Source organism: Ornithorhynchus anatinus, chromosome 3 (assembly GCF_004115215.2).
Source record: "Ornithorhynchus anatinus isolate Pmale09 chromosome 3, mOrnAna1.pri.v4, whole genome shotgun sequence".
NCBI classification, from domain to species: domain Eukaryota; kingdom Metazoa; phylum Chordata; class Mammalia; order Monotremata; family Ornithorhynchidae; genus Ornithorhynchus; species Ornithorhynchus anatinus.
The window spans coordinates 112,066,441-112,138,529 of record NC_041730.1 but is presented as its reverse complement, the minus strand read 5'-3'; the positions used below and the strand labels follow the sequence as shown (position 1 = coordinate 112,138,529).

Below are 72,089 nucleotides of genomic sequence, written 5' to 3'. Positions count from 1 at the left end.
GGGGTTAACTGCACTTCCCCCTCCAGTTATCACCCTGTCTCCCTACTACCCTTCCTTTCCAAAATCCTAGAACGAGTCGTCTACAATCGATGCTTAGAATTCCTTAACTCCCATTCTCTCCCGGACCCCCTCCGATCTGGCTTCCGTCCCCTCCGCTCTACCGAGACTGCTCTCTCTAAGGTCACCCGTGACCTCCTTCTTGCCAAATCCAATGGCTCCTACTCCATTCTGATCCTCCTTGACCTCTCTGCTGCCTTTGACACTGTCGACCATCCCCTCCTCCTCCATACCTTATCTCACCTTGGCTTCACGGACTCCGTCCTCTCCCACAGCACTGTACTCGTCCGCTCAACTGTATATATTTTTGTCACCCTATTTATTTTGTTAATGAATTGTACATCTCCTCGATTCTATTTAGTTGCCATTGTTTTTACGAGATGTTCTTCCCCTTGACTCTATTTATCGCCATTGTTCTCGTCTGTCCGTCTCCCCCGATTAGACCGTAAGCCCGTCAAACGGCAGGGACTGTCTCTATCTGTTGCCGACTTGTTCATCCCAAGCGCTTAGTACAGTGCTCTGCACATAGTAAGCGATCAATAAATACTATTGAATGAATGAATGAATGAACTGCACCCTGCTTTAGATGCTGCAATGAAATGCTATCAAAGGGCATGTGACAAATGATGTCACCTGGTCACATGGGAGGTGCCTAGTATTGGGCTTTGGCGAGAGGGGCCGACCACCCTCAGACTGGGCCTGCCTTTATTCACCCCCACCTCCCTCTCCTACAGTGCTTAAGTATATATCTGTCTTTTATTTATTCATATTAACATCGATGTTCCCTCCCCTAGACTGTAAGCTTGTTGTGGGCAGGGAATATGCCTGTATATTGTTATTTTGTATTCTCCCGAGTGCTTAGTAGAGTGCTTTGTACACAGTAAGCACTCAATAAATAGGATTGAATGAATGAATGAATAAATGGCCCTGTGTCCCTCATGGGGTAATTGTAACTATGCTGTTTGAGATGATGATGGGGAAATTTGTGCTCTCAGCCCCCCTTCACTGCAACTAAGCAAAATATCTGATAACTGCGACCTCACCTCCCTCTGCATTTATTTGATGGTATTTGTAAATCCAGGTCCTTCTGACTCCCAAACTGCTCCCCCAGGCTTTTGCTACCTATGTTTCCCAGGGAGGGCCTGCAGACCTGCTGCTCTGACTCTATGACTATCTAAAGAGGGCATCTTTGCTCTCCTGTTAAAGCAGTTCCTCCCTCACCCCCGATGGAGTGCAAGGAGAATGTCCTTCAGCATGTCCTACATCCTGCAGCCTGGGTTCAGACCTGGCCTCGGAGCCACAGGGCAGTCTGCCCTAAAAGGCTTTGACGATTGTACGTGTGGGCCCCGCAGCTGCTGGATTTTCAATCACCGCAGCCTGACATAGATGAGGTGGTTTCATCACCTCGGTCTAATCCCGCTGAGCCCCTCTGCCTCCTGCTGCCTCTTGCTCCAAAAACTGGGCAGTTCCATCGCTTCCCGAGCCTGGTGCATTGAGCTGAACATGCCTCGAGCAGGCGGCCCCGAGCTGGCCCGGCCTGGAGCCGAGCCCAAGCTGGGGATGGGAGGGGAGACGCGGCCCTGACCGGGTCGTCACCCGCAGCGTCCGAGGTGTGTGCCAGCCTGGGCTCCGGCCACCAACCCTTTCAGCCTGTCACCAGGTGGCCAGCTTCCAGGGGACTTCTGGAGAACGAGTGCTGTCCAGCTGCCAGGTTGCAGGCCGATGAAAAAAGATCTGCTGCCTCCCTGGAGTTATCTCTGGAGTTTTGGGTGCGGTTTGGTGCTGAATATCTTGGGGAGCAGCTGCAAGAAGCAGCGTGGCCTAGTGGATGGAGCACGGGCCTGGGAGTCAGAAGGACCTGGGTTCTAATCCCGGCTCTGCCATTTGTCTGCTGTTTGACCTTGGGCAAGTCACTTCACTTCTCTGGGCCTCAGTTCCCTCATCTGTAAAATGGGGAATAAGACTGTGAGCCCTGTGTTGGGCAGGGACTGTGTCCAACTTGATTAGCATGCATCTACCCAGCACTTAGAACGGTGCTCAACATGTAGTAAGCATTTAACAAATACTATTATTATTATGGTCTACTGTCAGCACTCCCTTCCTCCTCCCTCCTACTCCCAGCATACCTCCCTGCCCTCGTCCCATCCCAGGCCCAGCCGGCCGTCCAACAGGGAGAAGAGGTTTATTGGAACAGGGTGGGGCTGGCTCTTAGTCTTTGATCACAGAGAAATCGTTCTTGCCAAACGACAGAACCGGAGTTTGGATCTGAAGAGAATCCAAGAAACTTTGTAATATGAACCTTTCAATCTGGCCAGATTGCGCATTCCCGTATTCCAACTTCAACAATGTACCAGGACAGAACATTAAGTGAGTTGCGGATATAGAATGATGCTATCCTGTATCCTAGCCAATAACCTCAACTTTTTACCGGAAAGAGAGAGTTCCCTGCTTTTGGATAGGTGCCTTCCCAGGTAGCACACCCTGTGCCTTGTCCCTCCCAATCAATCTATCAATCAATGGTATTTACTGAGCCATTCCTGTGTGCAGAGCTCTGTACTAAGTGCTTCGGAGAGTTCAATACAAAGGCATCAGTTGACACGTTCCCTGACCACCGTGAGTCTACAATCTAGAGGGGGAGAAAGATAAAAATGTAATAATAACAGTGGCATTTGTTAAGTGCTTACTATGTGCCAAGCACTGTTCTAAGCTCTGGGGGTGGGGGGGATACAAGGTAATCAGGTTGTCCCACTTGGGGCTGACCGTCTTAATCCCCATTTTACAGATGAGGAAACTGAGGCCCAGAGAAGTTAAGCGACTTACCCAAAGTCACACAGCTGTCAAGTGGCGGAGCCAGGATTAGAACCCATGTCCTCTGACTCCCAAGCCCAGGCTCTTTCCACTGAGCCATGCTGCTTCTTTGCTTAAGGTAAGTTATGGATTTGTACATAAGTGTTGTGGGGTTGAGGGTGGGGTAAACATCAAGTGGTTAAAGTTAACAGATTCAAGTACATTTTTTTGTGTGCTTTTGTTAAGGTCTTACTAAGTGCCAGAGGAAGCACTATACTAAGCACTGAGGAAGATATACTGTTGGACACAGTCCATGTCCCACCTGGCTCCCAGACTTAATGCCCATTTTGCAAATGGGGTAACTGAGGCCCAGAGAACTAAAATGACCTGTCCAAGGTCACATAGCAGTCACCTGGCCGAGCCGGAAATACAACCCAGATCCTTCTGATTCCCAGGTTCATGCTCTATTTACTAGACCACACTATTTGTAAGCACGTTGTGGGCAGGGAATGTGTCTGTTTACTGACTTATTCTATTCCCCTAAGTGCTTAGTACAGTGCTCTGTACACAGTAAGCCTTCAGTAACTAGACTTGACTGAATGACTTGGAATAGGCAACACAAGAGAGAGAGCGAGTAGCGGAAATAAGAGTTTAGTAGGGTAAGGGCTCTTGGAGGGGATGTAATTTTAATAAGACTTGTAAGATGGAGAGAGTGGTGTACTGTTGAATATGAAGAGGGAGGGAATTCCCGGACAGAAGGAAGGCGTGGACAAGGGGTCGACTGCATGTTAGACAAGCTCCAGGAATAATGAGCAGGTGGTTGGAGGTGTGAAGTGTGTGGGCTGGGTTGTAGTAGGAAATCTGCGAGATGATAGGAGTGGGCAAGCTGACTGAAATTTGAAGGTGATAGCTTCAACACCCACACACTCCTCCAAATACCATCACTGTCTTTCCTTTTGAAAAAGCAGCAGAAAGGATCTTGCTGACGTTTCTCCTGGATGAAAAGGAGGGGTGCATTCAGGGAAACTAGGCAGGTCCTTCCTGGGAAAGAGGTCAGGGCTGGAAAGCAGTGTTGCCAAGTGGAAAGAGCCTGGGCTTGGGAGTCAGAAGACCTGGCCAATAATCCTAGCTCTGCCAATTGCTTGCTGTGTGACCTAGAACAAGTCACTTAACTTCTCTGTGCCTCAGTTTTCTCAACTGTAAAATAAGGATTAAATCCTACTCCCTCCTATTTAGACTGTAAACCCCATGTGGGACGGGGACTGTGTCCAACATGACAAAGTCGTATCTAGCCCAGTGCTTAGAACAGTGCTTGACACATAGTAAGTGGTTAATGAATACCATAAAAACAAAGGGGATCAATTGACCCCTCAGGGAGTTTGGAGAGATAGTCTGTATCCTCGAAGACATCACCTGACACCTCAAATAGCTCTGAGGGGCTGTCTGATCTTTCAAAGACCTGTCCCCTCAGAGAGATCACCTGATCCCTCAGATAGCTCCCAGGGCTGTCTGGCCTCTCAAAGAGCTCAGAGAGATCTCCTGTCCCCTCAGAGAGATCACCTGACACAACAGATAGCTTCAAGGGACTCCCTGAATCCTCAAGAACATGAAGAGATCACCTGTCCCCTCAGAAAGATCATCTGACCCTTCCGATATCTCTGAGGGACCATCTGACCCTTCAAAGACCACTAAGAGATCGCCCGTTCCCTCAGAAAGATCATCTGACCTCTCAGATAGCTCTGAGGGGCTGTCTGACCCTTCAAAAAGCATAAAGAGATTGCCTGGCCTGTCAGAGAGCTGAGAGAAATTGGCTGATCCCTTTCTGAGAACTCAGAGAGACAGTGTCTTCCAACCAAAGTCTTGGCAAAGGCTGACTTCTCCGAGTGCAATCACACTGAGGCAAGCTCGTCAAACCACTGACGGGGAATTATCCCTACCCCTCTTGAACATATTAATGCTTTCTGCCTTCAAAATGAATTTCACTTACAAACCACTGTGTACATATCTGTTTCTTTATCTTGACCCGACCACCTTCAAGCAAAAATGGGTGTTTCCTAACCCTGTGGGATTCGTCCATAATTCTACTGTTGTCCTGATCACACCCTATATGATTTTGAACTCCTGTGAGGTTCAGGTTCTTTCAGATCTTTCCCCTGATTGTGTTGGGTGCCTTTTTCTGTCCCTTCTCTAGCTCTGTCCTGTAAGGTCCTTGAGGACAGAGTTCATGTAGACTAATTTTATTATACTCTCCCAAGAGCTTAGTACAGTGTTGTATGCAAAGTAAGTCTAATGATAATAATAATAATAATGATATTTATTAGGTGCTGCACTGAGGTACAGTACAATCAGAGAAGACACAGTCCATGTACCACATGAGGCTCACTGACTAAGGGTGGGAGGGAGAAAAGGTATTTAATCCTCACTTTACAGATGAGGAAACTGAGGCACAACAAAGTTAAGTGACTTACCCAAGGTTATACAGGTGACAAGTGGTAGCAACGGGACTCGAATTCAGATCTCCTAACTCCCAAGCCTGTGTTCTTTGGTGCCCTTCCCCAGGCAACCAAATCCGTGCAGAACAGAGCACAACCAGATGTACCAGAGTTTTCTACCCAGGGAAAACCAAGGTTTTCTTGCTTTTCTTTTTTTTTTTTAATTCGTTTAACTTCTCTCTCCCCTTCTCCATTCTCTCTCTTCCTCTCCCTTCTGCATCCATCTCCATTTGCTTATGCTTCTTCCTCTTCATTCTCTTCTATCTACCTTCTCCTACTCTCCTTTTTTTTCCCTATCCTCCTTCTCTCTCTCCTTTTCCCCACCTCTTTCCTCTACCCCCCATCTCCCTGTCTCTCCTTGTCCCTCCCTGCCTCCTCATCGCTCTCCCTCTTTCTCTCTCTCCCTCTTCCTTTCTCTCCCTCTCTCTCTTCTTCTCTGGCAACTCTCATCTCTCTCTGCCTTACAGATGTTCAACAGGGATGAAATTTGCATGAGGCATTTGGTTGTTTGATGAATTTACCTGGGTGCCCTATCAAGTCTACTAATTCTTAATATACGGGGTTGAACTATGATCCGACGTGGTGCCACCTCCCCCTGCCAACCAAATAGCGCAATCTGACAGCGGCCTGGTGCCTGGTTCCCATCCCCTTCCCTCCCTCACCGCTCCACAACCTGGGCCAGGCAGTGATTGCATTGCTCCCAGGTTCAGGGGTCATCCCTGCCCTGGACCTCTGCCGACCCTGAGGTATCTCTTTTTTATTCATTTTGAAAATAGAAAGAAATAAACAGGAAGCTTCTCATTTCATCTCCTCCACCCACCTCAGGACTAGAGCTGCCGGGTCCAGGGTTTGAGGCCAGACAAGGACCCTCAGGTGTTTTCCTGCTACCCCCCACCCCAGACTGGTGGATAATGAGACGGTTCTCGGGCAGCATGAACCCTCCTGAGGAGCTGGGGCAGAGATGTTTCAGGTCCTCCCTCTGGTCTGGAACGCCTTCCCTCCTCAAATCTGACAGACAAATACTCTCCCTCCACCTCAAAGCCTTAATGAAGGCACATCTCCTCCAAGAAACCTTCCCTGACTAAGCCCTCCCTTTCCTCTTCTCCAACTTCCTTATGTGTTACCCTGATGTGCTCCCTTTATTCATCACCTCCCTTCAACCCAGCCCCACAGTACTTATGTACATATCTGTAATTTATTTACATATCTGTAATTTATTTATTTACATTAATGCCTGCCTCCCCTTCTAGACTGTAAGCTTGTTTTGGGCAGGGAATGTGTCATTTATTGTTATATTGTATTCTCCCAAGCACCTACTACAGTGCTCTGATCACGGTAAGCACTCAATAAATACAAATGAATGATTGAATGAATGCTTCAGTTTGCACCAATTTCCAGCTTTGAGGGTAGGGAAAAGGGCTTTCCTTCTCCAGAGCCCAGGCTGACAGACACTCACACCCTTCCTCCCACAACCCTGGATCCTACCGGGATGGCCTCTCTGTCCCCTGGTCCAGTGGTGGAAACCATGTCTTCCTTCTTCCACCCATCCTAAAGGCGGCAGCTGAGAGAGCCCCAGGTGTGGTGGCCCAGACTAGGGACCCCTTGCCCCTGTCAAAGGAGTCAATTCCAGGTTCAAGCTCCCCTCTAGACTCTAAGATCACCGTGGGCAGAGAATGTGTCTGTTGTTACGTTGTCCTCTCACAAGCACTTAGTACAGAGCTCTGCACACAGTAAATATAATTGACTGACTGACACGGGCTTCGTTTTTGGAGGTAACCACGTGGGCTTCCATCCCCAATTCACTGGCTGTGTGTGATTCCCTTCATCCTACAGAGCTTCAACAAAAATCCCACCACCTTCTTCCCCTACGCTGCCCCTGCTTGGAATTTCAGGTTACCTAGGAATTTAGGCTTTGAACCACTCCATCAGTAACTATTAGAAGTGCCTATTAGTCATAGCATCCTGAAGAATTTTGCCTGAATAACATTTTGTAGAGCAACGTCTGCCAACATGTCATAACCTTCCTTACCTCTAATCCTCCAGGGGAACAGCTGCTTCCAGGCTACTATGGAACTCAGGGGGCCTCTGGAGACCCTCCCTATGACCTCTCCCCCTTTTCCCCTCTTTTTTATTTTTAATGATAATTGTTAAGTGCTTACCATGTGTCATTCACTGTACCAAGCACTGGGGTAGAGACTAGATAATTGGATTGAACACGGTCCTTGTCCCACATAGGGCTCACAGCCTTGATTCCCAATTTACAGATGAGGTGACTGAGGCACAGAGAAATTAAGTGACTTGCCCAACCAAGATCACCCAGCTGTCAAATGGGGGAGCCGGGATGAGAATTCAGGACCTCTGACTCCCAAGCCCAGCGCTCTATCCACTAGGCCACATTGCTTCTACCCATAGACCCGTGTGGTCTTTCCATAAGGAAGGGCCCCTGGATGGGCTGTGCCTAAAGTGACTGGAGCAGCCTTACAGCTCGTTATGGGCATGGAACGTGTCCGCTAATTCCATTGCACTGTACTCTCCCAAGCTTTAAGTACATTACTCTGCACATAGTAAATGCTCAGTAAACATCATTCATTCACTGATTGATTGACCACAGAACTACTCAAGAGCAGCAGAGGCAGTTAACCCAACCCTGGGCTGGGCTGGGCTGGATTTCTGCATTTTATTTCATTTCTCTTTAAAAAAAGGCACCAGGTCTGAGATGTTCTCTGAAAAGGAACGTTCGTTCCTTGTAAATCCACTGCAGGAGATTTAGAGGCATTCTTTCTCTTGCCAAATTTCTTCCCAAGTGGGCTGAGGATTTAATACAACCTCAAAGGGGAATGGAGGCAAGGAATCAGTCAGGCCGGGAATGATTGGAACATTTGGAAAGCTGGGTAGCCTGGAGAAAGAAGTTTCAGTGGGCACTAAGAGCTTCTGATGCAATAAATTGTGGAATTGCAGCTCTTGCACTATTGGTCCATTTGGGTCCCTGTACAGCCTGAAATGATTTGACCTAGAAGGATCTGTGGAATTTAATCCAGTTAGAACAAACTGGAAAATCAGAATAGCAGGGATAACCAGGGTAGTTCTGGGAATGTCTTTTTTTCCCTGAGAGGCAGTGTAACCTAGTGGAAAGAGCACGGGACTGAGGATGAGGAGACCTGAGTTCTAATTCCACTTTCTTATTGTGTGACTTTGGGACTCAGTGTTCTCGCCTGTAAAATAGGAATAAGATAAATGGTCATTTTTTCCTGCTTTCCTTCCGTCTTCGACCAGGAGTCTTATAAGGGCTGGGGACGGTACCCAATCTGATCAGCGTGTATCTACTCCAGCCATTAGCTAAGTGCTTCCCTGACTAAACCCCATTTCCTCTTCTCCCACTTCCTTCTGCGTCAACCTGATTTGCTGTCTTTTTTCACCCTTCCCTCAGCTCACATGCTTCATTCATTCATTCATTCATCCATTCATTCAATCGTACTCATTGAGCACTTACTGTGTCCAGATTGCTATACTAAGTGCTTGGGAAAGTACAACACAACAATAAACAGACCCGTTCCCTGCCCACATAGCTTATAGTCTAGAGGGGGGAGACAGACATCAGTGCAAATAAATAAATTACAGATATGTTCGAAAGTGCTGAGGGGCTTGGGGTGGCGGAGAAAAAAGGGAGCAAGTAAGAGCAATGCAGAAGGGAGTGGAAGAAGAGGAAATGGTGGGGGCCTAATCAAAGAAGTCCTCTTGGAGGAGTTGTGCCTTCAATAATGCTTTGAGGGAGGGGAGAGTAATTGCTGGGTTTTGAGGAGGGAGGGTGTTTCAGGCCAGAGGCAGGACGTGGGCCAGGGGTAGGCGAGACAGGTGAGTGTGAAGCACAGTGAGAAGATTAACACTAGGAGAGGAAAGTAATAAAAATAAAAAAATACGTCTGTTTCCCCCTGTAGACTGTAAGCTTACTGTGGGCAGAGAATGTGTCTACCAATGCTTTTATATTGTTGCATTGTACTCAAGGGCTTAATATAGTGTTCTACACACAGTAAGTGCTCAATAAATACAATTAATTGATTGATTTTACACGTAGTAAATGCCTAATAAGTACCATCATTATTACTGATTAATTATTACTGAGCTGAAGCTTCAGAGGAGAGCGCTTCATATGCACTATTCCATCCTATAGAATATCAATAGACCAGTCAATCAATCAAAACCATTTATTCAACACCTACTGGGTTAGTAGTTAGCTAATAGTGAAACCATTTATTAAATATCCAGTTGGGGCATTGCACGGTACTAGGGGCTTGGGAAGAGCAGAATGATGAAGTGACAATGTTCCTTGCCCACAAGGAGCTTGCATTCTAATGACCGGTCTTGTGGAGTGTCCAGAAAGGGGGCACCTTTCCCATATTTGGAGCTGAACAAAATTTAATCAGCCTGCTCAGTGTCCTACCTCTCTCTATCTGTCTCTCGCCTACCTCCTTTCTTTCCTTCCTCTCTCTCTCTCTCCTTTTTCTCTCCTCTTTCCTCCTCCTTTTCTATCACTTCTCTCTCTCCTCTCTCCCTCCTCTGTCTCTCTCTCCTGTCTCTCTCCTCTCTCCCCCCTCTCTCTCTCTCCTTTCTCCCCCCCGCCCAACCCTTCTCTGTGCTTCTTGGGGAAGCAGCGTGGCTCAGTGGAAAGAGCCTGGGCTTCGGAGTCAGAGGTCATGGGTTCGACTCCCAGCTCTGCCACTTGTCAGCTGTGTGACTGTGGGTAAGTCACTTAACTTCTCTGTGCCTCAGTTACCTCATCTGTAAAATGGGGATGAAGACTGTGAGCCCCACGTGGGACAACCTGATGACCCTGTATCTCCCCCAGCGCTTAGAACAGTGCTCTCCACATAGTAAGCACTTAACAAATACCAACATTATTATTATTATTATTCTATCTCACTGTTTTTACTGAGCTCTCTCTTCTTATCCCTTGCTCCCCCCTCTACTTGTTCTCCTTCTCCCTCTGCACCACAGACCTCTTTCTGGCCATGCCACCTCTTTAAGAAAAGCCATTCACACGAGGATAGTTTGCACGGCCTAAGATGCCTTTGGCCTGAGTTTGAATCAGGAAGGGTCAGGTCAATATCCATGCTTCATGGCTCAAGTGGAGCTACTTGAGTTCAGGCCCATTCATCCTTCCGGGCCTGAATGTCACAGGCTGGTTCAGATTGGCACAAAAGGCAACTTGACTTAGTGGAAAGAGCACAGGCTTGGGACTCAGGGGTCGTGGATTCTATTCCCGACTCTGCCACTCGTCAACTGTGTGACTTTGGGCAAGTCACTTCACTTCTCTGTGCCTCAGTTACCTCATCTGTAAAATGGGGATTAAAACTGTGAGCCCCACATGGGACAACTTGATTACCTTTTATCTACACCAGCAGCAAGTAGAACAGTGCTTGGCATGTAGTAAGAGCTTAACGAATACCATCATTATCATTATTATTATTATTATTATTATTAAGGGGAACTCAGCCAGTATTCAGAGGAACAGTATGGCCTAATGGAAAGAGTGCAGGGCTGGGAATCAAGAGACCTAGGTTCTAATCCCAGCTCTGCCACTTGCCAGCTGTGTGACCTGGGACAAGTCATAAACGAACATATTTGTGCCTCAGTTTATCTATCTGTAAAAAAGAGTATTAAATATTATAATTTTGATATTTCTTAAGTGCCTACTCCATGGCAAGCACTGTACTAAGCACTAGAGTGGATACAAGATAATCAGGTCGCAGTAGGGCTCAGCGTCTAAGTAGTAGAAGCAGCATGGCGTAGATGATAGAATACAGGCCTTGGAGTAAGAAGGTCATGGGTTCTAGGCCCAGTTCTGCCACTAGTCTGCTGTGGAACCTTGGGCAAGTCACTTCACTTCTCTGTGCCTCAGTTACCTCACCTGTTAAATGGAGATTGAGACTGTGAGCCCCACATGGGACAGGGACTGTGTCCAACTCTTCCAATATCCAGTATCCACCCCAGCTTTTAGTACAGTGCCTGGCACATAGTAAGCACTTAACAAATACCATTATTGTTAGTAGTAATTGTACTAATTGTACTCTTAATTGGAGGAGGAGGAGGAAGAGCAGGTTTCTGAATCCCCATTTTGCAACTGAGGGAACTGAGGCACAGAGAAGCTAAGTGATATGCCCAGGTTCCCACAGCAAACAAGTGGCGAAACTGGGATTAGAACCCAGGCTAACCATTGGCTTTAAAATGCTCAATCCCCTTGCCCCCTCCTATCCTCTACTCTACTACAGCCCAGCCCACACACTTTGCTCTTCTAACGCCAAAGTTCTCATTATACCTCGATCTCATCTATCTCACTGCCAACCTCTCGCCCGCATCCCGTCTCTAGCCTGGAATGCCCTCCCTCCTCATATCCAACAGACAATTACTCTCCCATCCTTCAAAGCCTTAATTGAAGGCACATCTTCTCCAAGAGGTCTTTTCCTGACTAAATCTTCTTTTCTTTTCTTCCACTCCCTTCTGTGTCACCCTGACTTGCTCATACCCCTCTCCCAGCCCTGCATCACATGTGCATATCTGTTATTTATTGTTTTATATTAATGGATGTCTCACCCCCTAGAGTGTAAACTCACTGGGGCGAGGGAATGTGTCTGTTATATTGTTGTGTTGTGTTCTCCCAAGCGCTTAATACAGTGCTATGACGTAGTAAGTGCTCAATAAATACGATTGGCTGACTGACAGCAGTGCCAGTCTGACCTTGCCCCTCTGGACGTGAGAGCGAGACTTACTAGAGAAGCAGCATGGCTTAGTGGTTAGAGCATGGGCCTGGGAGTCAGAGGACCAGGGTTCTGGAGGACCAGAGGACCAGTCAGAGGACCAGGGTTGAGAAGCAGCGTGGCTCACTGGAAAGAGCACGGGCTTTGGAGTCAGAGGTCATGGGTTCGAACCCCGGCTCTACCACTTGTCAGCTGTGTGACTTTGGGCAAGTCACTTAACTTCTCGGTGCCTCAGTTACCTCATCTGTAAAATGGGGATTAAGACTGTGAGCCCCACGTGGGACAACCTGATTCCCCTGTGTCTACCCCAGCGCTTAGAACAGTGCTCGGCACATAGTAAGCGCTTAACAAATACCAACATTAAAATACCAACATTAATCCTGGCTCTGCCACATATCTGCTGTGTGATCTCGTGCAACTCACTTCCATTCTCTGGGCCTCAGTTACCTTTACCTCATCTGCAAAATGGGGATTGAGACTGTGAGCCCCACAACCAGATTTGCCCTTATCCACCCCAGCACTTAGTACAGAGCTTGGCACATAGTAAGTGCTTAACAAATGCCATAATTTTATTATTATTATTATTGCCAGAGTGGCTCAGACCAGTTTGGCCTCAGATGAGTTGGTCTGGGGCTCCCCTTGAGCTTGGTTTGTCCCTGCATAACTGTCCTGTGCAAATCCTTGGTCTCCTGGGGTTGAGGCAGGATTTCCATTCATTCATCCAATCGTATTTATTGAGCGCTTACTGTGTGCAGAGGACTGTGCTAAGCACTTGGTAGAGTACTGACACATTCCCTGTCCACAGTGAGCTTCCAGGCTAGAGATCTTGGGGATCTGACTGCAGAACTAAGACATGGGGTTTGGGGTTGAGGACTGCTGGAGCTGGAGGTCAACAACTCTGGCTCTATCCAGTAGTAATTATAATAATAATTGTGGTATTTGTTAAGCATTTGCTATCCCAGGTACTGTACTAAGCACTGGGGTAGATACAAGTAAATCGGGTTGGACACAGTCCCTGTCCCACATTCATTCAATAGTATTTATTGAGCGCTTACTATGTGCAGAGCACTGTACTAAGCGCTTGGAATGAACAAGTGGGCAACAGATAGAGACAGTCCCTGCCGTTTGATGGGCTTACAGTCTAATCGACCCCACATGGGGCTCATAGTCTCAATCCCCATTTTACAGATGAAGTAACTGAGACAGAGAAGTGAAGTGACTTTCCCGAGTCACACAGCAAACAAGTGGCAGAGTATTCATTAGAACCTGTGACCCTCTGACTCCCAGGGCTGTGTTTTATCCACTATGCCATGAGCTTCCAGGATCCGCTGGCCCAAATATTCAGATCATAGGATAATATTGGGGTAGTCAATTGTATTTATTGAGTGCTTACTGTGTGCAGACCACTGTACTAAGCACTTGGGAAGGTATACTGTAACAAAATAGGAGGTGCATTCACTGCTCACTATGAACTTACAGTCTAGAGATGATCTTACACTCTGGAATGTAAACTGTGGGCAGGTAGCGTGTCTACTAACTCTGTTGTATTGTACTCTTCCAAGTGCTCAGTACAGTCGTCTGCCCACACCAAGCACTTACTCAATACCACTGATCGATTGATTGACTGACAGGAAATATGTCTACCAACTGTGTCGTGTTGCACTGTGTTCAGAAGCAGAATGGCATGGTGGATAGAGCATGGGCCTGGGAGCCAGAAGGTCATGGAAGAAGAAGAAGAAGAAGTTGGTATTTGTTAAGTGCTTATTATGTGCAGAGCACTGTTCTAAGCCCTGGGGTAGATACAGGGTAATCAGGTTGTCCCACGTGAGGCTCACAGTCTTAACCCCCATTTTACAGATGAGGTAACTGAGGCACAGAGAAGTGAAGTGACTTGCCCACAGTCCCACAGCTGACAAGTGGCAGAGCCAGGATTCAAACCCATGACCTCTGACTCCCAAGCCTCTTGCAACTGAGCCATGCTGCTTCTCTAATGGGTTCTAATGCTGCTCTGCCACATGTCTGCTGTGTGACCTTGGGCAAGTCACTCTAATTCTCTGTGCTTCAGTTACCTCATCTGTAAAATGGGAATGGAGACTCTGAGTCCCCGTGGGACAGGAACTGTATCCAACCTGATTTACTTATATCCATCCCAGCACTTACTATAGTTTCTGGCACATAGTAAGTCTTTAAAAAATACTTTGATTATTATTATTATTACTCCCCCAAGTGATTAGTACAGGGCTTTGTACATAATAAACACTCAATAAGTACCATTGATGAGGATGAGTACTTGAAAGAGCTTTCCAAAGTCTAGCCCAATCTGGGAGCAAGACTTGTGAATCCATAGAGCCATTTAGGAAAGAGTTACCTAGCAGACAGGTAAAAGAGTTATCTAGCAGATAGGTACATAGTAATAATAATGATAATGATAATAATTGTGGCATTTGTTAAGCACTTACTATGTGCCAGGCACTGTACTAAGCACAGGTGTGGACACAAGAAAATCAAGTTGGTCATAGTCCTTGTCCCACATGAGGTTCACAGTCTTAATCCCCATTTTACTGATAGGGTAATTGAGGCACAGAGAAATGACTCACCCAAGGTCACACAGCAGCCCTGTGCTGAATCTGGGATTAAAACCCAAGTCCTTCTGACTACCAAGTCCATGGTCTATCCACCAGGCTATGTTGCTTCTCCGGTTGGTATACGATGACTTGGATTAGGAGCTGCTAGTTTGCAGCCTATTTCAAGGAAAAAATCAACAAATGAAACAGTTGTGGCTGCCTGGAATCCATTGACTAAAAAAAAAGGTGGGGGGTGGTGGCAGGGAAGGGGGCTGGGGTTGTGGAAGTCCTAGCCTGAAAAATCTGGAGCCCAAAGCCCGTTATGTGACCTTGGAATCAATCGTGGTCATAACTGGAGGGGCTCAACAGCCCTGACTCCTCGTAACCTCCTCTGGGATGGGGGCGGGGGACAAGGAGGCCTGCGGGAATATGCTGATCTACTGAGGCCGGGCTCCTGCCAGCCACCTGCTCAGGAAGCCTGCCATCGACCCCGGCCTCTCTCGGAAAAATGAGCCAAGGCTTCGGGAAGTTGGTCTGAGGCCACCAACCCTTATTCATTCGTCAGCACATCGCCTGCCACTCAAGAGTGACCTTTCAGTCCTTAATTACCTGGCCCAGATCTCGAATCAGTGGCCGAGATCGTATTCTTTCTAAAATCATCCTGCCCTCAAAATTGGATTCACAGATGTGGCTTCTCTTAGAGCCAAACCTAAGACCCCGCTTCTTGTCCCCCTCTCTGACTTTCATGTCTGTGCCCACGATGAAGTTGAAATTATTCATTCATTCAATAGTATTTATTGAGCGCTTACTATATGCAGAGCACTGTACTAAATGCTTGGAATGTACGATTCGGCAACAGATAGAGACAATCCCTGCCCATTGCCGGGCTTACAGTCTAATCGGGGGAGATAGACAAAAACAATAGCAATAAATATAACAAAATAAATAGGGTAATAACAAAATAAATAAGATAATAAAATAAATAGGGTAATAAAATAAATAGGGTAATAGCAAAATAAATAGGGTAATAAAATAAATGGGGTAATAACAAAATAAATAGGGTAATACAAAATAAATAGGGTAATAGACTTCATGAATAATTCAAAATTGGGAGGCTAAGCTCCTCTTGAATCTTGCACCTTTCCCTTTTTCCTTGGAGAGCAGGAGAGTGGGAGAGTCAGAGGAGGGTTTCTGGGCTGGCCATAGCTCTCTGACACATTTCACACTTACAACTCCAGAATCCTCAGAGACCCACAGTGAGTTGGTACTGAGCATGCTCCAAGAAAAACCCCAGTGTATAAAATGAGGCACCACGGGGGCTGGGGGGTGGGGGGTTGTTCAAGAGACTGATAAGGTTTAGTGAGGAAATCTCAATTCTGGGGCATGTGTAAATTTTTCTAAAATTGCCTGGGGTAGCCAGGACCAACCTGACTAAATTGGGAAGAACAGTCTGTCTATGTTAACGGTTTGAAGATGACTCTTCTCCAAGAGGCCTTCCCTGATTAATCCCTCTTTTCCCCAGCTCCCTCTTCCTTCTGCATCTTCTCTGAACTTGGATCTGAGACATTTGGTCATTTGGTATCCACCTTACCCTGAGTCTCATAGCACCTATGTACGTACCTATAAATTATGTATTATAAATTATTTATTTATATTAATTCTGACTCCCCCTCTAGACTGTAAGCTCGTTATGGACAGGGAATATGTCCACCGACTCTGTAGTATTGTACTCACGACTGATTGATGACTCCACTGAATTGTATCCGTGAGAGTGAATGTCCCTAATGCAGAATCTCAATTAATTAATCAATCGATCAATAGCATTTATTGGCTGTCTACTCTGTGCAGAGCACTGTAAAAAGCCCTTGGGAGAGTGTGACAGAGTTGAGTAGACATGATCCCTGCCCTCAAGCGGCTTCCAGTGCTCAGAACAGTGCTTGGCACATAGTAAGCACTTAACAATTACCATAATCATTATTACAACCTATCAGGCACTAAAACAAATTACAGGTAAAGGGAAGCAACAGAATTTATGAAGGTGTGCAATGAAGGTATGAAATGAAGGTGTGCATATAAGGGCATTGGGGGTGGATAGGGTGTGGGTACTCAACTTCTGAAGTGTTGTGAAAGTGCTAGAGGAGCCAGTAGGAGGGGAAATAGGGTGGGAAGATAAGGAATTAATTAGGGAAGGCTTCTTGGAGGAGATGTGATTTGAAAGGGCCTTGAAGATGTGGTGAGCAGTTTTGCCAGATAGGAAGGGGCTGGAAGTTCCAAGCACAAGGGAGGATGTGAGGGAGAGGTTGGGGGCAATAGAGATGAGACCGAGAACTGGAATGTCTTGCTCACTTGTACACTGTGCCTATGAAAATGCAGTGTGGCACCTTTTCTGTCCCCTTGCCTTGAAGACTTGAACCTTCTCCGACATCAGGAGGCTGTGAGTGCTGCTAGTGCCTCTCCCACTCCAGACTATGTGCTCACTGTAGGCAGAGAACTTGTGTACCAACTCTGTTATACTGTACTCTCCCGAGTTCTTAGTACACTGAACTAAGTAAACGGCAGTGTACAAAGAGTAACATTAATTGTTTGATTGATTGACTGCTTATGTTTTCTAGGCCTTGAGGGTTGGAGAGAGGAAAGGGAAAAGAAATTGTCTCCTCTCAAGCAGATAAGCGTTTCTGTTGATTGGCAATAGTGGTGATAGTTTGCACTGAGCCATCCACACTCTCTCACTCTTTCCTCCTGAGCCCAGGGAATGATGCATGAAAACAAAAACTTGTACCTTGTATTGAAAACTCTAGTAATACTAAAAGGTGAATTGCCTGTCTCATTTTATGCTGTCGAGTCGCTCCGACCCATAGCGACTGCATGGACACATCTCACCAAGAAAGTCCCCCCTCCATTTGCAATCCTTCTGGTAGTGGATCCATAGAGTTTTCTTGGTTAAAAAAAAGGAAGTGGTTTACCACTGCCATCCTCCACACAGTCAACTCGAGTCTCTGCCCTCGACCCTCTCCCGTGCAGCTGCTGCCCAGCACGGGTGAGTTTTGACTTGTAGCAGATTGCCTCCCACTCTCTAGCCACTGCCCAAGCTAGGAATGGAACGGGTAAGCCTCTTCTTGACTCTCCGTCTCGTAGCCGAGAGTGGTAGCTTATGGGGAACTCTCCAGGTGCCATCCTGAGAGGGAGTGAATTGCTTACTGCCTTTTAAATATCGTTATGGACTATTACAGTGTGACTCTTTTGTGGGTAATAATTAAAGTTCTTTTTAAAATTAGGGAGAATGCTTTAGTCCCTATTAGAAATACATGACTGGGTATAAAATACTGCAAGACAAGTGACATAAGCAGTGATGGAATAGAACTGATTTATTGTCAGGGGACTCATCTTTAGTGATATCAAAGTTCATGCAGAGTGCTCAATTATTTTCATCTAAGTGAGTCATTTAAATCTAGATCTAGAGAAGGAGTAAAGACAGGGGATGTGGGTTCTAATCCCGTCTCCAACATTTGTCTGCTGGATGACCTTGGGCAAGTCACTTAACTTCTCCATGCCTCAGTTCCCTCATATGCAAAATGAGGATTGAATATCTGTTCTCCCTCCTACTTAGACTGTAAGTCCCATACGAGACCTGATTATCTTGAATCTACCCCAGTACTTAGAATATTTTTGACACAAGGTAAGTGTTCAAAAATTATTACAAATATTATTAATATTATTATTATTAGATCCTTCCCTATTTCCACCCAGATGAAAGGTGAACTGTACCCAGTGTCAGCAGCAAATATCAACTAGAGAGATACAAGGCTTCCACCACTTCACTTCTTCTCTCCATTGTATAATCTGCTTCATTTGTGGTTTAGGAAATTTGAGCAGACAGGTTTTAGAGCAGGAGCTGGTAACCTTTTTGTGCAGGAGAGTCTAACAAAATGAAACATTTGAGCAGTGAAAGAGGCAATGATATAATTTACCCACATATTGATGTCATTTCACTGTGAAGCTGATAGTTTTAATTAAATGCTTTGTGCCCATCCTCATCAAAAAAAAGAAAAAAAAAACAAACCAAAAGAACCACTTGGCATCAGCTAAGCCAATTTAACACCAACCTATCCAGTAGCCCAGGGTTTCTTTTTTGCAGCCTCCTTGTGACACATGAAGTGTTGACATCATTGAGTGGCAAGGGTGTACATTGCAGTAGCTTTTCACATGAACAACTGAGGCTGCCAGGTTGGGAAGAAAAGGAAAGCAAGAAGAGGAAAGAGGAGAGGAGAGGAGAAAAAGGAAAAGAGAAGGAGCATGGTGTAGTGGATAGAGCACAGGCCTGGAAGTCAAAAGGACCTGGGTTCTCATCCCAGCTCTGCCACTTGTCTGCTGTGTGGCCTCGGGCAAGTCACTTCACTTTTCTGGGCCTCAGTTACCTCATCTGTAAAATGGGATTAAGACTGTGAGCCCGCAAGAGACAGGGACTGTGTCCAACCTGATTTGCTTGTATCCTCCCCAGATGCTTAGTACAATGCCTGGCAAATAGTAAGCGCTTAGCGAATACCTCAGTAAAAGAGAGGGTAAGGGAAGAAAGGGGGAAAAAGGGGAAGAGAAAGAAAAGGTAAGGCTATTGAGGATGGGAAAATGGGAAGGGGGGGAGAAGGAGAAACACACTTTCGCTCCTCTCAAGCCCACTAATATACTGTTTCATCTTCTCATCTTTCCCACTGCCGAATTCTTGCTCATGCCCTTCCCCCCTTCAAAACTGGCAGACCACAACTCTCCTGATCTTCCAAGCCTCCTGATATCACATCTCCTCCAGGAGCTCTTCACCAATTAATTTTCCCAACTGTCACTTTAACATTTCTGTGCTACTTGTGTTTCCCTGACCCCCACATCACTTGTCTTATATACCCTATTACTAAAGCAAGTATGTATCCCCTTTCCTTCCTCATCCTATCTTCTATTGACTCTCTTAGTTTCTGTCTCTCCCATTAGTTTGTAAAATTTTCTGAGGGCAGGGATAATTACTCTCCTCACCTTCACAGCCTTACTGAAGGCAAGACTCCTCCAAGACAACATCCCTGACTAACCCTCCTTTCCTCTTCTCCCATCCCTTTCTGCGTCGCCCAGACTTGATCCTTTTATTCAGCACAGTGCTCTGCACACAGTAAGAGCTCAATAAATGCGATTGAATGAATCCCCACTCCGGGCCCCACAGCACTTACGTATGTATCTGTAATTTATTTATTTCTATTAAAATCTGTCTCCCCCTCTAGACTCTAAGTTCACTGTGGGCAGGGAACATGTGTGTTTACTCTTATATTGTACTCTGCCCAGTGCTCAGTATAGGGCTCTGCCCACAGCAAGCACTCAATAAAAACGAACGAACGAACGAATGAATGGATCAAGTTTATTAACTCAGTTGTTTTCTCCCAAGGGCTTAGTAGAGGGCCCTGCATACAGTAGGTGGAGGATGAGATTCCCCTCCCCACCACGTTTGCCATGGGTTGAGGGCTGGTCTTTGGATCTGTTGGGTCCTAGCAAAAAAACGGAGGAAGCCTTATATCCCTGGCACACAAATAGACTGGCTCTTTAGTGGAGAAAAGCCCCAGAATAAGGGTAATTATTGCACAGATGAGTAATCAGTCTCTGAATAATCAGGAGCTAATTATACTCACCCGAAACATTTTCTGCCCCTCATTCCCTTGCTTTCCCCTTAAAAGCAAGAAAATCGTGATTGTCTTGTATCTGCTACAGTGCTTGGTACATCATAAGTGCTTAAGAAATACCAGTTATTATTACTAATCAATCAGTGGTATTTATTGACTTCTTACTGCGTGCAGAACACTGTAGTAAGTGCTTGGGAGGGTACAAGAGTTGGTACATGCCTACTTACATATACTCCCAAGTGCACAGTAGGCATTCAGTAAATACAATTGATTGACTGAGGTGATCCATGGTTGGGATTTGGTGGTGCAAGATTGATGGAAGGCTGAGGTGATGGAGGAAGGACAAATGAGGAAGTTGAATTTAGCTGAGAGGTTGGGGTTAATAACTGTGATATTTTTAAGTGCTTAGTACGAGCCAGGCACAGTACCAAGAGCTGAGGTGGATACAAGCAAATCAGGTTGGACACAGTCCCTGTCCCACATGAGGCTCCCAGTCTTTGACTGTGAAATCCTCATTTTACAGGTGAGGTAACTGAGGCTCAGAGAAGTGAAGTGACTGGCCCAAGACCACCCAGCAAACTAGTGGCAGAGCCAGGATTAGAATCCATGACCTTCTGATTCCCAGGCCTGTGCTCTATCCACTATACCATGCGCCATCCCCGAGCCCAGGTTTATGCATCGAGAGGGTAGATTAGATAGGGTTCATATGGGACACAAAGACCTGACATTAGAAGAGGGGTCCTAGAGAACAGAGATTCTGTGTGGGAAGAGAAGATTTTGGCAGGACAGGGGAGGAGGAGGGAAGACAGGTCGGACCAGTGATGATGAGCTCCTGCAAGTGTCCGAGTTGGTGATGGGATGAGCGGGAGGTCTGCAGAATTATGGAGTGAAGAAGCAGTCACTTAGTTCGTCACTGGGAACATCAGTGTAGATTTTTATGTCCCCAGCGATCACAGTAGGGAATGGGGAAGTTGAAGAAATCAGAATTGCTCATTGAAGTGGAGGTGGGCCAGGGGGTAGTTAATTTAGGAAGAGGGAAGAGGTAATTGGCTGCAAAAAATAATTGTAGTGGGTGGTAGGGGTGGATGATGTGGATGTTAAAAGAAGAGAAAGTGAGGGATGGAAGCAAGTTGATACAAGGATCAGCCCGACTCCTCCCACCTTTCTCCTGGAGTCAGGGGTGTGGAGTCTCCTCCGGAGATAGTGGCAGGGGAGGCAGTGTCATCTGGAGTGAGCTAGATCGCTGTCGTGGTGAGAAGGAAGAGTGACTGGGCTAGGAAGAGGTCAAGAATGAAGAGGAGTTTGCCTATGTCGGGGGGAGGGGCTGCATATTTCGAGGGGAATACAGGGCAGCAGGTGGCATCAGTGGCGGGGATGGGTGGAAGATGGGAGTGAGCTGACAGTGGAATGCTAGGGTTAGTGTTAGGGCGATACAGTGGTTACAAACGTCTCCCAAGCCTTGGCGTTATCCTTGACTCATCTCTCTCATTCAACCCACCTATTCAATCTGTCACCAAATCCTGTTGGTTGCACCTTTGCAACATTGCTAGAATCTGCCCTTTCCTCTGCATCCAACCACCATCGCAGTTTATCTAAACAATCATTCTACCTCTCAGATGCCTTTCGACCTCTCGGCTGCCTTCGACCCTGTCAACCACCCCCTTCTCCTGCAAACATTATCCAACCTCGGCTTCAGAGACACTTCTCCTGGTCTCCTCTTATTTCTCAGGCCACTCATTCTCAGTCTCTTTCATGGGCTTCTCCTCTGTCTCCCATCCCCTATCTGTGGAGGGTCCCTCAAGGCTCAGTTTTGGTTCCCTTTCTATTCTCCATCTACACCCACTCCCTTGGAGAATTCATTCACTCACATGGATTCAACTACCGCATCTATGCATATAATAGCCAGATCTACATCTCCAACCCTGATCTCGCTCTCCCTCTCCGCAGTCTCACATTTCCTCCTATTTGGATGTCCTCGCGTCACCTCAAGCTTAATACGTCTAAAACTGAACTTCATATCTTCCCACCCAAACCCTTTCCTTCCTCTAACTTTCCCAAAACTGTAGAAGGCACCACCATCCTTCCTGTCTCGCAAGCTGGTAACCTTGGCCTTACCCTTGACTCCTATCTCTCATTCAACTCACATATTCAATCCATTACTAAATCCTGTCGATTCCACCCCCCACAACATTTCTCAAATCCATCCTTTCCATTCAAACCACTACCTAATCCAATCACTTATCCTACTCCACCTTGATTACTCTATCAGCCTTCTATTTGATCTCTCAGTCTCCTTTCTCTCCCCACTCCAGTCCACACTTCACACTGCCGCCCAGATCATTTTTCTACAAAAACGTTCAGGCCATGTTTCACAGGGGTGTGGTGAGAGGAGCGAGACGTGGGACAGGCCGCGGCGAATTCCCAGATCCCAAACAACAGCATCATCCGGTTCCCGGTGCAAAGTAACCACAGCTGCTAGTCTCCGGCCCTGAGATGGTCACGGGGAAGAGGCGTGAACTGGGGTCAAAGAAAGATGTGAGTGTGTCAGCTGTCTGGAGGAGTGGGATGGTGCACTGGATTCCAGAATTTCTGAGCCCCCCATCACTCCTCCTTCCACTCCCAAACAAAATGGCCCACAGGGAAGGCCTGAAGAGAGAAATGGGGAGGAGGGAATGAAAAGCCCCCTGGACTAGTGAAAATGGATGTCAATCAATGAATTTTATTGATTGCTTGCTGTGTGCAGGGAATGGTACAATGCAACAGAGTTGGTAGGCATGTTCCCTGCCCTCAGTGAGCTTACAGCTGAGAAGAGGCAGACATTAGTATAAATAAATAAATTATGGCTGTTTACATTAATGCTCTGGGACTCAAGGAGGGATGATCATCAAGTGCCTAAGCTATGCAAATGAGAAAGGGAGTAGAGGTAAAGAGGGCTTAGTTGGGGAAGGTCTCTTGGAGGAGTTAAGATTTTAATAAGGCTTTGAAGGTGGAGAGAGTTATCATCTGTCAGATACAGCCCTGGGAGTCTGGAGAACTAGGTTCTAATCCCAGCTCTCCCATTTGCCTGCTGTTTGACCTTGGACAAGTCACTTAATTAGTCTGTATCTCCGTTTCCTCATCTGAAAAATGAGGAGTAAATACCCGTTCTACCTTCCCTTTAAGCTGTGAGACCCATGTGGGACAGGTACTGTGTCCAACTCAATTATCTTATGTCTACCCCAATACTTTTTAACAAACACCACATTATTATTATCCAAGAGGTGAAAGTCTGTAGTGGTGTTGGAATCAAGTAAGTACTCCCAAAGCCAAGCAGGAACCTTTGAGAGGAAAAAAAAGGCTTAAAGCTGGTACAATTGGCCCAGAAACAAAAAAAATGTTTCTGGATTTTTTTTTAATGGTATTTGTTAAGCACTTAGGATGTGCCAGGCACTTTACTAACACTGGGGTAAATACAAGATAATCAGGTTGGACACAATCCCTGTCCCACATAGGGCTCACAGTCTTAATCTCCATTTTATAGATGAGGTAGCTGATGCCCAGAAGAGTTAAATGACTTGCCCAGGGATAAACAGCACACAAGTGGAGGAGTTGGGTTACAACCCAGGTCCTTCTGACTCCCAGGCCTATGTTCTTACCACAAGGCCGTGCTGCTTATTTGAGATTCTAAGACTAACAAGAAATCCCTGAATAGTTATTACTTCATATTTCTCCAAGGCCTTAAATGGAAATGCTCAGGAATCCTTTTATGGGCTGACGGGGAGATGGAGGAAGGGTTCATTGAGTTCTACGGCCAAACGAACCCAGTAATAATAAAAAGTCAGACAATATGCCATCCCAGCTGAAAACTGAGTCCACTGCTGCAGGAAAGCCAGAATGGTGTGCTTCGATTGAGAAAGGAGTGCCTCTTTTTGAGCAGAAGCTTTAGAAGAACCGGGAGACGCGAATGCCAAAGTGAAAACAATCACTCATTGGTGTTTGCTGAGTGTTCCTGTGTGCAGAGCACTGTACTAAGCAGCTACCAGAGTACTACAGAAGAGGTTGATGAGGTCCTCGCCTGCAAGGATTTTACAATCTATGTTAGATGCGACAAACGCCGATGGCAGCCTACAAAGGGACTATCTTTGTGTGTGCACAGTGTGGTAAGGACTTGAAGTCACATACCCTACCTATAGGAGAAATTCATCTTTTGTTTTGTCTTCTTCAGTTATGGAAAACAGCTACAAATACTTACTGTGTACAGAGCACTATCTTAAGCAATTGAGACTTGTCAAACTCAATAATAGTACTTGAAATTAAAGCACTTTTGTTTTTAGTTAAGCAGTGGTATTTATTGAGTGCGTACTGTGCTAATCACATAGGGGAGTACAATACAACAATCATATTTATTGAGCACTTACTGCTTGCAGAGCACTGTAATAATAATAATAATTATGGCATTTGATACATGCTTACTCTGTACTAAGAGCTGGGGTAGATACAAGGTAATCAGCTTGTCCCACGTGGGGCTCACAGTCTTAACCCCCATTTTTACAGATGAGCTAAGTGAGGCACAGAGAAGTTAAGTGGCTTGCCCAAGGTCACACAGCAGACAAGTGGCAGAGCCAGGATTAGACCCACGACCTCTGACTCCCAAGCCTGTGCTCATTCCACTAAGCCACACTGCTTCTCTAAGCACTTGGGAGAGTACAATATATCACTACAACAGACACATTCCCTGTCCACGGTGAGTTTACAGTCTAGCTGGGGAGACGGACATATAAATGAATAAATAACAGATATGTACATAAGTGCTGTGGGGCTAATGTGGGCGGGGAGGGGGCGGGAGAGCGGGAATAATGGGAGCAAATCAGGGTGGCACAGAAACAAGTAGGAGAAAAGGAAATGAGGGCTTAGGTTGACAGACAGGATCCCTGCTCACAAGATCAGGGCTCTGAAGCAGTGTGGCATAGTGGAAAGAGTAAGGGCCTGTGAATGTGAAGGCTCCGGGTTCAAATTCCAATCTGCCACTTGTCCACTGTGTGACCTTGAGCAAGTCACTTCACTTCTCTGGGCCTCAATTATCTATTAAATGGGGATTAATACCGTGAGCCCATGTGAAGCATGGACTTGGTCCAACCTGGACAGCTTGCATCTACCCCAGTGCTTAGTTCGGTGCCTGGCACATAGTAATAATGATAATAATTATGATATTTGTTAAGTACTTACTAAATGCCAGCCGCTGTACTATACTAGCAAATCGTACTGGACACAGTCCCTGTCCCACGTGGGGCTCACAGTCTCAGTTCCCATTTTACAGATAAAAGGTAACTGAGGCACAGAGAAGTGAAGTAATTTGCCCAAGGTCACGCAAGCAGACAAGTGGCAGATCCGGGATTAGAACCCATGACCTTCTGACTCCCAGCCCTAGCCACTAGACCATGCTGCTCTTCTAGTAAACCCTTTACAAATACTTTTTCTTTTAAAGGAGCTTACGGTGTAGAGGGGGAGACAAACAATGAAAGCACATTCACATTACTCATCATATTTATCCTCACAATATTCTCACGAGATAGCGGCGGCCTAATCCCTATTTAAAGATGAGGGAAAATGACAACGGGCAGAGGTGGGATTAGACCCAAGGCCGTGCTCTCAGCTGGTAGTTTTCCATCAGCTTTGGGAAGAGTCAGAAAAGGATTTTGCAAAGCAGCAGCGGATCTTGAAGGTGCAATATAACAGAAATTTTATTTAGAGACAATAACCCCTCCCCAGATGTTTACACAGAAATACAGATTATGGGCCTACCCCCTGAAAACTCATGTCAGATGGTCCTTCTCTGCTTCTCCCCGGGTGGGGAAGGGAGAGAAGGTCCGGAGCCTGTCACTGTCATCGACTTCCTTCTCTGCAGCCGCTTCCCGCGGGAATGAATGGATCGGGGCTGGGAGTCAGAAGGGCGTAGGTTCTAATCTCACCTCCGCCACACATCCACTGCGTGACCTTGGGCAAGTCTCTTAACTTCTCTGGGCCTCAGTTACTTCATTTGTAAAACGGGGAATAGTGTGTGAGCCCCATGTAGGACAAGGACTATGTTCAACCTGTTTAACTTGTGTCTACCCCGGCGCCTGGCACATAGTAAGCACTTGTTAAGTACCACAGTTAGTAGTAGTAGTAGAAGAAGCAGCATGGTTTAGTGGATAAAGCATGGGCTTGGGAGTCAGAAGGTTATGGGTTCTAATCCCAATCTGCCATTTGTCTGCTGTGTGACCTTGGGCAAGTCACTTCACTTCTCTGGGCTTCAGCTACCTCATCTATAAAATGGGAATTAAGAGTGAACCCTATGTGGGACTGGGACTGTGTTCAACCTGATTACCTTGTATCTACCCCAGGGTTTAGAACAGTGCTTGGTGCAGAGTAAGTGCTTGACAAGTACCATAATTAGTAATAGTAGTAATAGAAGTAGCATGACTTAGTGGATAAAGCATGGGCCTGGGAGTCAGAAGGTTATGGGTTCTAATCCCAAACCACCATTTGTCTGCTGTGTGACCTTGGGCAAGTAATAACAACAATAATAATAATGGCATTTGTTAAGCACTTACTATGTACCAAGCACTTGGAATAGATACAAGGTAATCAGGTTGTCCCTTGTGGGGTTCACAGTCTTCATCCCCATTTTACAGATGAGGTAAGTGAGGCACAGGGAAGTTAAGTGGCTTGCCCAAGGTCACACAGCAGACAAGTGGCGGAGCCTGGATTAGAACCCACGTCCTCTGACTCCCCAGCCTGTGCTCTTTCCACTCAGCAGTCACTTCACTTCTCTGGACCTCAGTTACCTCATCTGTGAAATGGGCATTAAGAGCGTGAGCCTTATGTGAGACTGGGACTGTGTTCAACCTGATGACCTTGTACCTACCCCAGCGCTTAGTGCTCTGCACATAGTAAACGCTCAATAAATACTATGGAATGAATGAACAGTGCTTGGCCCATGGTAAGCTCTTAACAAGTACCACTTTCATTCAATCGTATTTATTGAGTGCTTACTATGTGCAGAGCACAGGACTAAATGCTTGGAATGTACAATTTGGCAACAGAGACAACCCCTGCCCAATGATGGGCTCATTCATTCATTCAATAGTATTTATTCAGTCAATAGTATTTATTGAGCGCTTACTATTCATTCAATAGTATTTATTGAGCGCTTACTATGTGCACAGCACTGGACTAAGCGCTTGGAATGGACAATTAGGCAACAGATAGAGACCATCCCTGCCCAATGACAGGTTCACAGTCTAGAGAAGCAGCGTGGCTCAGTGGAAAGAGCACGGGCTTGGGAGTCAGAGGTGCATGGGTTGGAATCTCGGCTCTGCCACCCGTCAGCTGTGTGACTGTGGGCCAGTCACTTAACTTCTCCGGGCCTCAGTTCCCTCAACTGTAAAATGGGGATTAAGACTGTGAGCCTCACGTGGGACAACCTGATTACCCTTCATAATAATGTTGTTATTTGTTAAGCGCTTACTATGTGATACAGGGTATCTACCCCAGTGCTTAGATGAGTGCTCTGCACATAGTAAGAGCTTAACAAATACCAACATTATTATTATTAATTGGGGGAGACATGGCAGAGCAAAACAGAATGAAATAAAAACAAGACAACATTATCACGATAAAGTGATAATAAAATGCTAAAGGCTCACACTCTAATAGTAAGTCCCACGCTTACTACTGTCATTATCTGCTTTTCCTGCTACCCTAAGTGACTTTTCATAGCCTGCAGCAGGTGATGATGGCATGAGAAGCAGCGTGGTTTGGGAGTCAGGGGTCATGTGTTCGAATCCTGGCTCGGCCACTTGTCAGCTGTGTGACTGGGAGCAAGTCACTTAACTTCTCTGTGCCTCAGTTCCCTCATCTGTAAAATGGGGATTAACTGTGAGCCTCGTGTGGGACAAACTGATTACCCTGTCTAACCCCAGCGCTTAGAACAGTGCTCTGCACAGAGGAAGCGCTTAACAAATACCAACATTATTATTATTTGTTAAGCGCTTCCTCTGTGTAAAGCACTGTTCTAAGCGCTGGGGGGGATACAAGGCAATCAGGTTGTTCCATGTGGGGCTCACAGGCTCAGTGGAAAGAGCCTGGGCTTTGAAGTCAGAGGTGATGGGTTCGACTCCCGGCTCTGCCGCTTGTCAGCTGACTGTGGGCAAGTCACTTCACTTCTCTGTGCCTCAGTTCCCTCCTCTGTAAAAGGGGGATTAACGGTGAGCCTCAGGTGGGACAACCTGATTACCCTGCATCTCCCCCAGCGCTTAGAACAGTGCTCTGCACAAAGTAAGCGCTTAACCAATACCAACATTATTTATCCCCCTTTTACAGAGGAGGGAACTGAGGCCCAGAGAAGGGAAGTGCCTTGCCCACAGTCACCCAGCTGGCAAGGGGCGGAGCGGGGATTCGAACCCCTGACCTCTGCCTCCCCAGCCCGGGTTCTTGCCACTGCGCCACGCTGCCTCTCAAGGTGGGCCAGACTGGTTCGCGCCGCCTTTCCCAGACGCCCCCGCGGGTGAGGCCAACGGCCGCCCCCCCCGGGGGAACAGAGGGCCGCTCTGATTGGCCGGCAGGAGGCGGCCGGGGATTGGCCGGCCGGCGCGGGTCACGTGGCCCGGAGCGGCTCCGAGCCTTTATAAGCGGGCGCGGCCGCCGGCCCCACTCACATCGCGCAGAGGCTGGCGAGGACCGGACCGGCCTCACTCGCCCCCTCGCCCCTCCAACGAGCCTCCCCTCCCCTCCCTCGGCGTCCCCGCCTTGATGAGCTGCACCAGGTAAGCCCCAGTGGCCCGACCCGCAGCCCCCCATTCCCCCTTTCCCGGGAAGCAGCGTGTTTCAGTGGAAAAAACCCGGGCTTGGGAGTCCGAGGTCCTGGGTTCGAATCCCCGCCCCGCCGCTTGTCAGCTGGGTGACTGTGGGCAAGTCACTTCACTGGGCCACAGTTACCTTATCTGTAAAATGGGGATGAAGACTGTGCGCCTCACGTGGGGCAACCTGATTACCCTGTATAATAGTCATAATGTTGGTATTTGTTAAGCGCTTAATAATAATAATGTCGGTATTTGTTAAGCGCTTACTATGGGCCGAGCACTGTTCTAAGCGCTGGGGTAGACAGAGGGGAATCAGGTTGTCCCACATGGGGCTCACAGTCTTCATCCCCATTTTACAGATGAGGGAACTGAGGCACAGAGAAGTTAAGTGACTTGCCCACAGTCACACAGCCGACAAGTGGCAGAGCTTACTATGTGCAGAGCACTGTTCTAAGCCCTGGGGTAGACACAAGGTATCTACCTGTATCTACCCCAGCGCTTAGAACAGTGCTCTGCACGTAGTAAGCGCTTAACAAATACAAGATACCAACATTATTAAGTCACTTCTTTGAGCCTCAGTTCCCTCATCTGTAAAATGGGGCTGGAGACTGTGAGCCCCACGTGGGACAACCCGATCACCTTGTACCCCTCCCGCCCCCAGCGCTTAGAGCAGTGCTTAGCACAGAGTAAGCGCTTAACAAATACCATTATTATTATTATTATTCCCCGGCTCGCAGCGTCCCGCACAGCCTCCTGCTCCCTCTTCGTCCCGCACAGCCCCCTGCTCCCTCTTCCCCCGGAGCCCTGTCGTTTTCTTTCTTGCCGCAGCTTGTGACACATCTATCATTCGGTCGTTCATTCGATAGTACTTATCGAGCGCTTACTATGTGCAGAGCACTGGACCAAGCGCTTGGAATGTACAATTCGGCAGCAGATATTCATTCCGTAGTATTTATTGAACGCTTACTATGTGCAGAGCACTGGACTAAGCGCTGGGAATGTACAATTCGGCAACAGATAATCAGTCATTCGTTCAGTAGTATTTACTGAGCGCTTACTATGTGCACGGCACTGTACTGAGCACTTGGAATGGACAGTTCGGCAACAGAGACACTCCCTACCCAATGACAGACTCGCGGTCTAATCGGGGGAGGCAGATGGCAGAGCAAAACAGCACGAAATAAAAGCAAGACAGCATATTTATCGAGCGCTTCCTCCCTGCCCAGCACTGTAATAATTAGAATAATGACGATGATGATAGTTAAGTGCTTACTATGTGCCAAGCACTGTTCTAAACGCTGGGGGGATAGAAGGTGATCAGGTTGTCCCACTTGGGGCTCACAGACTTAATCTCCATTTGGCAGATGAGGTTACTGAGGTACAGAGAAGTGAAGTGGCTTGTCTAAAGTCACACGGCTGACCAGTGGAGGAGCCGGAATTAGAACCCACGACCTCTGACTCCCAAGCCCTGGCTCTTTCCACTGAGCCAAAGTGCTTGGGAGAGTACAGCAGAATGGAGTTGGTGGGCACGTGCCCTAGTAGTGATAGAGATTGGGGTGACATTTGCCCTCCCCCTCCCCCAGTTGGCAAAGTGGGACCAGCAAAGGGAAGACTCCTGGGAGTTGCTTTTGAGGAGTTCTCCACTGTGCTCCAGATGTAAAGATCTTAAAAATACCCCATTTGGTCTCCTTCAGGAGAATTCTATGCTTTGTATTCTTATGGAGGTAGTCTCATCTGGAGAGTAATCAAGAGGTTTTTGGTTTTCTTCAGTGGTATTTGATCAGCACTTACTATGTGCCAGGCACTTTTCTAAGCACTGGGGTAGATCTAGGGTAATCAGGTTGGACACAATCCCCGTAATCAAGGGGCTCACAGTCTTAATCCCCATTTTGCAGATGAGGAACTGAGGCACAGAGAAGTGAAGCGACTTGGTCAAGGTCACACAGCAGACAAGTGGCGGAGCCAGGCTTAGAACTCAGGTCCTTCCGACTCCGAGGCCTGCATTCTATCCACTAGGCAACGCTACTTCTCAGCGTTGGCCCAGATAACCCGAATAGTAGCGTCTCTAAGTTTTATTTGAGGCCCAAGCTTGGAGGCTGTCCCCCACCAAACCTTGCCCTAGTGGTTCCAACGAGTAGAAACGATTTGTAGGTGGAGTTTTTCTCCCTCTGGACTGTGTTGCTCACTGTGGTCAGGGAATGTGTCTGTTGTATTGCTGTATTATACCCTCCCAAACGCTTAGTACAGTGCTCCGCACCCAGCATTCAGTAAATACAATGGAAAGTTTGATAGCCTGTTGGCCAGGGGAAGGAGATGAGCAGCAAAAGCGGGGAAGAAGGGAAGCCGGACACTTATGTCATCAGAACCTGGATAAAGAGCCTTTGAATCATTGAGTATAGTGTTTAAGGAGGTTCAGCCAGGCCACTGTATGGTTGGGGAGGAGGGGGAGACATCCGCTTTAGTGACTCTCCCATATTCTGAAAATGGGAAACCAAGACAATAACCCAATTTATTTACTTTTCAGAGTGATACAGGTTTTAGACCCAAGACCTCTGACGAGTTCAGTCATGCCAGTCGACATGGCCATGAGATTCTGTCTCTCCCATTCCCCTCCTCTGAAAAGCTTCCTTGGCTCTTACGACGAATGCAGAAGAAGAAACCTCGTGAACAGATTAAAACCCCTAAGACCGTGTCTTAATGTGAAACGTGAAGCTGAATCTCAAAAGGACTGGAACCACTCACCCAGCAGAGCCAAGAAGAGAGTGGTGTTTGCCGACTCCAAGGGCCTGTCTCTCACGGCCATCCACGTCTTCTCGGAATTCCAGGAAGAGTCCGTGTGGGATCTGCAGTTCGATCTGATAGATCTCAAGGACATTACAGCCGGCTTAAAACTCCACGAGGAAAAAAAGCTGATCTTGGATTTCTCTCAGCCTTCGGCCGATTACCTGTGCTTCCGGAATCATTTGCAAAAGAACTTCGTCTGCCTGGAGAACTGCTCCCTGCAAGAGAGGACTGTGGCGGGGACTGTCAAAGTGAAAAATGTGAGCTTTGAGAAGACGGTTCAGGTTCGTATCACCTTCGATTCCTGGAAAACGTACACAGATGTCGATTGTGTCTTCATGAAGAACATCTACGGGAGCTCGGAAAGTGACACCTTTTCATTTGCCATTGACTTGCCTCCTCTCATCCCGCCTCACGAGAAGATCGAATTTTGCATTTCTTACCGCAGCGGGGGTCAGGTCTTCTGGGACAATAATGAAGGCCAGAACTATAAGATCGTGCACGCGTGCTGGAAACCTGACGGAGTGCAGGCGGCCTCCCAAGACAGTGCGATTCTCCAGACCCAGAACAAAACTGAACCTGAATCGCCTCTGTTTGGCAGCCCTCGATTGGCCGGCGGCTTCTTTCCCGAATGGCAGAGCTGGGAGAGATTTGAAAACTTGGTCTCATTTTAATTAAGCCATTAGCCAGCCAGACCTGATGGAGTACGATAATGGAATGTAGCTTTCTGTCTGCATCACTTATCCGTAGCAGTGTTAGGAAACGTTTGCTGCATTTCCTTCTGTAGTTTGGGGATGGGTGTTTGAAGCCTTATTATTGAGAAAAGGCCAAATGAACTCAAAGGCCCTTCGGGCCTTCTAAGCAAGATTGGTCAAGGTTCTATAAAGCTTGTCCGATGTAGTCTGTGAGCAGTATTTGATAAATGAACAACTAGAAAAAAAGCGTATGTATGTGTAGGTAAGAAGACTTTGAAGAAGTACAAGTGATCGTGAAAGTACGCTGTGTTAATGGTGTGGGGAATGTTTGAATGGGAACCATAATTCCTTGTGAACTCAAGTGGAAGGGAAATCGGCGGTGCCCTGATAATGATGGAGAACAATTTTAAGGCAGTTCTCTGAGTGTCCCTTGAAGGTACCTAATCATCGTAGGAAATCAAGGACGGGGGAGTCGAAAAGCCCCGAACGATTATCGGGTGTACGGGGAAACGGCAAAATCCTTAGCTGAACTGGCATGGCTCCCTAGGGGAAACATGGCTTTAGTAAAACTTCTGAATAGGTCCTTGTTTGGGCTGGGGCTGGCCTCGCCTTTGGGCTGAAGGCTGCTGGGAACACTGGCCCCAAGCCAAACTTGGCACTCCTGAGCCCCCAGCATTCAGGAGACCACGGGCCGGAGGGAGTGGGCCGAAACTAGGCCGCTGAGAGGCTGCTCTGTGTACTTTGGGATCTCCCACGTGAGCCTTTGGGAGGCCAACTTTCAGCAACCCCCGGGGGCAACCACAAGTGAGATAGATAGCACCTCCCCTCACCCCCTTTCACTCCCTAGCCTGAAACGGAGCCTGGGTCCCCTTCCGATTCACTCCTGAGGGCCGGCGTCCGGGCCGGGACAGATTGTCCGGCCGGTCTGGCGCTGTCGTGGGCTGCGGGGGACACTCTGAATGTGGAATTCCCCCTCTGTCTCCCGAACGACCTATGGTCAACAGGTCACTCAAAGCAAAGTAAACCGGGTATTGCATAGAGGTTATTCTACTGTTTTAAGTAGGAGAGGTGATTGTGTTTGGAAATGGAATCTAGGGTGCAGTGTTGTGAATGGTGAGGACTGTGAAGCTGGGTGCCCTTTGAAACCGTCTGGAAAATGACGACCTCCATGTAGGGAGTCTACTTTGCGCTGAAAGGCAGTGCTTTCTGTATACGAATGGCCTTCTCTGTCTTCACTCTAGTTGCTTAACGTAAATAGTCGTGTACCCACTTCATGGAAGCTTGGACACTTATGACACAATTTTTTTTATAGACTGACTTTTTCTCCCTAAAGCTGAGTACGGTCAGTGTGCAGCCAAAGTCCTTCATATTGAAGGTAACCTATCAAATTTAAACAGTGTAGCTGAAAGGTATTTGGAAAAGACTGTTGCCAAATTTCTGGCCCAAAGCACACAACGTCGTTGGTGTCCTTACCCTTTACTGTTCACTACACATGCTAATTCCCTTGAAGCTGGAATGTTGTCTCTTCAACTCTCTAGACTTGAGAAATGCATTTTTGGAACTATCCAGAATATGCATCGGTCTGAATTATTTCAGTAGGTTTGAAAGGTAATGAAGCAAATTGGCTCTGCCTTGTTGCGAGGAACCACTTAAACTTCCACATGTAGTCGGCACTAAAGAACGTATGTACGGTCATGCTAACGGCACTTGGTTGAAATAATTTTGCAATAAAAGTATTTGCCTAGCACCAAGAATATTTTGTATGGTAAATATCTCTCTGAGCTGAATGTAAGAATAAGGATGGTTTTATATGTGCAGACCCAACCCTATTCCTTCCCTTCCTCCTCACCACAGCCTATAAACAGAGGCGAAAATCCAGGATTCTGGATGCACGTTAGTCTTATAATTTACAAAAAACACACGCAGAGCCAACTCAAGGGCCGATCGTCAGCCCACATACTATTTATGTTGCCTATACCTTGCCACAGAGCCACTATTCACCCTGCCGAGTTCAGCAAAGGCTTGTGTTAACTTACTGTCCTGAGCGGGGTTTAGGTTTAGAAAGCAAACACTGTTTTCTGCCCCTCCGCATAGCAGCACAAGGCCAGGATCCATAAACCGGGGCTTGTTTTTGGCTTTTGCACTGACTTTTCCCGTGTGTGGAATACCTTTACCAGCCCCAGCAGGAGCTGATCGGCAAGGAGGACACAAGGGATTTGGGGTGCTCCAGGATGCCTGGGCCAGAGAGGGGAGTTACTGGAGTGGCTCGGCAACTCCTTGTGTTCCTAAGCACTCCAGGCTCCCCATAATAATAAAAATAGGATACATGTTAAGCCCTTACTATGTGCCAGGTACTGTACTAAGCACTGAGGTAGATACAACATAATCAGGTCGGACACAGTCCCTGTCCTAAATGAGTAGAATTTAATCCCCATTTTACACATGGGGAAACTGAGGCACAAAGACGTTAAATGACTTGCCCAGGGTCACAAAGCAGAGAGGCAGCACGATCTGTTGGTAGAGCACGAGCCTGGGAGTCAGAAGGACTTGGGTTCTGATCTCAGCTCTAACCCCCTTGTGTGCTGTATGACCTGGGGCAAATCATTAAACTTTGCTGGCCCTCAGTTACCTCATCTGTAAAATGGGGATTAAGACTGTGAGCACCATGGGGGATGTGGACTGTGTTCGACCTGCTTAGCTTATATCTACCACAGTGTTTAGTACAGCGTCTGGCACATAGTAAACACTTAAATACCATATTAAAAAAAATAGATCATGACTCTGAATCCCAGAGTCATGCTCGTTCCAATAGATCGTGCTGCTTCCTGAGGAGATGGTGCTGCAGTGGGAAGGGCAGAAGCCATAGGAGAAGGTGGAGCCATGAGGGAGTGTTCAAGGAAGGAGCTACCATTCCTGCCTCTCCGGTGGCATGTAATGGCCTTGGCCCTGGGTCTAGGGAAATGACACTTGGGGAAGGGGGTGGTCCTCTCCTCAAACCACTGCCTGGTCCTGTCAGTCCCAGAAGTTCAATCACTTATCCTAGCCCACCTTGATTATCGTATCTGCCTCCTTCCTGACCTTCCCTCCTCCTATCTCTCCCCACTCCAGTCCATACTTCAGTCTGCCTCCCAGACCATTTTTCTATGAAAACATTCAGGCCCTGTTTCACCCCTGTTTCCCTACTGTTTCCAGTGGTTGTCCATTCACCTCCACATCAAACAAACACTCCTCACTTTAAAGCACTCCATCACCTTGCCCCCTCCTACCTCGCCTCATTACTCCTACTATAAACCAGCCCACACACTTCGCTCCTCCTTCGCACTGTACCTTGAATTTGCCTGGGTCACCGCCGACCTCTTGCCCACGTCCTGCCTCTGGCCTGGAACTCCCTTCTCATTTTCTACAGTTACTTTCTCCCCTTTCAAAGCATTATTGAAGGCACATCTTCAAGAAACCTTCCCTAAGTGCTCCTTTCCTCTCCTCCCACTCCCTCCTGCATTGCCCTGATTGCTCCCTAGCAATTAGGTACATAACTAAGATTTATTTACCTTAATGTCTGTTCCCCTCTCTGTAAGCTCATTGTGGGCAGGGAATGTAACTGTTTATTACTATACTTTACTCTCCCTAGCATTTAGTTCAGTGCTCTGCAAATAGTAAGTGCTTGATAAATATGACTGACAGGGATCCTGACCAGCCTCCATTCAGTTGACTCAATTCAAAGAAATTAATAGCATTAATTGAGAAAGTGCTATGCAAAACAAACATTTCCCTGCCTATAAGAAGCTTACAAAGCAAGCAGCAGCTTTGAGAAGCAAAATGGCACAGTGGCAAGAGCCCAGGCTTAGGAGTCAGAGGATGTGGGTTCTAACCCCAGCTCCATCACTTGTCTGCTGTGACCTTGGGTAAGGCACTTACCTTTTCTGTGCCTCAGTTACCTCATCTGTAAAATGGGGATTAAGACTGCGAGTCCCATTTGAGGCAACCTGATAAACTTGTATCTACTCCAGCCCTTAGAACACTGCTTGACACACAGTCAGTGCTTAACAAAACCCATCTTTATTATTATTATTATTACAAACAGAAATTCCTCAGGAAGGTGGCTGGCTCCTTATTTAGAGAAGCAGCGTGGCTTAGTGGCAAGAGCCCGGGCTTGGGAATCAGAGGTCGTGGTTCTAATCCCAGCTCTGTCCCTTATCAGCTGTGTGACTTTGGGCAAGTGACTTAACTTCTCTGTGCCTTGGTTACCTCATCTGTAAAATGGGGATTAAGACTGTGAGCCTCACGTGGGTCCTTACCTTGTATCTACCCCAGTGCTTAGTACAGTGCTTGGTACATAGTAAGTTCTTCACAAATACCATCATTATTATTATTATTATAATTTAGACTGCAGTCACTGGGGATAGGGGCCCCAGGAGCCCCATCCAGGCGGGGTCAATCCAATAATTGTGTGGTCCAGCAGGAGCTTAGTGCAGGCACTTATAGCTGCAAGTCTCTCTCCTCAAAGCAATGGATCAGTGTGGATTTGATCAGGGCTGGGAGAGGATCGTTGGGGTTAGGGGCGGAGAGGCCCAGAGCTTGGGATAATAGTGCAGCCTTACTGTCAGTGATCCATTTCAATCAATTGTATTTAAGTGCTTACTATGTGCCAGGCACTGTACTAAGCCCTCGAGTAGATATAAGCTAATCAGTTTGGACACAGTCCATGTCCCACATGGGTCTCACAGTCTAATTCCTGCGTTATAGATGAGGTAACTGAGGCACAGAGAAGTTAAGTGACTTGCCCATGGTCACATAGCAGACAAGTGGCAGATCCAGGATTAAAAACCCATGACTGCATACACCACTGTACTGTACTAAGTACTTGGGAGAGTACAACACAATAAAGAGTATGCGCTTAGTGGGTGGGAAATGTGACTACCAACTCTTGTATTATACTCTCCCAAGTGGTCTGCACACAGTGAGCACTCAAATACCACTGAGTGATTGAAGAGTTGGTATTGCAATCCCTGCCCGCAAGGACCATTGAGAACTAGAATCTACACTTTTCTAATTTAATTTAGTAGGCTGTGCCATCTTCCCTGTGAGAGCAATAATAATAATGATGATGATGATGGTATTTAAGCGCTTACTATGTGGCAAGCACTGTTCTAAGCGCTGGGGTAGATATAAGGTAATCAGGTTGTCCCACGTGGGGCTCACAGTCTTAATCCCCATTTTATAGATGAGGGACCTGAGACACAGAGAATTTTAGTGGCTTGCCCAAGGTCACATAGTAGACAAGTGGCGGAGCCGGTATTAGAACTTGCCCTCTGACTCCCAAGCTCATGCTCTTTCCACTAAGCCGCGCTAATGGTATTTGTTAAGCACTTACTATGTGGCAAGTATTCATTCATTCATTTATTCAATAATATTTATTGAGCACTTACTATGTGCAGAGCACTGTACTAAGCACTTGGAATGTACAAATTGGCAACAGATAGAGACAGTCCCTCCCCACTGACGGGCTTACAGTCTAATTGGGGGAGACAGACAAAAACAAAAGCAATAAATGGAATCAAGGGGATGAACATCTCATTGAAACAATAGCAATAAATAGAATCAAGGGGATGTACATCTCATTAACAAAATAAATAGGGTAATAAAAATATATACAAATGAGCGGATGAGCGCAGTGCTGAGGGAAGGGGAAGGGAGGGGGGAGGAGCAGAGGGAAAGGGGGGGAAAAGGAGGCTTAGCTGAGGGGAGATGAAAGGTGGGGGGCGTAGAGAGGCAGCAGAGGGAGCAGAGGGAAAAGGGGAAGCTCAGTCTGGGAAGGCCTCTTGGAGGAGGTGAGCTCTAAGTAGGGCTTTGAAGAGGGGAAGAGAATTAGTTTGGCGGAGGTGAGGAGGGAGGGCATTCCAGGACAGCGGGAGGATGTGGCCCAGGGGTCGACAGCGGGATAGGCGAGAACGGGGGACAGTGAGGAGGTGGGCGGCAGAGGAGCGGAGCGTGCAGAGTGGGCAGTGGAAAGAGAGAAGGGAGGAGAGGTAGGAAGGGGCAAGGTGATGGAGAGCCTTGTAGTCTAGAGGGAGAAGTTTTTGTTTCATGTGGAGGTTGATAGGCAACCACTGGAGGTTTTTGAGAAGGGGAGTGACATGCCCGGAGTGTTTCTGCAGGAAGATGAGCCGGGCAGTGGAATGAAGAATAAACTGGAGTGGGGAGAGACAAGAGGAAGGGAGATCAGAGAGAAGGCTGACACGATAATCCAGCCGGGATATTATGAGAGCCTGTAGCAGTAAAATAGTCATTTGGGTGGAGAGGAAAGGGCGGATCTTTACGACATTATAAAGGTGAGACTGGAAGGTCTTGGTGACGGATTGGTTGTGTGGGGTGAATGAGAGAGCCGAGTCAAAGATGACACCAAGTTTGCGGGCTTGAGAGAGGGGAAGGATGGACGTACCATCCACAGTGATAGGGAAGTCAGGAAGAGGACAGGGCTTGGGAGGGAAGATGAGGAGCTCAGTTGTGGCCATGTTGAGTTTTAGGTGGCAGGCAGACATCTAGGTAGAGATATCCTGGAGGCAGGAGGAGATACGAGCCTGAAGGGAGGGGGAGAGGATGGGGCAGAGATGTAGATCTGTGTGTCATCTGCATAGAGATGGTAGTTGAAGCCGTGAGAGCGAATGAGTTCAAGGGAGTGAGTGTAGATGGAGAACAGAAGAGAGCCAAGAACTGACCCTTGAGGAACCCCAACAGTTAGAGATTGGGAGAGGGAGGAGGAGCCTGTGAAGGAGGCCGAGAATGAACGGCCAGAAAGATAAGAGGAGAACCGGGAGAGGACGGAGTCCATGAAGCCAAGGTGAGATAAGGTGTGGAGGAGGAGGGGATGGTCAACAGTGTCAAAGGCAGCTGAGAGGTCAAGGAGGATTAAAATAGAGTAGGAGCCATTGGATTTGGCAAGAAGGAGGTCACGGGTGACCTTTGAGAAGGCAGTCTCGGTAGAGTGAAGGGGACGGAAGCCAGATTGGAGGGGGTCCAGGAGAGAATTGGAGTTAAGGAATTCTAGGCAGCGAGTGTAGATGATTCGTTCTAGGAGCTTGGAAAAGAAGGGTAATAGGGAGATAAGGCGATAACTGGAAGGGGAAGTGGGGTCGAGAGAGGGTTTTTTTAGGATGGGGAAGTCATGGGCATGTTTAAAGGCAGAGGGGAAGAAGCCATTGGAGAGTGAGTGGTTAAAAATAGAAATTAAGGAGGGGAGGAGGGAAGGGGCAATAATAATGTTGGTATTTGTTAAGTGCTTACTATGTGCAGAGCACTGTTCTAAGTGCTGGGGTAGATACAGGGTAATCAGGTTGTCCCACATGAGGCTCACAGTCTTAATCCCCATTTTACAGATGAGGTAACTGAGGCACAGAGAAGTCAAGTGACTTGCCCACAGTCACACAGCTGTCAAGTGGCAGATCCAGGATTCGAACCCATGACCTCTGACTCACAAGTCCGCGCTCTTTCCACTGAGCTACGCTGCTTTATAAGGTGAGCAGGAATGGGGTCTGAAGCACAGGTGGAGGGGGTGGCACTTGTGAGGAGGGAGGAGATCTCCTCTGAGGATACTGCAGGGAAGGATGGAAAAGTAGGGGAGAGGGTTACGAGGGGTGGGAAGGCAGAAGGGGGAGGGGTGACTTTGGGGAGCTCAGACCTGATTGTGTTAATTTTTGTGATGAAGTAGGTGGCCAGATCGTTGAGGGTGAGGGAGGGGGGAGGGGGAGGAACAGGGGGCCTGAGGAGAGAATTAAAGGTCCAGAACAATTGGCGGGGGGGGGGGGGGGGCGGGCATGGGTGTCAATGAGGCAAGAATAGAAGTTTTGCCTGGAGGAGGAGAGGACAGAGTTAAGGCAGGAAAGGATAATTTTCAAATGGAAACGGTCAGCTTGGTTCTTGGACCTTCGCCAGCAGCGCTCGGCTGCTTGAGCATAGGACCGTAGGAGGCAGACAGAGGCAGTGACCCAGGGCAGTGGGTTAGTGGAGCGAGAGCGGCGGAGGGAAACGGGGGCGAGAGAATTGAGATGAGTAGAGAGGGTGGAGTTGAGAGTCGTAACCTGATCACCGAGAATGGGAAGAGAGGACAGGGGGCAAGGTGGGTAGAGATGCTTTTGGAGAGATGGATGGGATCAAGAGAGTGGAGGTCTCTGTGGGGGAGTCGTATGGATTTGCAGGGGGAGAGAGTGTGAGAGAGGAGGCAGGTGAGAAGGTTATGGTCAGAGTTGGTGACGGAGGAGATAATGCAGTGGTAGGAGATGTCGAGATCGAGGGTGTGACCGAGTCGGTGAGTGGGTGAGGTGTGGTGGAGCAGGAGGTCGGCAGAGTCGAGGAGCGATAGCAGGAGGGCGGCAGAGGAGTCACCGGGTCCATCCATGTGGATGTTGAAGTCTCCGAGGATCAGAGTGGGCAGAGAGGAGAGAAGGAAAGTGAGAAAGGGGTCAAAGTGGTTGAAGAAGTCGGTGGTGGGACCAGGACGGCGATAGTGATGGCTGCCAGTATCTGGAGGGGGTAGTAGAGGCAAATGATATGGGCTTCAAAGGAGGGGAAGGAGAGGGAAAGGGGAGGAGGGATAGTGAGGAAGCGGCAGCTGGGTGAGAGAAGGAAGCCGACGCCTCCTCCCTTTCCGGTGAGTCTGGGGGAGTGGGAGAAGGAGAGGCCTCCGCTGGAGAGAGCAGCGCTGGAGACCGTGTCTTCGGGAGTGAGCCAGGTTTCCATAAGGGCGAGGAAGAGGAGAGTGCGGGAAAGGAAAAGGTCAAGGATGAAAGGTAGTTTACCTGTAATGGAGCGGGGATTCCAGAGGCCACACTTGAAAGTAGCTGTGGGTGCAGGGGTTGGGGAGGAGGTGGGGGAGGAGGGAGGGTTTGGATGGGAACTAGGTGGCAGGGCCCTGGACGGGGAGAGGGGGAAGAGGGGTGGTGGTGGGACAGGAGGACTGGAGTGCTGGGGTAGATACAAGGTAATCGGGTTGTCTCACGTGGGGCTCACAGTCTTAATCCCCATTTTCCAGATGAGGGAACTGAGGCACAGTGAAGTGACTTGCCCAAAGTCACACAGCTAAGTGGCGGAGCTGGAATTAGAACCCACAACCTTTGACTCCAAAGCCCTTGCTCTTTCCACTAAGCCACGCTGCTTCTAATAGGTGCCTCGTGTTGAGAATTCAGCAGAGAGCAATGACATTTTCTCTGATAGACTGAACAGAATTGGCTACATAATCCTTCTTCAATGCCAAAGTTAAGTTGAAGCTAACTCCTGGAGTCATGGCCATCTGAAGATAGCTGCATTTGCTTATCTCTTGCCTTATCATTGGGCCAGTTAGTTTACCCAAGTTAAGCATGTGATGCCTTAAGCACTGCCCGATTTTGCTTTCTGAGATATGCCCAAATTTATGTTGCAAATTACCTCCTGGCTTTCTCTCCTCTCTCCCCGCTTGCCTCCCTGTCTGTCGGTGAGAACAGACTGACCCCGGGGGGATTCTTTGGTGGTTTTCACGCACAAGTGTCTTCCCTCAGCTGTAGCGACGTTGTTTGTATTTGAGTATATCAGTCGTGATAGTACATGCAGAGTGCCCACTTGGCCTCGGAACATGCAAAATAGGGAAACGAAACATTCCCCGCCCATGAGGAGCTTACACTCTAACAGGGGAGACCTGCATAAACATTATTTACAGCTAGAATAGCCAAAATAAATGAATGGGCAAGTGGAATGCCTCTGCCAACTCTGTATTCTCCCAAGCGCTTAGTACAGAGCTCTGCACAGAGCACTCATTAAATACCATTGATTAAGATATAAAAAGACAAAGAAGGGGCATAAATAAGTTCTTAAGTGATATCGTTGACTGGGTTTAAACAGTGTACGGTCCTGTGGAATGGGAGAAAGCTGCCTGTTAATGGTATTTATTGAGCACTTACTGTGTGCAGAGCACTGAAGTAATCACTTGGGAGAGTACAATACAACACAGTTGGTAATAATAATGACGATGGTACTTGTTAAGCACTTGCTATATGCCAAGCACTGTTCTAAGCGCTGGGGTAGACATTCCCGCTCACCTTATAAAAACATCGCCCCTACACTCCTCCCTTTCTTAACTTCTATCTTTAACCACTCAATCTCCAATGGCTCCTTCCCCTCTGCCTTCAAACATGCCCATGTCTCCCCCATCCTAAAAAACCCTCTTTCGACTCCACTTCCCCTTCCAGTTATTGCCCTATCTCCCTACTACCCTTCCTTTCCAAGATCCTAGAACGAGTCGTCTACACTCGCTGCTTAGAATTCCTTAACTCCCATTCTCTCCTAGACCCCCTCCGATCTGGCTTCCGTCCCCTCCACTCTACCGAGACTGCTCTCTCTAAGGTCACCCATGACCTCCTTCTTGCCAAATCCAATGGCTCCTACTCCATTCTGATCCTCCTTGACCTCTCTGCTGCCTTTGACACTGTCGACCATCCCCTCCTCCTCCATACCTTATCTCACCTCGGCTTCACGGACTCCGTCCTCTCCCGGTTCTCCTCTTACCTCTCTGGCCGGTCATTCTCGGTCTCCTCCCCCTCCCCCCCCTCCCATCCTTTAACTGTTGGAGTTCCTCAAGGGTCAGTTCTTGGCCCTCTTCTGTTCTCCATTTACACTCACTCCCTTGGTGAACTCATTCGCTCTCACGGCTTCGACTACCATCTCTACGCAGATGACACGCAGATCTACATCTCTGCCCCTGTCCTCTCCCCCTCCCTTCAGGCTCGCATCTCCTCCTGCCTCCAGGACGTCTCCACCTGGATGTCTGCCCGCCACCTAAAACATGAGCAAGACTGAGCTCCTCATCTTCCCTCCCAAGCTCAGTCCTCTCCCAGACTTCCCTATCACCGTGGATGGTACGACCATCCTTCCCGTCTCTCAGGCCCGCAACCTCAGTGTCATCTTTGAATCGTCTCTCTCGTTCACCCCAAACATCCGCTCCGTTACTGAAACCTACCGGTCTCACCTTTACAATATCGCCAAGATCCCCCCTTTCCTCTTCACCCAAACGGCTACCTGACTGCTACGGGCTCTCGTTATATCCCGGCTAGACTACTGTGTCAGCCTTCTCTCTGATCTCCCTTCCTCCTCTCTTGCCCCGCTTCACTCCGCTGCCTGGCTCATCTTCCTGCAGAAACGTTCTGGGCATGTCACTTCCCTTCTTAAACACCTCCAGTGCTTGCCTATCAACCTCCGCTCAAAACAAAAACTCTTCACTCTAGGTTTCAAGGCTCTCCATCACCTTGCCCCTTCATACCTCTCCCCCCTTCTCTCTTTCTACTGCTCACCCCGCACGCTCTACTCCTCTGCCGCCCACCTCCTCACCGTCCCTCGGTCTCGCCTATCCTGCCGTCGACCCCCGGGCCACGTCCTCCCACGGTCCTGCAACGCCCTCCCTCCTCACCTCTGACAATCTAATTCTCTTCCCCTCTTCAAATCCCTACTTAAAGCTCACCTCCTCCAAGAGGCCTTCCCAGACTGAGCTCCCCTTTTCCCTCTGCTCCCTCCAACCCCCTTTCACCTCTCCGCAGCTAAACCCTCTTCTCCCTCCTTTCTCTCTCCTCCTCCCCCTCTCCCGTCCCACCCCCTCAGTACCGTACTCGTCTACTCAACTGTATATATCTTCATCACCCTATTTATTTTGTTTAATGAGATGTACATCACCCTGATTCTATTTGCTCTTGTTTTTATGAGATGTTCTTCCCCTTGACTCTATTGATTGCCATTGTTCTTGTCTGCCTGTCTCTCCCGATTAGACCATAAGCCCGTCAAAGGGCAGCGACTGTCTCTGTTGCCGATTTGTGCATTCCAAGCACTTAGTACAGTGCTCTGCACATAGTAAGCACTCAATAAATATGAATGAATGAATGAATGAATGAAAGTTGGACACCGTCCCTGTCCCACATGGGGCTCACATTCTTATCACCATTTTCAAATGAGGTAACTAAGGCCCAGAGAAGTGAAGTGAATTGCCCCAACGTCACCTAGCAGATATGTGGTGGAGCCAGTATGAGAACCCAGGTCCTTCTGACTCCCAGGCCTGGGCTCTAGCCTATAAGCCACACTGCTCCCTTGCTGATAAGCAGGGAATGCAGACACATTCCCTGCCCATTACCTCTTTTATTTCTCAAGCTGTAAAGACAGTAGGCCAAAACCAGCAACTCTGGGCCCAGTATAATGCTGGGGGTGACCAAGTCCGTGTGGCCTGACTTGCAGGGGCTATTAAACATTCAGCAATAATAATGTTGGTATTTGTTAAGTGTTTACTATGTGAGGCTCACAGTTAATCCCCATTTTACAGATGAGGTAACTGAGGCACAGAGAAGTTGTGACTTGCCCACAGTCACACAGCTGACAAGTGGCAGAGCTGGGATTTGAACCCTTGACCTCTACTTCCAAGCCAGTGCTCTTCCCACTGATAGGAGCTCCTTCCCTGGTCTGAGACCCAACAGCTGGAGATGAGACCAGTGGCCCAGGGACCTTCATGGCCCGGAGTTTGGCTGACCCTTCAGGGCTGGGGGGTGGGGAGGCTTTAGAAAAGTAAACAGGCTTGAGCTTTCTGTCTAAAAGCAGTCTAAGTGAGGGTTAAGCAGCCTCTCTGCCTCAGAAGTAGGCCAAGTGCCAATGACGAAGGGATTGAATTCTGACTAAAAAGCTACAGCTAAAATTATCACTTTCCTGTTGTGACATCAGCCCAGTGGTCCCAGTGCAGCCAACAGCCAACGTGAACTGTGTGCAGAGCCCTGTACTAAGCACTTGGGTGAATATAACGCAACAGAGTTGATGGAAACGTTCCCTTGCCCACAACAAGCTTGCAGTCTCGCGGGAGAGACGCACATTGAAAACACTTTAACGGTGGACGTTCATTTTCAACCGTCAGTCAATTGTATTTATTGAGCACTCCCTGTGTGCAGAGCACTGTACTAAGCACTTGAGAGAGTACAATATAACAGACGCATTCCCTGCCCATAAGGAGTTAATGTTCCGCTCATCCGTTACCTCTGAAGCACCTCCAACACCAAGCCCTTGCTCTCTAATCAAAGGATCTAGTTCATGGAGCAAATGCATGATTGCCAAAAGCAGAGTTTTATGGAGAGCTGAGAGGCTAGAGAAGAGGAGAAACAAGAGTGAAGACCAGGAAGTAGGCTGACTCATGAGAAGCAAAGCATGCGAACTTGGAGCAAGATGTTTCCCTAGGGCCAAGATCTCTATCATTTCCTGATTTGGGGCAGCTGTTTCTTCCTTTGCATCCCAAATTCTCTCTACACTCTCTTTGCTCCTTTCCTCCTTCCCTCGCCTTCCTCCCTCATATCAGTCATGTTGTACAGCACAGAACTGGGAGTCAGGAGTCTGGATTCTAATCTCGGTTTGGTCACTTGCCTGCTTTGTGACCTCGGATAAGTCATTCAACTTCTCTAGAAGGAACTAAAGACCTGGTCTCCTTCCCCCTTAGACCACAAGACCCGTCTCACCAATGTCTAACTCAGTGCTTGGCACCAAGTAAGTGCTTATGGTTACAAACACTATTGTACTCTCCCAAGCACTTAGCACAGTGTTGTGTGTAAAGAAAGTGTTCATTATTCATGGATTAATAGATACCATGATGAGGATGATTACTGTATTGATACCCAGGAGGATGATTCTTCTCTGAGCCCTCAGAGTCTTGATGGAGATGCTATAATGCTTGAGGCTGTGGGTATAAAATCAGGATTGATCGTACATTTTTTGCTTTTTATCGAGACCTACTTTGGACCTCAGCTTGCTCCACAGTTGCTAGAAAGTGCTTACTAGATAATCATTATGGTATTTGTTAGATGCTTACTGTGTGTCAAGCACTGTTCTAAGTGCTGTCAAACACTGTTCTAAGAGCTGGGGTACATACAAGATAATCAGGTTGAACACTCCCCCTGTCCCACATGGATCTCAGAGTCTGAGTAGGAGGGAGTAGGATTTAATCCCCATTTTACAGATGAGGAAACTGAGGCATAGAGAAGTTAAGTGACTTGCCCAAGATCACACCGCAGACAAGTGGCTGAGCCGGGATTAGAACCCAGGGTCTCTGACTCCTAGTTCTGTGCTCACTCTGCTAATAATAATAATGATAATTATTATTAATGATAGTATTTAAATGCTTACTATGTGCCAAGCACTATTCTAAGTGCTGGGGTAGATACAAGGTAATCAGGTTGACCCACGAGGGCTCACAGTCTTAATCCCTATTTTACAGATGAGGTAAATAAGGCATAGAGAAGTTAAGTGACTTGCCCAAAGTCACACAGCTGACAAGTTGTGGAGCAGTGATTAGAACCCATGACCTCCAACTCCCAAACCCATGCTCTTTCCACTAAGCCATGATGCTTCTAAGACAGCTTAACATTAGGCCATGCTGTTTTACTTTGAAAACTATAGATTAAACCCCTGTGCTTAAAGAGTTTGAAATCTAATGGCAGACACCAGGAAACCCAAACTGTTGGAAAAAAGCATAGATACAGCAGGCAACAGTAAAAATAAATCAAAAAAAATATTTTATGCCTGTAAACTGATGTTCACAAGGGCTTAAGTGGGCTGTGGAAGGAAGGGAGGAGGGAGACGGGATAGAGATGAAAAGCATCTGGAGCTGAGAAATGATTCCTGGAGGAAGGGGACTTTGAAGGTGAGGCGGGACACCGTTTGGCAAATTTGAAGGGGAAGCATGCTTCCATTAAGGAAGCATGACACAAATAATGGCTCGGTCATTACTGTTTTAAAGATAAGTCAACTTGAAATTCGAATTGCTTGAATTTACTTGTCTATAAATTCTTTATTCTGTAACTTGTATGGTGGGAAAAATTGGAATTTTTTCATGGTTTTTGTTAAGTGCTTACTCTGTGCCAGGCACTGTACTAAGTGCTGTGGTAGATACCAAATAATCAGATTGGACACAGTCCATGCCTCATAATAATAATGTTGGTATTTGTTAAGCGCTTACTATGTGCCGAGCACTGTTCTAAGCGCTGGGGTAGACACAGGGGAATCAGGTTGTCCCACGTGGGGCTCACAGTCTTAATCCCCATTTTACAGATGAGGGAACTGAGGCACCGAGAAGTTAAGTGACTTGCCCAAAGTCACACAGCTGGCAAGTGGCAGAGCCGGGGTTCGAACCCATGACCTCTCACTCCAAAGCCCGTGCTCTTTCCAGTGAGCCACGCTGCTAGGGCTCACAGTTTTAAACCCCATTTCACAGATGAGGTAAGTGAGGCACAGAGAAGTTAAGTAACTTGCCCAAGACCCCACAGTAGATGAGTAACAGATCCAGGATTAGAACTCGAGTCCTCTGACTCAAAAGGACCGTGTTTTTTCCACTAGCCCATCCTGCTTATTAACAGGTGGGGATTATGATGATTTCCACTGTCATAGTGTTGAGAACACATTGTTCTAGGCTCTGAGGGGCCTTGTAGGAGACAATGCTTGTCCTCAAGGAACTTATGCTGTAATGGGAGGGCAACAAGCAAGCAACATAAAATAGAGACAAACTTGAAGCTACATGTTGTGTAAGGAAGGGGTGGCAAGATAGTAGGGGGCTAATTACCTTTCCCGGGTCTGGCTGCCTCGGAAAGGAAGGATGTGGCTTGTTGAAATGGAATGGAAGTGGACATTACAGTGGAGCACAGGGTCATCCTGTCAGTCAGTTAGTCAGTCAGTCATGTATTCTGAGCACATGCCGTGTGCAGAGCCCTGTACTGAGCTCTTGGGAGAATATAACAATAAACAGATACATTCCCTGTCCACAATGAGTTTACAGTCTAGAAGATCAGACGAGCAATGGCATGAGTTAGAGGGCCAGGGTGGGCAGGGGTCAGGGAGGAGACGGAAGGCCTTCCCGAGGCCGCCATTCCTAAGGGTATATCCCAGGCATCTGGGCGTCCAGGGAAACGTGCTGTGAGAATAGCATCATTGTCTCTGAGTGCCGGCAAGGCCTCACAGTTCCCACGCCCTTGTCAGAGAACTGTTCCCTGCAGTTCACATCCCCGGGGTCAGCAGCTCAGGCATGTGTGCTGGAGGATGGGACTCGACTTTTCCTGATTGGCCACCCTGACTGGTTTCTCGGAGAAGATGTGACCTTAATAATGCTTTGAAGGTGGAGAGAGTGGTGCTCTGGCACATACGGAGGGGGAAGAAGTTCCAGGCTAGGGGGAGGAGGTGGGAAAAGGTTTGGCAGTGGGATAGACGAGAGTGGGGCACAGCGAGTAATTTAGCACTAAAGGGGCAAAGTGCTTGGGCTGGGCTATAGTAGGAGATTGGTGAGGTAGGATGGGGCAATCTGACAGTGCTTTAAGCCAATCGTAAGGAGTTTCTGTTTGATTCAGAGTTGGATGGGCAGCTGTTGGATTTTCTTGAGGACTGGGGAGACCTGAACTGAATATTTTTCTTGATAAATGATCAGTGCAGCAGAGCAAGGTATGGATTGAAGTGGGGAAAGACAGGAGGTCGGGAGGTCGGCAAGGAGCCAGAAACAGTAATCAAGGTGGGATAGGATACATGCTTGGATCAGCATGGAGACAGTTTGGATGGAGAGGAAAGGGCAGACTTTAGCAATGTTTTGAAAGTAAACAGTGGTGGCCTCTGGTCCATTTCCATCACCGACTTCACGAGCTCCCTGCCACCATGCTGGGGAGGCATGGGTTTGTTGGGGAGGGACCAGCCTCTAAGGAAGACACTGAATGCCCAGCCTAAGGTCTGGAGGGAAAGTTAAATGAGAGATGCCAAGCTGGTGGAGACCAGAACCAGCTGAGGCTGAGTGGGGTAAAGTGAGGGTCAGGTGGCAGAACCCCTCGCCCTTCCTCTCCTGCCCCTCCCACCACCCTCACAGAACTCCCGTCTCCAAAACCCCAATCCTGGGCCTTCTTATCCTGGAGCCGAGTTCAGTCTGGTTCCTGCTTAGTGCCATCCCTACTCAATCAGTCCTATTTATTGAGTGCTTACTATGTGCAGAGCATTGTACTAAGCACTTGGGAGAGTAGAGTATAACAGAGTTGGTAGCCACTTTCCCTACCCACAGTGAATTTTCAGTCTAGTGGGGAGACAGATAATAATATAAATCAATAAATTACAGATATGTGCATAAGTGCTGTGGGACTTGGGGGAGGATGAATAAAGGGAGCAAGTCAGGGTGATGTAGAAAGGAGAGGGAGAAGAGAAAAGGAGAGCTTAGTTGAGAAGACCTCCTGGAGGCATGACCTAGTGGATAGAACACAGGCTTGGGAGTCAGAAGGTCATGGGTTCTAATTCCCGTTCTGCCACTTGTCTGCCGTGTGACCCTGGGGAAGTCACTTCACTTCTCTGTGCCTCGGTTACCTCAACTTTAAATGGGGATTAAGGCTGTGAGCCCCATGTGGGACAGACTGTGTCCAACCCAATTATGTTCTATCTACCCCAGAGCTTAGAACAATGCCCGACACTTAACAAATGCCATAATAATAATAATTATTGCTAATATTTAATAAGGCTCTGAAGTGTGGGGAGAGTCACTGTCGGTCAGATTTGAGGAGGGAGGACTTTCCAAGCCAGAGGCAAGATGTGGGAGAGGGATCAGCAGCAATATAGACAAGATGGAGGCATAGTGAAGTTAGCGTTAGAGGAGGGAAGTGTACAGGCACCCAACCCATCAGTAGCCAAGCACAACAGCTGGCTGCTTCAGGACCATCCCCTCAGTGCCCAAACTCTTTGCCACTGCTTCTGGGTTTACCATCACCTCTATCCAGAGGGTCAGTGAATGTGACGCAGCGTGAGGAAACTCTAACGCCAGAGCCACTCTCTGATCTGGGGACTCGTGGGCAGGATTCATTCAGGATTCAGTTCAGGATTCTCAAATGTCTAAGCTTCTAGTTGTAGCAAAAATGATATTAAGTGTCTACACTTAGTGCAGAGCACTGTACTAATCCCAGGGGGAAAAAAGGATATGGAAGACAATTAGGATCCCTGTGGACAGGGAATGTCTGTTTATTGTTATAATGTACTATCCCAAATGCTTAGTACAGTGCTCTGCACACAGTAAGCACTCAATAAAATATGACTGAATGAGAGTCTAAGAATAGGGAGGGATGGAGGACATTCAAGACAAAGTGAAGCAATAAAAAGCAGAAGAACATCATCAGAAGACAAGGATGGAAATCATCCTAAGAGCCACAGAGCACTGTGGCCAGAGAAGCAATCTCATGCGAGGTGGTTCCTAAGTGGGCAATGGGTTTTCTGCTTTTTAAATATTCTCCCCCTGCGATTTCCAGTTCTTCTTTGGGCTCAGAGATCAGCAGTCTGACGTTAGATTCCCAAAAAGTAGCAGTGGGGGATCATCACCAGTACATGGGGCCAAGGGTATTTTGGGAACAGAACTTTTCAGTAAGGAAATCCGCTTTTGGCTTGACTCTCCTCATGGGGCAAACCTAATATTGGGTGGCAACCTAAGCCCAAACTAATAATAGCAGGGACGGTGCAGAGTAGAAAAGACTAATGTGCAATTAGCCCTGCCTTTAAGCCCATTCTGGGAATTTGACATTAGCATATCACCCTGCCTTGTCACATAGCTTCTCTGGTTTTTCCACTCCTCAGCCCCTTCCGCCCGGACCAATCCCCTCCATCCCACTCCCTCCAAGGAGAGACACTTTGCCATTATCTCTCTGTCAGACCAAAGAGGGTCTTCCTCCAACATCTGAAAAGGGAGCAGCATTGGTGGTGCTGACTTTTCCCCTTCAATAGCGGAAGGCTGGAGGAGAGAGGAGAAGGCTGTGAGGAGGTCTCCCCCGACTCCTGGGTTGTTTGGTCCTCCTTGGTCATTCAGGAGGAAGTAGTGTGGCCTGGTGGAAGAGCATGGGCCTGCGAGTCAGAGGACCTGGGTTCCCAACCCAGCCCTTCATAAGCCTGCAGTGTGTGACCTTAGGCGAGTCATTTTCTTCTCTGTTTCGTTATCTGTAAAATGAAGATTCAGTACCCTCCTAATTGTATTGTGAATCTTATGTGGAAGAGAGACTATATCTGATCTGATTTTTTTTCCTCTACCCTAGCACTTTGTATAATGTTTGACACACAGTAAGGTCTTAACAACATCCATTACTAGAATCATAACATTTTATTATCATTACTTCTGTCTTTACAATCACATCCTTGAGCTCTTTTTGGACTGAATGCAGCATTTAATAAGCCCTGGAAAAGGTGCTGCCTGAAGTATGGAATTAGAACTCTGAAAGCTGTACACGAAGTATGGAAATATTGAGTTGTTCATGCATTATCAATCAATTGGATTTATTGTGCACTTACTTTATGCAGAGCACTGTACTACACACTTTGGAGAATACAATATTATGAAGTTAGTAAACAAGTTCCCTGCCCACAAGGAGCTTACAGTCTCGAGAGAGAGACAGGCATTAAAATAAATTACAGATATGCACATAAGTGCTGTGGGGCTAAGGATGGGGTGAATAGAAGTACAAATCCAAGTTCTAGGGCAAAGCAGGAGGGAGAGGGAGTAGAGGAAAAGTAATAGTAATAGTATTTATTAAGTGTTTACAGTGCGCAGAGCACTATACCACACCCTGAGAAAGCAGTGGTGCTGAGGACAGAGGGCCCACTCTGTGCCAACGAAGCAGCAGGAACAAAAGCAACAGGATGACTGTTTTTTAAATGATATTTGTTAAGCACTTATTAGGTGTCAGAATCTGTACTAAGCGCTGGGGTAGATACAAGATAATCAGGTTGGATGCAGTCCCCGTCCCACTTGGGGTTGACAGTCTTAATCCCCATTTTACAGATGAGGTAACTGAGGCACAGAGAAGTGAAGGGACTGACCAAGATCACACAGAAGACAAGTGGCAGAGCTGGGATGAAACCCCAGGTCCTCTGACTCCCAGGCCTATGCTCTTTCCACTAGGCCACACTGCTTCTCACAGACCCTAGCCTACCACTGTGAGCACATACGTCTCTTTGGGATGCATAGTCCCAAACTGCTAGATTATGAAATCCTTGAGGGCAGGGATTGTCTCTACTTACTTTAATCCAGGTGGGATAGGATGAGAGACTGTATTAACGAGGGAGCAGTTTTGAGTGCTTAGTACAACGTCTGGCATATAGTATAAGCACTTTAGAAATATTATCAGTATTATTATTATCCATACTCAAACCCTCCTCAGGAGTGAGGGGCTGAGATCAAACCTATGTTCTGCAAATGTGCAACTTCAAGTTGGCTGTGTTTGTAGGGAGCACAGCGAAAGAAGTTTAAGCAGTGCCTGTCTGCACCTATTGCCAAGCAGGGGCAGGGGTGCTGTGAGCACGGACTCCCCTCTTCTGCTCTGGGGCTGTAGAGTGGTGCACCCCAAAATCACAAGCAGAGATTAGGGCTCGCTGCTGACCTGCCGCTGGTCAACCAGTGGGAAAGTGGACTGGATTCGTTGTCCTGCTGTTTAGATATCTTCACATTTCTCAGCAGGAATGTGGTGCTGTGTTCATTATAATACTACTGCTAATAGTAATAGTAGCGGCATTTGTTGAGTGCTTACTGAGTGCCAATCACTGCATTAAACTCTACGGTAGCTATGAGAAGCAGTGTGGAAAGAGCACGGACTTGGGAGTCAGAGGTCATGGGTTCTAATCCCAGCTCCCCCGCTTGTCAGCTGTGTCACCTTAATCACTTCACATTTCTGTGCCTCAGTTACCTCATCTTTAAAATGGGGATTAAGACTGTGAGCCCCACGTGGGACAACCTAATTACCTTGTATCTACCCAAGTGCTTAGAACAGGACTTGGCACATAGTAAGCGCTTAACAAATACCATTATTATTATTACATTATAAGCACTTCTGACACAGTCGCTGTCCCACATGAGGCTCACAAGCTAAGAAAGAGGGAGAACGGAATGTGAATCCTCATTCTGGCAGATGAGGAAATTGGAAAACAGAGAGGTCAGGTGACTTGCCCAAAGTCAAACAGCAGGCAGATGGCAGTCAGGATTAGAACGCAGGTCTTCTGACTTCCAGACCCATGAACTTTTCATTAGGCCATGCTGCTACAGCACCTCCGGTTTCTCATTCACTGCACCCTCCGACTGTATGCCTCCTCCTTCCTTCTGAGGGTCCATTGGGACCACCTTGCTTTAAAGAGAAGGGTGATGGCTGAGCTATTTGTTGTTTGTATTTTTATGGCACTTGTTAGGCTCTTACTACGTGTCAAACTCTAAAAGCTGGACAGCGTACAGTCTTTATACACAGTAAGAGCTCAATAAATATGACTGATTGAATGAATGTATAAATATACATATGGATAGCAAATAGCAACCCCCAAACTCTTGCTCCCTGTAATTCTTTCCCCAAACACTGTCAAGACACAGGGCAAAAGACCACATCTACCTGTCGCCCAGGGCCCCAGAGTTATTTTCATTCCTCTTATCAGACGAGAGCTCGGAGCACAGTATGTAAGTGAGCTCTGGCCTCCTACACAACCTGACAGCTTGTCAACGTTATCTCTTAGCAAACCTCTAGTCCGACATTGTGCCAATATGAGTTTGGGGAAACGGGCCTCCCTTTTATCGGGACTGAAGAGTTGCTAATCAGTGGTTAAAGGCTTTTAAACTCAGCCCACCTCACATGCTCTTTGGGTGCTCCTACATTCCTAAAGGCTGAGAATATTGATTATGCCATGGAAAAGACCAACCAGTAGTGACAAAGCATCTGAAATCACTTTTAGTATCAGAACTGCATTTTCCGTCTAAACCCAACCATGTGACTGAAGAGAAAAAGTGGATTCATCTGGGTTTATATTTTGGCTAGAGAATTTTCCTTTTCTGGAGAACTGAAGTGGATACTAGTGAAACCTCGTCATCTTATTAAGAAGAATATTTATTAATGTTCACCATGTGCAGAGCACTATTCTAAGTGCCCAGAAAGAAAACACTGGTGGGAATTAGACATGGTCCCCGGAGACTCACAATCTAAAAATTTAAGACGGAAGAGAGGAGACTGGTGGCAGGCATAGAAGGAGAGAAGAAACAGTAGAAAACTAAAGCAACATGAAAGGCAAGGACAGATGAAAAATTAATCAGTGGTATCTATTGAACATTTACTGTGGTTAAAGCATGTGATTCAGAGCATGTGATTCAGAACAGTGGAGTTGGTAGACATGATCCCTGCCCACAAGAAGCTTGCAGTCTAGAAGGGGAGACAGACATTAAAATATATTAAGGATACGGACATGGTGGAGTGTAAGGAGGAGTACATAAGTTCTGTGGGGTTGGGTTGGCAGGTCCTTAGTCGTTACAGATCCAAGTAGATAGGTGATGCAGAAAAGATGAATAGGGGAAGTGAAGATTTAGGAAAAGCCTCATAGAGATTTTAGCAGGGCTTTGAGAGTGAGCGAGACATAGTCTGTAAGATGTAAAAGGGAAGTTTCAGGCCATAGGGAGGATGTGGGCAAGGGCTTGGTGGTGAGGCTGATGAGATCAAGGAACAGGGAGTTGGTTGACGTAAGAGGAGAGAAGTACATAGGCTTCATGACTATCAACTCTATTATACTGTACTCCCCCCAAGTGTCTAGCATAGTGCTCCTCACAGAGTACATTCTCAATAAATATGATATATTGATGAATAATTACAACTGATTGCTTCCCACCAGGATAGTGCAAGGCAGGTCCGGTTGGAAGCTCCAGGGTGAGGTTGGGGGTAGGAGGAAGCTGGCCCATAGAGTTTTGCCTTGAGAAGTACTTGGCTCAGAATCCAGCATTCATAGAATCTGCTATCAGGGAGACACACTCCTTAATCCCTTTATATGGCTAGTTTCCTGACCCATTATAACTGATGGCATTTGTTAAGCGCTTACGATGTGTTTAGAAAGCATTACAAGCATCCCTCGTAGATCCTCTTTGGAGTCAAACTGAGATTTCCCGGGAATCATAATTTCATTCTCCAAACTCACGTCCGATGAGCATACGCAGGCCGACAGCTTCTTTGCTCAAGAGCAGGGTTTTGGTTTTCTAAATTCTGAAGCTTGGTTATATTACTTTTCCATTGCTTTCCCTGAGTGTGTCACCCCCAAGCACTGCTATTCCTGAACTTTGGGTCCTATTTACTTATTACCTGCTTAGAAGGGGAGGGTATCTCTTTGCCCTCTCTGGATCCTTTCCCTTTTGAATTTCTGAATTGCTGCCTGGCTCTAAACATTTGTATGAATTGTCCCACCATGTCTTTGTAAACATCTCCCTCGGTGACTCTGTGCTCTCTTGTTCAATAATAATGATGATAATAACTGTGGTATTTGTTAAGTGCTTACTGCAGTGTGGCCTAGTGGAAAGAGCACAGGCCTGGGAGTCAGAGGATGTGGGTTCTAATCCTCCTCCACCACTTGTCTGCTGTGTGACCTTGGGCAAGTCGCTTAACTTCTCTGTGCTTCAGTTTCCTTATCTGTAAAATGGGAATTAAGCCTGTGAGTCCTAAGTGGGACAGGGACTATATCCAACCTAATTATCTTGGTCAGAGCTTAGAACAGTGCCTGGCATATAGTAAAGGCTTAATAAATACCACAATTACTTTTCATCATTATCATTATTATTATTAATATTGTTATTATCATTATTGCATGCCAGGCACTGTGCTAGAATAGATACAAGGTAATCAGGCTGGACACATCTCTGTCCCACATAGGGCTCACAGTCTTAATCCCCATTTTACAGATGAGGTAACTGAGGTCCAGGGAAGTGAAGTGACTTGCCCAAGGTTACACAGCAGACAAATCACAGCACTGGGATTAAAACTGAAGTCCTCCTAACTCCCAGAACTGTACTCTTTCAACTAGACCACGCTGCTTCTCACTACGCCACACTGCTTCTTGTTTGAACGCATCTGACTTTATGTGGGTTTCAGTGTTAATCATGAGTAATATTTTTACATTAATAAAAAACACATTTTTATGGTAATTTTAAGTACTATGTGCCAGGTACTGTACTAAGCACCGGGTAGATACAAGATAATCAGTTTGGACACAGTCCATGCCCCACATGGAGCTTGTTGTCTTAATCCCCATTTTACAGATGAGGTAACTGAGGCTCAGCGAAATTAAATGATTTGCCCAAGGTCATTCAGTGGACAAGGGGCAGAACTGGGATGAGAACTCAGGTTCTTGATTGACTGATGCATCGAAGTGCTTAGTATGGTGTTCTGTGCCCGTGCAGTACATACTACTACTTAGAGAAGCAGCGTGGCTCAGTGGAAAGAGCACGGGCTTTGGAGTCAGGGCTCATGAGTTTGAATCCCAGCTCTGCCACTTGTCGGCTGTGTGACTGTGGGCAAGTCACTTAACTTCTCTGTGCCTCAGTTCCCACATCTGTAAAATGGGGATTAAGACTGTGAGTCCCACGTGGGACAACCTGATTCCCTTATGTCTACCCCAGCGCTTAGAACAGTGCTCGGCACATAGTAAGCGCTTAACAAATACCAACATTATTATTATTATTATTACTGTTTTGCCCAGTGGTGGATGAGCAATCGAAACAGTGGTGTGGATGATCAGGCTTCTGCAGTTGGAGCGGGCCCAGTAGCAGCCAGCATTTTGGACCACCTGTTCCTTGGTAGCTTCTTTGCTCCTCTAATGCTAACCTTCACACTATACCTCCATATCATCTATCTCACCTCCAACCTCTCCTCCACGTCCTGCCTCAGGCCTGGAACGCCCTCCCTCCTCATATCCGACAGACAATGGCTCTCTCTGCCTTCAGATCCTTATTGAAGGCACATCTCTTTTAAGAGACTTTCCCTGACTAAGCCCTCTTTTCCTTTTCTTCCACTCCCTTTTGCATCATCCTGACTTGTTCCCTTTATTCATCCCCCCTATCCGCACCTCCAGGCCCACAGCACTTGCTTACATATCTGTAATTTATTCATTTATATTAATGTCTGTCACCTCCTCTAGACTGTAATTTTGTTTTGGACAGGGAACACGTCTGTTATTTTGAACTCTTCCAAATGCTTACTACATTGTTCTGCACACAGTAAGTGCTCAGTAAATACAACTGACTGACTAAATGAGTGACTGGAGAGCAGAATCTCCCAATTCCTGGGGCCACTTTGCTCAAAATGGCCCCAAGGGGATTCCTGACCTGCCAAGTTATCATCATGTAATAATACTAACAATAATAATGTTACTAATTGTGGTACTTATTAAGCCCTTAATATGTGCCAATCACTGTTCTGAGCATTGGAGTAGTTAAAAGATAAGTGGGTCAGATCCAGTCCCTGCCCCATGTGGGGCTCATAGTCTTAATTAATTCATTATTATCATTATAGCTATTGATGTATTTTTACATGCTAACCCTGGCCCTTCAACTCTGTCTTGGAAAGCCCTCCCTTTTCATATCTGACAGACATTCATTCAGTCATTCATATTTATTGAGCTCTTACCGTGTTCAGAACATTGTACTAAGTGCTAGAGAGAGTGTACGAGAGAATAATAAACAGAATCATTCCCTGTCCACAATGAACTTGCAGTCTAGATCTCACAGTCTTAATCCCCACATTACAGATGAGGTAACTAAGGCCCAGAGAAGTCAAGTGACTTGTCTGGCACTTGCATAGCAGATAAACGGAAGAGTTAGAACTCAGATCCTCCTGGCCTCCAGGCCTGGATTCTTCTGCTACAGCAGCTCCTCCCTGCCCTACCTGCTGTTCAGACTCAACTCCCCTTCCTGTAAGCTAAAAATCTCCCTCTGCAAGAGGCAACCTTGCTATAATAGTAATAATCATAACAATTCTGGTATTTAAGTGCTTACTATGTGCCTAGCACTGTGCTAAACACTAGGGTGGATACAAGCAAATCAGGTTGGACACAGACCCTATCTCACATGGGCCTCACAGTCTCAATCCCCATTTTCCTTATGAAGTAACCGAGGCACAGAGAAGTTTAGTGACTTGCCAAGGTCATACAACAAACAAGTTACAGAATTGAGATTAGAACCCATGACCTTTTGACTCCCTGGCCCATGCTCTATCTACTACACCATGCTGCTATAATAATAATGATGGTATTTGTTAAGCGCTTACTATGTGCTATGCACTGTTCTAAGCTCTGGGATAGATACAAGATTATCAGGTTGTTCCACATGGGGCTCACAGTCTTAATCCCCATTTTACAGATGAGGTAACTGAGGCACAGAGAAGTTGAGTCATTTGCCCAAAGTCACACAACTGGCATGTGGCGGAGGGGGGATTAGAACCCATGTCCTCTGAGTTCCAAGCCTGGGCTCTTTCCACTAAGTCACACCGCTATCCCAACAAGGGCCCCCTTAAGAGAAGCAGCACAGCCTAGTGGATGTGAGAGGCAGAAGACCTGGGTTCTAAACCTAGCTCCACCACTGGTCTTCTGGGTGCCTTTGGACAAGTCACTTCACTTCTCTGTGCCTCAGTACTCTCATCTGTAAAATGGGGATCCAGTGACTGCTCTTCCTCCTACCTAGACTGCAAGCTCCATGTGGAACCTGATTATCTTGTTTCTACTCTAGAGCTTAGTACAGTGTGTGGCACATAGGGAGCACTTAACTATCTTAGTTTTCATTTTTATTTTTATTATTATCGCTATTATAAATATTGATGTATTTTTGCATGCTCTGACCCCTCGCCTCTGTCCTGGAGCACCCTCCCTTTTCATATCTGACAGGTATGAGACAGAAACAGCTCACTCTCCCCCCCTTCAAAGTCTTATTAAAAGCACATCTCCTCCAAGAGGCCTTCGCTGATTAGGCCCTCACTTCCTCTCGCCCTATTCTGCATCACGCGTCTACTTGGATTTGGAAAAATGTAAGCAAAGATAATTTGCTTTCCCTCCCTCAGGCCCACACCACTTATGTCCATATCCTTAATTCATTTATTTATATTAATGTCTATCTCCCCCTTTAGACTGTAAGCTCATTGTGGGAAGGGAACAATCGGTTATATTGTACTCTCTTAAGTTCTTAGGAGAGTGCTCTGCACACAGTAAGAGCTCAATAAATACCATTGATTAACATTTACTTTAGCCATTTCAATTAGTCTTTCAGATGCCTTCTAGCTCTAGTTGACTTTCTGAAAGAATTTCATCCTCCCGTTTTCCTCCCCACTGTCATTAAACCTTCTGCTTTCACCTCTCCACTAGCATTGTGTGAGATGCTTTTATTAATCTTTCCAAAACTCTGTTTATGCTTTCTACTCCTTAAAAAGAGGTTCAGGGTAGGGGCGGCTCGGGGGGAAGTAAAGGGGAAGAGTCAGAAATGTTTCCTGTTACATCTATAGCTGTGTCCTTTTTCTGATTCCGCTGCGTCCAATCTTGGCCCCATTTCTTGCATAGCAACCCCCCTTATCTGCTGAATATTTTCCACTGAACAACTCCTGCTCTAACATAGCTTTTCTTTTTGTTTACTTGCCATACTGACTCTGTTAAATGTCTTTCCCCTCCCTGGTTTCATTTTTAAACTAGCTGAAAGTCTAATGCTGACTTTCCTTCCAAATAATAGCTATGCTGGAAACCATCCCATTGCTAAAGAGGGTTGGGTAATTGAATAATGCTAAATAGGATTCATCTACAAAGAGGGTTTTGCTTTTGCAAATAATTTCAACATTTTTATACTCCACTCTCTACTAGCTCTTTGGATTGGGGTGTCTGAGAGTGGAAGAAGCATCAATCAATCATATTTATTAAGAGCATACTATGTGCAGAGCAGTGTACTAAGCGTTTGGGAGAGTACGTGGGTGTGGACCTAAGTATTGTGGGGTGAGGGAGGGGTGAATATAGGATGCAAATCCAAGTGCACGGGTGATGCAGAAGGGAGTAGGAGAAGAGGAAATGAGGGCCTAGTCAGGGAAGGCCTCTGGAGAGGTGCATTTAATAAGGCTTTAAAGCATGTAGGAAATCTTATTTCTTTGCAGATTTCTCTAATTCAGTCCTCTAAGGTGTGTCTCATTGTCTGTCATCTTAGATCAGTCAATCAGTGGAATTTACTAAGTGTGTGCAGAGCACTGAACTAAATGCTTGGAAAAATACAAGATGGTAGACATGATCCCTGACTACCAGGAGCTTAAAATCTATGGGGAGAGACAGACATTAAAATAAATTACTGTTAGGGGAAATATTAGGATATGGACATAAAGTGCTTGGATCTAATGGTGGGGTGATTATCCAAGTGCAGAAGTGGCACAGAAGGGAGGTGAAATTGGGTGCGAAAATGCAAAAATGAGCAGTAAGTTAAGGAAACTTCTTGGAGGAAACTTAATCCGGTGGTCTGTCAGCTCTGTAGGGCTCAGGGATTGTGTAATTTAATAAAATACCATTCAGTAAAAGCTATTTAGTTAGAATGACCACATTTGCTATTGAGGTGCTATTCAGTGTTGCAATTTCTGGAAAGGATTATAGTAATCAATAACTAAAGCTTGGGTGTTTCCTTTCTATACAGACATGACTAAATATGACCAAGGTCTCAGTATTTCCTCATACACCAACATTGATTCTCTATTTATGTACTGCTGTTTTTGGCTTGCTCCACAAGATTTCACCATTTTCTAGTATCATTGTTTAAGATCTGTAAAAAAAAAAATTATCTTTGCTTACATTTTTCCATATCCAAGCAAGCCTCATATGCATAATATATCTAATTTCAGAGCTGTAGACACTACTGTCTAGTTACTTTTGAAAAACACCCCATTTGTTATGTTCACTCTTGATTAAATACCTAATAAGGTAATAGAATTATCTTCCCAATATTTTGACTACATTTCATTCATCACTTTTTCAGCAGATTGGTTTTGCTATGTAACCTCCTCAAAAATCTGTTTTCTCTGTCATCACAATTTAATTTTTCAATAAATTTATGTGTACGATATCCACTTTAGACTTCCAAGTTACCATAGTTTGTAACAAATGTTCTAGATAATGTGTCTACGATGATTAATGATCTCCTTGAAGCTGAACATAGCTTCGTAGTATTTTACTGAAGCTGGAAAGTGCCCTTGCAAAACGTTTTCATTATCAATATTTCATCGAGACATGAGTTTTTTACATGTAAAAGTGCTAAAGCTTCCTTCTTGCTGTTTTCATTATTAAGTGAGAGTTGTAGGCCTCCGGCTTCAAGTCTGACTCATACTCTTGCATACGTATTACTTCTAGATCTTGCTTTGAAACATGATGGAGATTTTGGTTTCTCTATCAATATTAAAAATCCTTGAAATTAGTGTTCCTATAATGAGCAATTTCTACCTGTCAAATTTTTGGGGTTGATAATTCTCCCAACAGCACATTATGTTTTCTTTATGAAGGTAACTTCTTGTGCCTCAGTTACCTCACCTGTAAAAAGGGGATTAAGACCTTGAGCCCTATGTGGCACAGGAGCTGTGTCCAACCCAATTAACTCGTATCTTCCCCAGTTCTTAGTACAGTGCCTGGCAAATAGTAAGCTCTTAACAAATACCATTTTTTAAAAACGGTCTCATTTTGGGGATCCAAATTGGAATATCCCTTCCAGCAAAGTTAAATCTACCTAATGCTTTCTGTGACCTTGTGAGTAACATCGGTTTTGACCTATGTTTATATCATCTGTCCATCATTCCCTTAAATATGACATTTCTTTCCATCTAAACTTGCATTCATTTTTATTGAGTCTCCTACTCTGCTTAATATAATCAGTGACTTTTCAAGTTGCCTATCATGTTCCTTTAATAATGCACCTCAAATCAATTTGTCAACAATATACCCTTTTGTACCTTTTGCATCTTCCAAAAGTTATTCAATCTTTCTTTTTTTCTGGAAAACCAGAAGCAGAATACAGCCCACATGGTTGCTGTAAAACACAGTATCTTCCAAAAAGTAGTAGTCAATAGTAAAGTAGTCAATCGATCAATCAATGGTATTAATTGGGTGCTTACTATGTGCAGAGCACTGTACTAAGTGTTTGGGAGACTACAATACAACAGAATTAGCGGGCAATAAAAAATTCCCTGCCAATAAAAAAAACTTACTAGTAGTCTCAGTAGCTTACTAGATTCTTCCAGTGTTCTCTTCCAGTTCCCTCTAGAAGGATCTTCAAAAGAAAAAGAATTTGACCCTTGCCATTTCTAAGCATAAAAGAGAAGGAAGGAGATTTTTTGGTCCTGACCATTCAGTCAGTGGTACTTCCTGAGTTGTTTACCTGTGTAATAATAACAATAATGGTATTTGTTAAGCGCCATGTGCCAGGCACTATACTAAGCGCTGTGGTGGATACAAGCAAATTAAGTTGGACACAGTCCCTGTCCCACATGGGACTCACAGTCTCGATCCCCATTTTACACATGAAGTAACTGAGGCACAGAGAAGTTAAGTGACTTTCCCAACGTCACACAATGGACAAGTTGCGGGGTCGGCATTAGAACCCATGATCTTCTGACTCCTAGGCCCGTGCTCTATCCACTATGCCAGTGCGAGCCCATCCCAGCCTAATGCCTCATTTCCCCTACTCCCTCTCCCTTCTGCATCACCCCTGCACTTGGAACTATATCCTCTAAGCTCTTGATATTCACCCCACCCTCAGCTACACAGAATTTATATGCATATCTATCCGTTTATTTTAATGGTTCTCTCCCCCTCTGGAACCTAAGTTCCTTGAGGACAGGGAACATGCCTACAAACTCCATTTTATTTTACTCTCCCAAGCTTTTAATATAGTGCTCTGCACACAGTGAATAGTATTGATTGATTTCTCTAAATTTCACTAAAAATCTCATTTCTTCTAAGAGAGTTAAAAACTTTGTTTTCCTTACACTCAATTCTTCTGTAGTATGTGTTTTCATTGGGTGATTTGGGTAGAATGCTATCAGGGAATTATGGAATTTCTTCCTACTGTGCAAGGTGGATTGGATAGAGCACAGGTTGAAATAGAAGTTGAGCACTGGAAGACATGGTTGTGTGCATACCTGCTACACTCACCAGGTTTTCCCTCAGCATAATATAGCAGCACTAGCTTTAATCAATCAGTGATATTCATTGAGTAATTCCTATGTGCAGAGCACTGTACTAAGCACTTAGGAGAGTACCAAGCAACAGAGTTTGTAAATGTGATCCCTGCCTACAAGGAACTTATCTTTCCCCACTCCACCCAAATTTCCAAAGAGAAACTTCTTACCACTGATTTTAAATCTGGCTTCCATCCCTTTCACTCCCCAGAAACCACCCTCTCAAAGATGATCTCCTTACCAAATCCAACAGCCTCTACTCCATCCTAATCTTCCATGACCACTAAGCTGCCTTTGATTCTGTGGACCATCTCCTTCTCCTGGAAATATTATCCAACCTCGGCTACACTGACACTGTCATCTCCTGGTTCTCTTCCTATCTCTCTGCCCGTTCATTCTCAGTCTCTCTTGCTAGCTCCTCCACTGCCTTCCACCCCCTAACTGTGGGGGTCCTTCAAGGTTCAGTTCTGGGTCCCTTCTATTCTCCATCTGCACCCACTCCCTTAGAGAACTCAACATGTCCAAGACCGAGCTCCTTATCTTCCCTCCCAAACCCTGTCCTCTCCCTGACTTCCCTGTCACTGTGGACGGCACTACCTTCCTTCCCATCTCACAGGCCCACAGCCTTGGTGTCATCCTTGTGGCTCAGTGGAAAGAGCATGGGCTTTGGAGTCAGAGGTCATGAGTTCAAATCCCAGCTCTGCCACTTGTCAGCTGTGTAACTGTGGGCAAGTCACTTAACTTCTCTGTGCCTCAGTTACCTCATCTGTAAAATGGGATTAAGACTGTGAGCCCCACATGGGACAACCTGATTCACCTGTGTCTACCACAGCGCTTAGAACAGTGCTCTGCACATAGTAAGTGCTTAACAAATACCAACATTATTATTATTATTATTCACCCCACACATCCAATCCATCACCAACACCTTCCGGTCTCACTGTCACAATATCGCCAAGATCCTCCTTTCCTCTCCATCCAAACTGCTACCTTGCTGGTACAAGCTCTCATAATATCCTGACTGGATTATTGTGTAAACTTCCTCTCTGATCTCCCATCCTCCTGTCTCTCTCTGCTCCAGTCTATTCTTCATTCTGCTGGCTGGATTATCTTCCTACAGAAACACTCTGGACATGTCACTCCCCTCCTCAAAAACCTCCATTGGTTGCCTATAAACCTTCACATGAAACAAAAACTCCTCACTCTTGGCTTCAAAGTTCTCCATCTCCTTGCCCCCTCCTACCTCACCTCCCTTCTCTCCTTCTACAACCCACCCCACACACTCTGCTCCTCTGCCGCTCACCTCCTCACGGTCCCTTGTTTGCCCCTGTCCTGCCATCGACCCCTGGCCCACATCCTGCTTCTGACCTGGAATGCCCTCCCTCCTCACATCTGCCAAACTAACTCTCTTCCCCTCTTCAAAGCCCTACTGAGAACTCCCTTCCTCCAGGACTCCTTCCCAGACTGTGCCCTCCCTTTCCCTCTGCTCCTCCTCCCCTCCCCATTCCCCCTTCTCCCGCCCTCTGTTCTTCCCCTTTCCCTCCCCACAGCACTGTGTATATTTGTATATATTATTTATTACTCTATTTATTTTGTTAATGATGTGTATATATCTATGATTCTATTCATCTTGATGATATTTATGCCAGACTACTTGATTTGTTTTGTTCTGTTTTGTTGTCTGTCTCCCCCGTTTAGACTGTGAGCCCATTGTTGAGCAGGGATTGTCTCTATCTGTTGCCGCATTGTACATTCCAAGCACTTAGTACAGTGCTCTGCACATAGTAAGTGCTCAGTAAATATGATTAGATGAATGAATGAATAGATTTTGTTCCCATAGATTCAAAGACCACTTCTAAGCAGATGATTCCCAAATCTACATCTCTAGCCCTTATGCCTTCCCCTTTTGTCAGTCTCTCATTTCCTCCTGCCTTCAAGGCATCTCTACTTGGATTTCTGCCATCACCTCGAACTCAACATGTTAAAAACAGAACTCCTTGTTTTCCCACTCAAATCCTGTCCTTCCTCTGACATTCCCTACACTGTAGACAGCACCACCATCCTTTCAATTCATTCATTCAATCATATTTATTGAGCTTTTAGGTGCAGAGCACTGAACTGAGTGCTTGGAAAGTACAATACATCAATAAAGAAAGACAATCGCTGCCCACAACGGGCTCACAGTTTCTCAAGACCATAACCTTGGCATTATCCTTGACTCCTCTCTCTCATTCAACCCATATATTCAATCTATCACTAAATCCTGGTGGTTCAACCTTCATGATACTGCTGAAATCTGCACTTTCCTCTCCATCCAAACTTTAATCCAATCACTTATCCTACCCTGTCTTGATTACTGTATCAGCCTCCTTGCTGACCTCTCTGCCTCCTGTCTCTCCCAACTTTAGTCCATATTTCACTCTGATGCCCACATCATTTTTCTACAAAAACATTCAGGCCATGTTTCCACACTCCTCAAGAACCTCCAGTGGTTGCCTTTTCACCTCAACATCAAAGAGAAACTCCTTAGCATTGGTTTTAAAGCACTCAACCACTTTGACCCCTCCTACACACAACTCAGCCGGCATACTATTGTCAACCTACTCACTCTACCTGGATCTTGTCTACCTCTCTGCTGACCACTTGCCCACATCCTGCCCCTAGCCTGGAAAGCCCTCTCTCTTCATACCCAACAGACAGTTACACTCCCCCTCTTCAAAGCCTTAGTGAAGCCATGTTCCCAAGAAGCCTCTTTTCCTTTTCTTCCATTCTCTTCGGCTTCACCCTGATTTGCTCCCTTTATTCATCCCTGCTCCCAGCCCCACAGTGCTTATGCACAATTTATTTCTTTATATTAATGTCTGTCTGTCCTCTTCTAGACTGTAAACTCGCTGGGAGAAAGGAATGTCTGTTACACTGTCTACTGTACTCTCCCAAATGCTTAGTTCAGTCCCCTGCACAAAATGTTCAACAGTTGATTGATTAACCACACTCAATTCACTCTCTCCCTTCTTTTTCACCTCCCTGATTTCCTACTACAATCCAACACGCTCACTTCATTTCTCTAGTGCAAATCTACTCACTGTATCTCGGTTTCATCTATCTCACCACTGACCCCACGCCCATGTCTTGGCTCTTCATTGCCTATAAGCTCGTTACGGGCAGGGAGCCTATCTACCAAGTCTGTTGGACTTTATTCTCCCAATCACTTAGTATAGTGCTCTGCACACAGTAAGCACTCAATAAATACTATTGATTGATTGATCGGTCTCTGACAGACCATCACTCCCCCATACTTCAAAAATCACATCTCCTCCAAAAGACTTTCCCTGACTAAGCCCTCATTTCACCTACTTCCTCTCTCTTCTTGGAGTTGTACCCTGTTACTTTGAGCACATCACTTAACCTCTCGGAACCTCAGTGTCCTCATCTGTAAAATGGGGATAAACAATCATATTTTTGAGCACTTCCTTAGCTCTTTGGAGAGTACAATATAGCTGAGCTAGTAGACATGTTCCCTGCCCAGAAGGAGTTTACAGTCAGTTTTACAGTCTACAATCCAGATAATGACCTTCATCTTCCTATCTATCTAGGGATGTTATGAGGATGAAATAAAGGACAAGAAAGTCCTTTGGAATGAAAATGCTGTACAAATTATGGTCTTGTTATCCTCCCTAACATTATCTGGCAATTTATTCATTCCTTTGATTAATATGCTTGTAATACCAAACGTACCACTCTACTGTCCTCAACACTAAATTATAAAATTTCCAACTTATCTTTAAATTATTCTCGAAAATTGTAAGATCACATGATTGGAATTTGATTTTCAGAGTATGCTCTGACATTGCCCCGACTAGTCATTGGGTTTGGGTTTAATTTTTAACCTGATGCTAATCTGTTGTGGAATAATATTTATTTAGGTATGCCTGTTGAGCAAGAAGTCTATTTCAGTTCATTTTAGAATTTTACTCATACCCTAATGTAGTCCAGTTCAAAATGATGAAATATTTTCAATCCTTATATCTGTTAATGGTATTTATTGAGTGCCTACAAAATGCACCACTGAAATCAGCAGTTGGGGAAGTACAGCAGAAGCTAATGATATGTTTACAGTGTAATGGGAGAGGTCAACATACAAATTATACATGAATAGTGGAAGCAGTAAGAAGAACCAGGATCACAACTAGGATTGTACTCTCCCAAGTGCTTAGTAATAACAACAATAACAATGATGGTATTTGTTAAGCACTTGCTATGTGTCAAGCACTGTTTTAAGCATTAGGGTAGTTACAAGGTAATCATTCATTCATTCAGTTGCCTTTATTGAGCACTTACAGTGTGCAGAGCACTGAACTAAGCGCTTGAGGAAGAACAATCCAACATTCAACAGACACGTTTGCCACTCATGAATAGTTTACAGTCTAGAGTGGGGGAGACAGACATCAATACAAATAAATAAATTACAGGTATGTACATAGGTACTGTGGCTCTGGGAGTGGGGAAGAAAAAAGGAAACAAGTCAGGGTGATGCAGAAACGAGTGGCAGAAAAGGAAACTGGCCGGGGGGATATTCATTCATTCATTGAGTCGTACTTATTGAGAACTTACTGTGTGCAGAGCACTGTACTAAATGCTTGGGAGAGTACAATACAACAGTAATCAGTCACATTCCCTGTCCACAATGAGTCTACAGTCTAGAGAGGGGGAGACAGTCATCAGTACAAATAAGTAAAATTATAGCTATGTACAATAAGTGTTGTGGGGCTGGGAGGAAGGAAGAGTGAAGGGAGCAAGTCAGGTTGATGCAGAAGGGAGTGGGAGATGAGGAAAAGTGGGGCTTTTTGGAGATATGCCATCACAAAGGCTTTGAAGAGGGGAAGTGTAATTATCTCTTGGTATGAAGGAGAGAGCATTCCAGGCCAGGGGCAGGACATAGGCAAGTGATCAGCAGAGAGATAGACAAGATCAAGGTACAGTGAGTAGCCTGGCATTAGAGGAGCAAAGTGTGTGGGCTGGGTTATAGTAGGAGAATAGCAAGGTGAGGTAGGAGGAGGCAAGGTGGTTGAGTGCTTTGAAGCCAATGGCAAGGGGTTTCTCTTTGATGTTGAGGTGGATGGTCAACCACTGGAGGTTCTTGAGGAGTGGGGAAACTTGGCCTGAATGTTTTTGTAGAAAAATGATCTGAGCAGCAGAGTGGAGTATGGACTGGAGTGGGGAGAGACAGGAGGCTGGGAGGTCAGCAAGGAGGCTGATGCAGTAATCCAGGTGGGATAAGATGAGTATATCTTCATCCCCCTATTTATTTTGTTTAATGAGATGTACATCACCCTGATTCTATTTATTTGCCATTGTTTTTATGAGATGTTCTTCCCCTTGACTCTATTTATTGCCATTGTTCTTGTCTGCCTGTCTCCCTCGATTAGACCGTAAGCCTGTCAAAGGGCAGGGACTGTCTCTATCTGTTGCCGATTTGTACATTCCAAGCACTTAGTACAGTGCTCTGCACATAGTAAGCGCTCAATAAATACTACTGAATGAATCAATGAATGAATGAGTGATTGGATTAACATGGTAGCAGTTCAGATGGGAAGGAAAGAAAGGATTTTAACTGTGTTGTGACGATGGGACCAAAAGGATTTAATGATGGGTTGAATATGTGGATTTAATGACAGAGAGGAATCAAGGATAATGCCAAGGATACAGGCTTGTGAGACAGGAAGGATGGTGGTGCTGTCCACAAGTGATAGAAAAATCAGGGGGAGGACAGGGTGGGGGTGTGAAGTTAAGGAACTCTGTTTTGGACAGATTAAATTTGTGGTGACAAGAGGGCATCCAAGTAGAGGTGTCTTGAAGGCAGGAGGAGATATGAGACTGAAGAGAGGGAGAGAGATCAGGGCTGGAGATGTAGATTTGGGTATAAGCCACTTAGAGGTGGTAGTTGAAGCCAGGGGAATGAATGAGTGAGAGTGAGTGTAGATGGAGAATAGAAGGGGACCCAGAAATGAACCTTGAGGGACTCCCCCACAGTTTGTGGATGGGAGGCAGAGGAGGAGCCTGTGAAGGAGACTGAGAATGAATGGCCAGGAAGATAAGAGGAGAACCACGAGAGGACAGAATGAGTGAAGCCAAAGTTGAATAAAGTTTCCAGGAGAAAGGGAGGGTCCATAATGTCAAAGGTAGCTGAGAGATCAAGGACAATTAGGATGGAGTAGAGGCCACTGGATTAGGCAAGAAGGAGATCATCAGAGCTTCTTCCTTCCTCTGTATCAGAGCTTCCATCTTGTCAATTGTATTTGTGGCTATCAACGATGCCCAACTCTCCTCTTGCCTTCCATGCCTCCCACTGCAATAACAACTTTGCTTTCTCTGCCGTCCGTGTTGGAAGATTTCTACAAGGGAGGGGCGATCTTGCCCTTTGGGCTCTGCATTTAGTAAGAGCTCAAAAAACACTATTGACTGTGCGCTCACTGAGGGCAGGGATCGCCACTCTTTACTGTTGTATTGTACTTTCCCAAGCACTTAGTACAGTGCTCTTCACACAGTAAGCTCTTAATAAATATGATTGAATGAATGAATGAATGAATGAATGAATGAATGAATGAATTGACCGTTTCATTGATTTGTGTGGTTGCGACATCTGGTCCCTGGGAGGCTTCTCTCCTAGCTTTCAGAGGATGGAAGCTGTTGGGAACCAAACTCCCTCCCCGGGAAACAAGAAGGGGAACTGCTCTGTGAAGGGAGGACTGGGGCTCAATAAATACAATCAATTGAGTGATTGATTGGGGCAAAGGAGATATTGAACATTTTCCAAGAAATCACCATTAGGCAGAGAACCGGATGCAATGACGGTGCTGTTCGGGAAGCAGCATGGCGTTAGTGGATAGAGCACGGGTCTGGGAGTCAGTACGTCATGGGTTCTAATCCCGGATCCGCCACTTGTCTACTGTGTAACCTTGGGCAAGTCACTTAACTTCTCTGTGCCTCAGTTACCTCATCTGTAAAATGGAGATTGAGACTCTGAGCCCCACATGGGTCAGCAACTGTGTCCAATCCAGTTTGTTTGTATCCACCCCAGAATTTAGTACAGTGTCCGGCACAAATGTAAGCGCTTAAATACTGGAATTATAATTATTATTATTCTCACTCCTAGACATCCCCATCTCCTGCAGAAGGGAATTCCTCTCCCTGATTGCTGTCCCTATCCTTGTGTGCCCTTCAATCTCCCAGTACCTCTAGATCCTACTGTTTCACAGTGCAAGCTGGGATTGCACTAGCTAATAGGAAGGGGGCTATAAGTCTTCCTGCGGTGAACAGTACATTCTGGTATTCCTAATGCCCACATTGGTACTTAGTCTAGCCCAGGCTCGGCATCTAGAGTTTCCTGGCAGCCACTGAAAGGGCCCATGGACCCATTAAGAACCTGGCCAGACTCTCATGGCTTATTATTTAATAATTTGTAATCATAATAATGATGATGGTGTTTAAGTGCTTACTATGTGCCAGGCACTGTACAAGCAAATCTGGTTGGACTCTGTCCCTGTCCCACATGGGCTCACAGTCTTATTCCCCATTTTACAGATGAGGTAAATGAGGCAGAGAGAAATGAAGTGACTTACCCAAAGTCACACCGCAGACAAGAGACAGAGACAGGATTAGAATCCAGGTCCTTCTGACTCCTAGGCCTGTGCTCTCTCCATTAGGCCCTGCTGCATCTCCGCCCTAGCAGATTTCTGTGAACTCACTGACTATGCACGGTTGAGGTGAGTCTATGGCTTTCTTGCCAGCTCCATAGAGATCCCTTCCCAAAGCCCTCTGGAGCTGGGGAGCCCTAGGGGCTCTTCCTTCAGACTCTTCAGGGATCCACCATGCCACAGTACCCCAGCTGGGTAAAAGGTAAAAGCCTCTGTTCTTTTACCCAGAGGCTGGAGGAATTTCTGATCAATCAATCAATTAATGGTATTTATTGAGTGTTACTGTGTGCAGAGCACTGTAATAAGCTCTTGGGAGACTACAGCAGAATTAGCTAACACGTTCCCTACCCACCGCAATGTGGCCTAGTGGACAGAGGTCGGGCCTGGAAGTAAGAAGGAACTGGGTTCTAATCCTGGCCCTGCCACTTGTCTGCTGTGTGACTTTGGGCAAGTCACACCACTTCTCTATGCCTCAGTTCCATCATCTGTAAAATGGGGATTAAGACTGTAAACCCCATGTGGGACAGGCACTGTGTCCAAGCTTATTAACTTGTATCTACCCCAGCACTTAAAACAGTGTCTGTAACATAGTAAATGCTTAACAAATACAATTATTATTATTATTACTATTAATAACAAGCTTACCATCTAAAGGGGGGACAGACATTAAGATGAATAATAAGTAATTTATAATATATCATTTAAAGACATGTATATAAGTGCTGTAGAGTTGTGGGTGGGGAGAATATCAAATGTCCAAGGTCACAGACCCAAATGCAAAGGCGAAGCAGGAGAGAGAGAGAGCCAGGAA

General features: G+C 46.3%; 1 protein-coding gene across 1 annotated transcript; it reads left to right on the top strand.

Moving 5' to 3' along the window:
• Positions 1 to 28,985: 28,985 nt before the first annotated feature.
• PPP1R3C (protein phosphatase 1 regulatory subunit 3C) lies at positions 28,986 to 34,355 on the top strand. Its single transcript, XM_029060801.2, has 2 exons — positions 28,986 to 29,089; positions 31,650 to 34,355. The coding sequence occupies exons 1-2, from the start codon at positions 29,076 to 29,078 to the stop codon at positions 32,578 to 32,580; spliced, it is 945 nt and encodes a 314-aa protein (XP_028916634.1). The 5' UTR covers positions 28,986 to 29,075; the 3' UTR covers positions 32,581 to 34,355.
• Positions 34,356 to 72,089: the final 37,734 nt, after the last annotated feature.